The sequence below is a fragment of the Aedes albopictus genome, chromosome 3 (assembly GCF_035046485.1).
Source record: "Aedes albopictus strain Foshan chromosome 3, AalbF5, whole genome shotgun sequence".
Lineage (NCBI taxonomy): Eukaryota > Metazoa > Arthropoda > Insecta > Diptera > Culicidae > Aedes > Aedes albopictus.
This window is the reverse complement of record NC_085138.1, coordinates 156,508,830-156,571,406: the sequence shown is the minus strand read 5'-3', so window position 1 is coordinate 156,571,406 and position 62,577 is coordinate 156,508,830. Positions and strand designations below refer to the sequence as shown.

General features: G+C 43.0%; 7 protein-coding genes across 7 annotated transcripts in view; 6 read left to right on the top strand and 1 right to left on the bottom strand.

Annotated features, from left to right (window-relative positions):
• Positions 1-3,215: 3,215 nt before the first annotated feature.
• On the top strand, positions 3,216-30,360 carry LOC134284071 (ubiquitin carboxyl-terminal hydrolase 32-like; the record flags this gene model as incomplete). The annotated part of the gene is given in 6 exon segments (XM_062842302.1): positions 3,216-3,379; positions 3,445-3,653; positions 4,193-4,378; positions 4,441-5,055; positions 5,150-5,477; positions 20,568-30,360. Coding segments are annotated over 5 exon segments (1,447 nt in total), but the record flags the coding sequence as incomplete, so codon positions are not given.
• LOC134290415 (uncharacterized) lies at positions 9,364-12,258 on the top strand. The gene has a single exon (XM_062857554.1). It carries the CDS (start codon positions 9,364-9,366, stop codon positions 12,256-12,258), a length of 2,895 nt encoding a protein of 964 aa, XP_062713538.1.
• On the top strand, positions 12,374-14,662 carry LOC134290414 (uncharacterized). Its single transcript, XM_062857553.1, has one exon. The coding sequence runs from the start codon at positions 12,374-12,376 to the stop codon at positions 14,660-14,662; it is 2,289 nt and encodes a 762-aa protein (XP_062713537.1).
• A 1,850-nt stretch (positions 30,361-32,210) lies between the features above and the next one.
• Positions 32,211-37,217, top strand: LOC134291133 (uncharacterized). Its single transcript, XM_062858494.1, has 2 exons — positions 32,211-32,484; positions 36,201-37,217. Exon 2 carries the CDS (start codon positions 36,287-36,289, stop codon positions 37,181-37,183), a length of 897 nt encoding a protein of 298 aa, XP_062714478.1. The 5' UTR covers positions 32,211-32,484; positions 36,201-36,286; the 3' UTR covers positions 37,184-37,217.
• On the top strand, positions 32,945-36,231 carry LOC134290413 (uncharacterized). The gene is made up of 2 exons (XM_062857551.1): positions 32,945-36,114; positions 36,171-36,231. The coding sequence occupies exons 1-2, from the start codon at positions 32,945-32,947 to the stop codon at positions 36,229-36,231; spliced, it is 3,231 nt and encodes a 1,076-aa protein (XP_062713535.1).
• Positions 37,218-37,225: 8 nt separating the features above from the next.
• LOC134290412 (uncharacterized) lies at positions 37,226-39,307 on the top strand. Its single transcript, XM_062857550.1, has one exon. The coding sequence runs from the start codon at positions 37,226-37,228 to the stop codon at positions 39,305-39,307; it is 2,082 nt and encodes a 693-aa protein (XP_062713534.1).
• Positions 39,308-54,628: 15,321 nt separating this feature from the next.
• Positions 54,629-62,577, bottom strand: part of LOC134284074 (arginine/serine-rich coiled-coil protein 2-like) — a 33,376-nt gene continuing 25,427 nt past the window's right edge. Inside the window, exon 4 of the mRNA XM_062842325.1 lies at positions 54,629-56,161. Coding sequence (XP_062698309.1) covers positions 55,013-56,161 — 1,149 coding nt within the window. The 3' untranslated portion in view covers positions 54,629-55,012. The remainder of the gene's footprint in view (positions 56,162-62,577) is intronic.

Genomic DNA, 62,577 nt, shown 5'->3' with positions numbered 1-62,577 from the left:
TCCCATAAGCGCTTAGTCTCCTATAACGCTCACTCCTGTCGAGTAGCAGTCTGTTTGATAGGAATTCGTTTAGTAATGTCGTTTTCGTTTTTGCGGTGGAGCTACACCGGTGCAGCACTTTTGCACCGAAAGTGTTCGTTTTTGATTTCCGTGCTGCACCGGTGTAGCACTTTTTCTACACCGCTCAAGATAGTGCAGCACTCAAAAATTCGAGAGTGTAGCGGGTGTACACCGTGTCCACCAATCAACGTTCGCAAAGTTGTAAATATTTTGGTTTTTATTCACGCACACCAATGCAACTACACCGAAAATGTTCGGTTTTGCAGTGAAAAGTGTAGCACGAAGCGGTGTAGCACCGCCACCAAAAACGAAAACGACATAAGAGACTCGACTGTATCCCAAAAAAAAAACAAAAAAAGACAAACAATCCGGAATAAAACACGCAAAAGTTTTGCCGTCTTTTGTGTGATATTTCGACTTTTTCAGGCTGTAAAAACTTGTTTCATCGCATCTTGGAGCAATCAAAAGTAAAAATTATTTGATGATTTTCTGAAGGAATTTCTGAAATATTCCCTATAGGAATGAGTAAATAAATCTGAAGGAAAATTTCTGTATGAATTTCTTGAGGCACACCTGGAGAAACTCTTAAAAAAACCCTGGATGAATTTCTGCAAAATTCTCCAAAGTAATAATCCTGATGTAATTTCTGAAGCAATTACTTACTAGAGGAAATTCAGGTAGAATGCATAAAGGACTCTCTAGAATTTTCTGCAAGAATCTCAGGAGAATTTCAAGGCGTACTTGTGTAAGAATCCCCAGAGGAATTCCTTATGGAAATGGAAATGGATAAATCTCTAGAGAAATGTCTGCAAGAATCTCTGGGGGAATTTCTACAAGAAAATTACTAAAGGAAATCCTGTACAAATTCTAAAGAAAAAAAAACAATAGAAATTTCTGAAATTCTTACAGCCAAAATTAAAGCCATCCGAACGTGCTTGCGCATGGAATTCTTAATTTGGTCTTTCTTTCGTAATTTACTTCAGATGCCCCTGTAGACAGTATGGAAAAGCCGCAAGTATTCGGCCAGATTAAGGCTTTTTACGGCATCATCAGCATCGGCAGCCATGTTGGATATGTCGCTCGAAATTTCAAAGTGATAAATCTCAGCCACGAAAGCGAATATTCGTATGAAAAAGTATCATCCCATATGCTCACTCGCAGTGATTGCGATGATACATTTTCAGCTGCGTTACTGCAGAATTAGCAGTTTTTTATCACTTCAAAAACGCGAGGCAAACAATCATTGAAAAGCAAAAATTCAATGATTCGTTCGAAAGCTCAGTGACGCATCATGACACCTTAACAGTTCTTGTAACCAACACAGAGGATAAACAAAATAATCGGGAAAGGCAAAATTTTCACATTTTAAGAAATGGTCAACTAGCTGTAACTTTTCAAAAATCTAAAATTTCAAGTGTAAGTTAATAAACTAGTTGTCTATCATTATGGTCGGAATTTTGGAAAGATAGGGCTATTCTACATGAAGTTAGAAAGATTATAGTAAAAGGCTTAATTATCCGATAGCCAACTCTGAACTGTTATATCTCCGGATTCAATGAACCGAATGCAATGAAATTTTGAGCGTCATACAGTGAATAATTTAAGAACTTTTGATGCACTTCACGAAAACTTACAACTAGTTCACCATTTTTCAAAAATGTGAAAATTTTGCCTGCTCCGATCATTTTGTTTAAAACAAAAATAATTTAAAAAGATTTGAAACGCATATCTGGGAGTGCTTCATAGTTATGGGTCATTTTTAACCATGTGTAACATTTTTGTAATTGAATGTTAAATATTTGTCATCGGATCTTAAGAAATAACCAGTGGAACTGCGGCATCATAGACAAAGTTTATGGTCACATAGCTTCATGCAACTACGTTCCGGAAAGTAAAAAGTTCAATAATGGTTCAGGGTCTCCAAGAGCATCCTTGAGTACAGGTCATCGAATCTACTAGTTTTACTAGTGATCTCTCGTAGTTTAACTAATAGCTCGTTGAAATCTCTTGAATCTCCTCTTATTCTTTCTTTAAACACGCAGGAACCTCTTGAAACATTCTGAAACACTTCTCAAGCTCCTCTGGATCATTCTGAATGTCGTCCCCCATGAAACCCTATTAATCCTCCTGATATCCCTTTGAAACTTACTTAAATCTCCTGGCCTTTCGCTGAATTCTTCGGAAGGCTCCCTTAGGCTACCCCCAACCCCCAAAAACATTTGTGCTACTAATACCCAAGCCTTGTTTGTTGCTGTTTCGCTGTTCTGAGTGCCGTGTCATCATTAAACTCGCAACGCCTCCACCATTTTTCCAGTAGTTTGCCCTTAACATACTCCGCCTTCAATTCTTCCTGAGATCGGTCTTGTGGTATGTAATTGATTATAGGTCTCTGTCAACTTCTCTCCCTTTCAGCGGTGACTGCATTTCGTTTGCCGTTTCTGCGCTAGCATTCTTTGTAATCCAATTTGCATCTGTTTTTTACTACGTCCTTTACTAGCAACAGTTCCATACGAAACTTCTAGCTTGCCCAGTTAAAGTTGTTCAGTTGTTCCATCACCACCTTCGTGTCACTCATTTTCTCAAATTATGGTTTGTCCAGTTCTTCCAACATGAATTTTACAGTTAGTCGAATTAGTACCAATATACACAAACAAAACACTGAAAAATGTCCCGCGACTCTCACTTCCAATCTTTCAGAACCACTTTGGCTCCTTCTCAATTCTTAGCCCATAACCCGTTGACTTTACACCCTATTCTTAAGCAGTACATAACAGGAACTTGCGTCACAAGAAGAAGTACAAATCGAAGAACAAGTTGCGCAATACTTGCAGCAACATCAAACGAGCTAACAGGTGGAAACTCCTATGAAACTTTTCGAAGTTTTCATTAAACTTGCCCGAGAACCCTTGAAGCCCCATGCTAGAACATAGATTCTCTTATTTAATGAAAACCAGTGAATCTGTTGGGTCGTGAATCTGGAGAATCGCAATAGTTTGGGTAGCTAATATCAACACTGAAGAACACATGTAAAATGGCCCAATGCTGTTTCTTACACTTCCTGAAAGACAAAGGGTCTTCACACTCACGAAAAGCGTTCCTTTTTTGATTAATATATGGATAATATTTTACTTATATGTTCTGGTTGTCCATTGCAGTGATGATAGCTTGGGATACGACTTCCCATTCACGTTACGAGCCGTGGCCAGTGGGGGTCGCATTTGTGCGCTCTGCCCATGGTCGCGGTTTTGCCGAGGATGTGAAATCCCTTGCAACGATGAGCCTCTTCTTCAGGGACTAACCTGCTCCGGTCGATCATCTAGTAAGAACAACACCTACGATTTGTGATTGTAATTTCAATAATGTTACCATTTTGTCATCCGCCAGGCAACAACTCAACACCAAATCTATCCTCGCGCGAGCAGACGCCAACCTTCCGGCGGAAAACGTACGGTAGTTCGACGACCTCGTCGCTGGATGGCATGCAATCGTCCCCGACACCGTCGCTACGAACGATCAACACCAACAGCATACAGATTGCCATCGATTGGGATCCGACGGCGCTGCACTTACGGTACCAAAGCACCCGCGAACGGGTAAGTTCTGTTATATCTATCTTGATAACTTCCTCTGTTTTCTTGGCGTTCCAAACACCGTTCAGATGTCATTCGAAGTGCTGCTCCTATTTTTCAATGACCACAAGTCCGTCCATCAAGAAGCTCCCGTCCTTATCCCTGCACATTTCGGCTCACGATACGAAGTTTTTGCGGGATGCGATGAATACAACTTCCGATATCTTGTAGGTAGTAGAACTTCCATTTCCATATACTCTGCTTCCGCTAGTAACGTTCCACGTTCTGCCGAGTCCCATGCTGCAGCATGACCGCTCGTGCTGCGTTATTTTGCTTAAAAATCTCTGCGTATTTCGAACCAATCGTTTCGTCGATCCCATTTCTCGTACTCGACGGTGCTCTCGACTGCGTCGTTGACGACATCAATCTACTGCAATAAACTTCTAGAAACTTTGAAGTTCCGCGGAGCATCTTAAGGAGCTTGGAACCCGTTATGGGATTTATGCACGAAGTCCCGAACAAGTACTCTGCGAGCCACTGAAAAAACAACATCTGTCTTTCAGCTATGGACGGAACACGAATCCGTGGCCATCTGCCGCAAGCAACAAACTGAACCCGTTGACCTGGATCACTGCCTACGAGCCTTTACCTCAGAGGAAAAGCTAGAACAATGGTACCATTGTTCGCACTGTAAGCAGAAGAAACCAGCTACGAAGAAGCTGCAAATCTGGAAACTTCCCCCGGTGCTGGTAAGTTGATACCATGGTTGTCACTAGGTTTATCTCACATCATCTTTCACGTATTTCGGCAGATCGTTCATCTGAAGCGTTTCAACTTCGTGAACAACAAATGGGTCAAGTCGCAAAAGGTGGTCAACTTCCCGTACGACGAGTTCGATCCGACGCCGTACCTGGCTTCGGTCCCCCAGGAGACCATTCTGCGGCACAAGGAACTGCTGGAAGGCGGCGTCGGTGTCGGCATCTACGACGGACGGAATCACGACTGTCACGACGAAATCGTTGAGTTTGACCGGGAAATGTCGATGATCGATGAGGTGAGCGATGAGGTGTCCATCTCTTCCATTACCGGAACGATCGGTCACGGTAGCGATGGCGATGACTACGATGACGACAACGAGGAGGAGAATGGCCAGCAGAGTGACATCAACAGTAGTACTATTACGCCGGCCATTGTTGGTACCCAGCCGGTGGTTATGGTTCGATCGGAAGGGGCTTCCGGTGACGACAGCCCCAGTAGAGCCAAGGGTCGTTTGAGTATAAAATCTAAGGGACAGCGGAAGCGACTGGTTTCCTCGAGTTTGACCAAGACACCGGTGATCGATGGGCAGTTTACGGACTTCCACAAACACCATCTGAAGCCGGAACGGGATCCTTTCGATCTGAAATATCAACTGTATGCCGCTGTGGTAAGTGTTTGAGCATTTTCATGCGTAGATCTACAACCTACACACTTTGATTATCACACTATTCAATTTGAACCTTTTCTCCATCCACTACCAGTGTCACTCCGGAATGCTGAACGGCGGCCACTACATCTCGTACGCGGCCAATCCGAATGGGTCGTGGTATTGCTACAACGACAGCTCCTGCCGGGAGATTCCCTCCCGGCCGAAGATCGATCCCAGCACGGCGTACCTGCTGTTCTACGAACGGCGCGATCTGGACTACGATCCGTACCTGCCGAAGGTGGACGGCCGACAGATCCCACCGGAGCACCTGGCCGAGTTCGAGGAGAGCGAGAACGAGCTGAAGAAAATGTGCACGCTTATGTAGAAGATAGCCCCGGCGCTGACCGGCCCCGTTCGGGGCCTCGGCGCAACTACGCTAGGTGAGTGGTGTTTGTATTAAAACTTATGGGGCAGTATTCATTCGAGCCCTAACTACCTACAAAACTGAGCCTGAGCCTACGAATTTTACGCCAATGGCATTCGGTTTTTAACTTCAGTGTTGCAAATTCGGTTTCGCCCTACTGTCAAAGATAATGATATACCCGATTAGCTTTTTTTTTCATTCCACATCTTCTTTTACTATTTTGTGATTGGCTCTCTCAGTGGTCAAGTCAAGACAAGTATTTTATACTGTTCCGGCGTTTCGGCCTTTTGGTTGTGGCCTTCTTCAGGGATTGTATATCTACCGTCTACCGTCATGAATAATTTCTTCTGATTTGATCATGAGAGGAGAGATGGAGTTTTCATGTATGCTGTTTGCTAAAATAACATTTTTAGGGAATATTTTTTGCTACACTATCAATCAACATTGCAACGACCGTTTCAAAATTGATGTAACATCATAAGGACCCTGAAATAAAAAAATGCTCAGGTAGTTGGGGGCTGGGACCTATTCCGACGCCTACGAAGAAGAACAATTTGCTATTCCGATCTAACCCTTAGGCTTTCCTATTGCCACCAAGCCCATTATCTCCCGGAACCACCAGAAGGCTTTGCTTCGGAGAGGGACTGGTGCAGTTCTCACTTTCAAAGTTAGATATCTAGTCTTGCAGCTATGGACTCCTCCATGGCCCATGGTCCATGCACTGTGGACCTCCACAACCACAATTAAGTGGACACAGCAGTCAACTCCACCTCTTCGATCGATTCACCGTAGACTCCCAATGTAATATTGTCAGCGAAGTCGACGATCATCGGATGTAAACGCCAACAAAGCTTTCTCAATACAGCTTGATGCTGAGTTACTGTGTTGTACTTATAGACGGAAGCTACTATGCAACCGCTGGGACAGCATGGATTATAGTCCCCCCGCGTAGTCGCCGGCTAAGAATAGCGCTACTAACCCTTTGGGCCGTCCCGGATGGAAGAGAACAAGGGGTTGCGATCATTGTTAGGCCCTCAGCAACCACAAAGTAGAGCGAACCAGGGGAGGTGAAGTGAAATTTTTTATTGACTCCGACCGCCAAAACCGTTCTGACTGTCGGTAGCTTGGCAACAGGAGCATGTGTTTCTTCGGAATCGATTCCGGAGTGCTGAAGGTATCCTTTTTCTACTAGTCGTGCTTTGTGCTTCACCGGCTGGCCTGGCCATTTGCCTCCTCTTTCATGTGGAACACCCATTTAGTTTTCAAGCATCGGGCTCCTTCAGGACGGGTGGCGATTGTCCAAACGCTATTTGAATCCATGGTATGCAATTCGTTCTGAGCGGCCTTTAACCAGTAATCACAGTCGTCTCTCATGTGAATGTCAGCGTAACGTTCAGGAAGATCAGAAAGCTTGCGCTCCCGTTCGCTACGCTTCAACACTGCATCCTTTTCAGGCTCATGTTGTTCTAATTGCGAAGGGAGCGCAACTGGTGTCTTCAGAAATCTCCTCCGTCAGCAGAATTGCTGCATCCGCTGCTTGCTGTATCATCATTGGAGAACATTCCCCCTCTTGCTCATCGAGTGTTAGAATCACTAGAGGAACACATTTCTCATCATTCGTCCAATTCTACGTCACTGGCTTTTACAGTCTACAGTCTGTCTTGGCATTTCACATTTGATGCCGTCCACTGTGTCATTCCGCACCAGCATAGCCATTCCATGCTGACTCAGGTGTTCCATTCTTCGGTTATTCGGATTGCTTGAACACATTCTCGCAGAAGGTTTCTCCAGCTTGACTTCTCGTATAATCCACCTTTCATCTGCGTGGTTCCAATAATCAGGAGAGCCACAGCATCGGAAAACGTCACGTCCACTACTGCGTTGGCAAGCTTCTTTACAGACATCAGATTGTCCCGCAATTCCGTAACGAGCAGTACGTCCTCCATCCGTAGTGGCATCCCTCGATTGCTGCACCCAGTAATTCCTGCAACCTTCGCTTCCAATGTTACACCGTCTTTGGCCACGTTGATGGCAATTGACTGTCTCAGCTTCCCGTATGTTACGAAAACATCTTGACGACTCACCAGATGATCACTGGCACCGGAATCAAGCTTGAAAATAATATTGTTCTTGCTTGGCTTCCTGTTTGACCGATCTGCCATAAAGACTACTCGGTTTTCCGCATTCTCCGCTTTAGCATTCGCTTCATTGTCCCATTCCTGCCTACAGTCTCTCTTGAAATGGCCACGTTTTCCGCATTGGTGGCATCTCCCCTGAAACTTCTTGGCATCATGCTTGGGCTTCATCCATGGCTTGGTCGCAGCTCCCGAAAACGCCGCAGTGTTGATTCTCCCCGAATCCTTTTGCCGTTCTGTTTGTTTCATCTCTTCAGCCAGTAAACGCTGCTTCACCATTTCAAGAGTGAGATCTTCCTCAGCGAGATTTTCGAGGGCGGTGACCAACGGATCAAACGAATCTGGTCGAGTCTGGAACAAGGAAATGACCGCATCCGCTTCATCAATCTTGGCACCGGCTGTCTTCAACTGCCTGATGATATATTCGAATACCAGCAGATGGGCTCGTACAGACTTCCCTTCTTCCAGCTTCAAGCGATTCAACTGCTTCCGCAGTAGATTTTGAGTTCCGATGGACTTCTTTGCAAAGGTGTTTTCGAGGGCCTTCCACATCTCTCTTGCTGAGCAATTGCTGAGGTCTTCTCGCGTACAGCTTCCAGCACTTCATTTGCCAGGAAGCTTACAATGTGGGCTTTGGCTTTACGGTCGGTGTTGGAGCGAGAGAAGAAATAGTTTTCGACACTAGAGTTTTTTGAGCACCCCTATTCTTCTCCAAAAATATTTGCTACTCTCCAACCGGTTCGCTCTTCCTTTATATACCTGCAGCTGGCGATCGTATCGCCGGCTGCGTAATACATAAGCGATGAGTAGAGTAGGTAGCAGATAAACAAATCAGCTGTTTGTAAATCAGTCCAAATAAACCGCCGCGGAGGAAACACATCCTCTTTCGTTACTTTCGAACCGCAATAAAAGTAGTTTTGGTGTTCGCGTGAATAAAGTGTTTCTGTAGTGCAAACGAACGATTTTCTTTCAAGTGTCCGAAGTTAGAAACCGCGGCGGGCGCGAACATTTTGGTCCTTCGAACCGGATCGTGAAAAGGACACTTGAGTGCGGTTCCGTGTTAGGAACCCGGCAATCCCCAGTGCGGTGGGCGGTGCAGTGAAAACAGACAAAGACTAACAGTGCGCGAAAGCCGTCGGCAATAAATTTGCACGGCTCGGAAGATTGCGGGCGGAGTGAAATTTCCGCCGGTGTTAGTACTTCCGAAAAAGAAAAGTCTGGCCAGTGCCAGTGAATGTTTCCGGCGCCATCGCTGCAGCAGTGGCGCGGTACTTGGTGCGACAAGCAGCCAGGAAGGCGCGGCGCCATCGCGAGGAAAAGCGACATCTTGGACAATCTTGAGCGACGAAACCAAGGCGCTATCATCGAGGCGAAGGAGCCCAGCAGCCGGAGGACGGACATCTTTGGGAAGTATAGTGCATGTTGGGTGGATTATTGCATGTGGCTTTTGGTGACAATAAATGATTGAAGTGCATGCGAGTTGCTACTTATTTTGGATCGTAGCCCTGAGGTGTCCGCTAGTTGTTGTTTGTCTCGGTGTTCGCTGGATTTGTTGGCTTGTTTGGTCTTCTCTGGTCGTTACCCCCCTCGCTGCTGTTTACATGGTCGTCGAGCAGTCAATCTGTCTCTCGAGGTCGCAATTTTGTGGAACGTCGAGTCGATCGCGAGTGTTTTGGTGCAAGTGAAAGTGCTGTGCAGTGTGTGATTTTGATTGATTGCGCTTTTCGTAGTTAATCACAGTGCAGTGCCGTGGTTAAATAGTTATCAATGGCCGATCTACGCGCCCTTGGTAAGAGTGAGCGACGTGTGCTGAATACGCTGGAAGGACTGGAGAATTTCGCGCGGAGATACGATCCCAGCCAGGACGAACCACAAATTGCAGTGCGCCTGGAATCCCTGGAGGCAATCTGCAAGGAGTTTTACGCGATTCGGCAACGAATTGAGCTGCTAACGGACGAAACCGCTGAGGATGAGGACGACAAGGATGTCCAAGTGCGCGAAAAGGCCAACCTGGCGGCGCTTACCGAGTTCGAGGAGCGGTATTTTCGTCTAAAGGCTAGTCTTACATCGAAGCGAGCTCCCCCACCACCAATCGCGACGACATCCGGAATCGGTCAACCTGGTGACCAGGAATCCTCTTTTTCAAAGGTGAAGCTGCCAGAGATTCGCCTTCCGTCGTTTGGTGGGAGGATTAAGGAGTGGGTCCCGTTCCGAGACAGCTTTTGCAGCCTGATCCATGAGAACAAGCAACTCAACGACATGGACAGGTTCAGCTATTTGAAGTCGGCTCTTTCTGGAGAAGCGTTGCAAGAGATCGAGTCTGTGGAGCTTTCAGCTGCAAACTACACCGTGGCTTGGAAGGCGCTGGAATCTCGCTACGAGAATAAGAAACTCATAGTGAAGGCCCATCTCGATGCTCTTTTCGCCGTGGAAGGCATGAAACGCGAAAGCTACGACGGATTAAGCAACCTCATCAGCGGGTTCGAGAAAAACCTCCAGATGCTGCAGAAGATTGGAGAAGACACTGCTGCGTGGAGCACAGTTCTGGCCTACATGGTGTATTCCCGGCTGGATCCTGCCACGCTACGGCAGTGGGAAACGCACCACAACTCCAAAGACGTGCCAACGTACCAGAACATGATCGCTTTCCTACGCAGCCATTGTGCAGTACTGCAATCCGTCGCTCCCGTGAGTTCGAAGCCGAGCAGCTCCGACTATCGCTCATCGAAGCCATCCGTTTGCCATACCACCGTCAAACCGTCGAGGAAGTGCCCATTCTGTGGAGATTCGTGGCATCCCGCCTTCGTCTGTGGAAAGTTTCAGCGGTTACAAGTTGCGGAGCGCCTCGAAGTTGTTTCCAAAGCAAGGCTGTGTCGGAACTGTCTTAGCCTTGGCCATTGGGCCCGATACTGCGACAAGGGAACCTGCCGTCACTGCCAGCAGAAGCACCACACTCTTCTGCATGGAGCACCAATCAGATCCTCCGTTCCACAATCGCAGTCAAATCCTCCGACACAAACCAGACAACAGCCACAATCCTCGCAACCAAGACCGAACCCGAGACCACAGACATCAAACGCTAGCAACACTACACCCAGCAACTCTCAACGACCGAGCACTCAGTCACCAGCCACCAACACAGCCACATCCACCACTCAAACACACATTGCACTCCCAGTTACTCCCACACACAACATTCTGCTCTCCACCGCCCTTGTGAGGGTCCAAGATCGTCACGGCAATACTATGCTAGCACGAGCCCTGCTGGATTCGTGTTCCCAGCACTGCCTGATGACGAAAGAGTTCTCCAGCAGAATGCATTTCCACGCGTCGCCATCACTTCTCTCCGTTCAAGGGATCGGTTCGTCGATCAGCACGTCGACGAAACTCGTCAGCGCTGTAGTTCGGCCAAGGTTGGAGGACATGTCGGCTTTCTCGCAAGAGATGCATTTCAACGTTCTCCCGCGGCTGACTGTTTCGCTACCGACAGCCAGTTGTAGCATCAGCGGATGGAACCTTCCCGAAGCAGCCTTCCTCGCCGATCCGCGTTTCCACGAACCAGGACCGGTAGACATCATAATCGGAGCAGAGTATTACATGGACCTGCTTCGAAGCGAGCGACACAAGGCGACTGAAGATGGACCTACGCTACAGAATACTGAGTTTGGCTGGATCGTCTCCGGCAAGATACCCGATCACCCTGTCGGTGGATCGCCATCCTTGACTTTCGTCTGCTCCACGAACGATCTTCAAGACCAGCTCACGAAGTTCTGGGACCTAGAAACCTGTCAAAGTCACAGTACGCAGTCACTGGAAGAGTCAGCTTGCGAGGCGTACTTCAACCGTACAACCGTACGAGACGAGGCTGGCAGATTCATTGTGACCCTGCCGAAGAAGGAGAGTGTAATCAGTCGACTAGGTTATTCCGAGACAACAGCAATCAAGCGACTGATGGGAATGGAAAGACGATTCGCAGCTAATCCCGAACTGAAAGCGATGTACGCCGAGTTCATTCGCGAATACCTCGAGCTAGGGCACATGAAGGAAGTGGAACAAGATGCTGGAGAAGAAGTCAGGAGGTACTTTCTGCCGCACCACGCAGTTCTGAAACCGGACAGCACGACCACGAAGCTGCGAGTGGTTTTTGATGCTTCGTGCCAGACGTCGACCGGCGTTTCCTTAAACGATGCGTTGATGGTCGGTCCCGTCGTCCAGGACGACCTGTCCAGCATCTGTCTACGATTTCGAACACACCGAATAGCCGTGAACGCCGACATTGCCAAGATGTACCGTATGATCCGAGTCCAGCCCCAAGATTACCCATTGCAGAGCATCAAGTGGCGGAACGATCCAAGTGAACCGCTTCGAACGTACGAGTTGACTACTGTCACGTACGGCACCTCGTCCGCTCCATACCTGGCTACAAAATGCCTACAGCGTCTCGCTGAAGACCGAAAGGCGTCACACCCCGTAGCGTCCGAAGTCATCGAGAAAGACTTCTACGTGGACGACATGCTCACAGGAGTTGACACAGTTGACGAAGGTCGGCAGCTGGTGAAGGAAGTCATCGAGCTGTCGGATTCAGCGGTGAAACCCGTTACGAAAATGGAACTCCAACAGCGCGGAGCTTCTCGAAGTCGTCCCGGAGAACTTGCGAGATGAACGTTCCATCCTCGCACTAGATTCCGCCGAAACAGCGATAAAAACCCTCGGTTTAGCGTGGGAACCAGCTACAGATGTCTTCCGTTTTACCTTCCCCTCGTTCAGCTGGACTGCGATGATCACGAAGCGCATTGTAGTATCCGACGTTTCGCGCCTGTTCGATCCGCTAGGTCTGGTCGGACCTGTCATCATTCAGGCCAAGATTTTCATCCAGGAGCTGTGGAAGCAGAGTTGCGGCTGGGATGACCCTCTGAGTCCCGAGTTACAGGAGCAATGGCAGGAGTACAGACGCAATCTAGCTGGATTGGAAAACCTAACCGTTCCCCGCTGGGTAGGAACCGGCGGTCATGCTACTACCATCGAGCTACATGGCTTCTGTGATGCGTCAAACAAGGCGTACGGTGCTTGCTTCTACGTGCGAACCATCTCCGAAACGGGGGAGGTGTGTGTGAGGTTGCTGACGGCGAAATCACGAGTCGCCCCACTCGACAACCTGAAAAAAGGGAACAAGCGTCTCTCGACCCCACGGTTGGAGTTATCGTCTGCGTTGCTGCTAGCCCACCTCTTCGAAAAGGTCGTGAGCAGCCTTGGCATACGTGCAAGGTGCTTCTTCTGGACGGACTCAACCATCGTCAAGTGTTGGCTATCGTCGTCGCCGTCAAGATGGAAGCAGTTCGTCGCAAATAGGGTTTCGGAGATTCAGCACATAACGAAGGACGGTGTCTGGAATCACGTTGCTGGACTGCAGAATCCGGCGGATATCATTTCCCGCGGAATGGCTCCCGTACAGCTGCAATACGAATCGCTCTGGTTCAGTGGGCCGTATTGGCTGAGGTCGGACGAATGCAACTGGCCATCAGCCCCACCGATCAGCGAAGACGAATTCGATCCGGTGGATCTCGAGGTCAAGACCGTCTCGGCAGCACTTCCAGTCATCCAACCAAGCGATATCTTCAGCCTCCGATCATCGTTCAGCGACCTCCAGCGCCTCACTGCCTGGATATTACGATTCCGCTACAATTCGCAATCGGCAAACCGAAGTACGCGACGCCAAGAAGCTCTCACGAAACTCGAAGAAGCGACGAAGGTGTTGGTTCGCCTCTGTCAGCAAGAAAGCTTTCCGCAGGAGTTGGCAGACCTGACGAGCGGCAGAGAAGTTAGAGAATCGTCGAAGATCCTAGCTCTAAACCCGCAACTCGAAGACGGAATACTGTGCGTCGGCGGCCGGCTTCGTCACATCGTCGTCGCTTACATCGTCGTCGCGCACTACCATCGAAAGTTGCTGCATGGCGGACAACAACTGATCATTTCGACCGTCCGAGAACGTTTCTGGCCGACAAGCGTCCGGAATCTCGTGCGGAAGGTGCTTCACGAGTGCGTGCCCTGTTTTCGAGTCAGACCCAAGATCCAGGATCAGCTCATGGCTGACCTTCCACCGGAAAGAGTCACTCCTTGTCCACCGTTTCAGCGCGTAGGAGTCGATTACTGCGGCCCGTTTCAAGTCGCTTACCCGCACCGACGTTCTCGGCCAGTGAAGATCTTCGTCGCCGTCTACATCTGCCTCGTTACCAAGGCTGTACACTTGGAGCTGGCGGCAGACTTGTCCGCTCAAGGTTTCATTGCGACCTTGAAGCGCTTCTCCTCCCGGCGTGGCAAGCCGGAGTTAATCATGTGCGACAATGGCAGAAACTTCGTTGGAGCGAGACGTCAACTAGACGAACTTCGTCGGCTGTTCATCAACCAGCAATTCCAGTCAGACGTAGTCAGGGAAGCGAACGAGGAGCAGATAGAATTCCGCTTCATCCCAGCGCGGTCGCCAAACTTCGGCGGACTGTGGGAGTCAGCAGTCAAATCGTTCAAGCTGCTGTTCAAACGGACGATCGGCACGCACACGCTCCTGTACGACGAGATGGCAACGATTTTGGCCCAGGCGGAAGCAGTTCTGAATTCGAGACCGCTGACGCCGCTCAGTAATGACCCGGACGATTTCGAAGCGTTAACTCCCGGGCATTTCCTCATCCAGCGTCCCCTCACGGCCATTCCGGAACCAGATCTGGATGGAATTCCCGAAAATCGACTGTCAGCCTTCCAAAAGGCTCAACGGTACACACAGCAGTTGTGGAAAAACTGGTCCAAGCTTTACCTGTCGGACCTCCACAACCGGACGAAATGGACTGTACGTCGGAACAACATTGCAGTAGGGACCATGGTGGTTCTGAAGGATGAAGAACGACCGCCTCTAAAGTGGCAGCTCGGCCGGGTGACAGACGTTCACGCTGGCGAAGACGGGAATGTGCGGGTCGTAACGGTTAAGACCAAAGACGGCAGCTACCGCAGAGCAGTATCAAAGATCTGCGTGCTGCCCATCCGTGACAATATTGTATCGTCGAACGGGGAGAACTAAGTCTCCTCCACCGGCGGAGGTCGAATCCATCGGCCTCCGCATACCAGTTAAGTCGTTTGTATATTGTAATTTTCGAAAAAAGTAACCCGCTCATTTTTCCCAGTCACGATCGCCCCTGGCTCCGGTCATCCGGAGCAGTCTCCGACCAAGATTCCAATCGAGCCTGTCAAGCGTACCCCTGTCATTCGAGGTCTGTATAGTTTCGGTGGTGGTCAGATGTTGCATGGAATGAAGTTCGTCCAGCATGAATGCTTCAGCGGCGTCCAACGCCAGCGCTTCGGCGCCCCGTTAGTCCCGTACTTTATTTGGTACCACCCTTGACTATTTTGAGGTAACCTGCAACCGCATCTGGTAGAGGGCAGAAGTGCACATTTTGCCCTTGGCGTGCTACAAGTGGTCGTCATCTAGCTTGGCCAGTTGATCGACGCTCGCAGTACGTAGCTTCGTCAAATCAGTAGCAGTCCGTAGGTAATCCCCAGAAGTCATCGTAGCTGAGCAGTGAGAGGGATTCCGATGCCACCCGGCGTCCGCGGAGGCCATGTTGGCCTCCGTTCCAGGCAAGTCCTTTTTTTATTCGATTATAAAGGTAAAAAAGCACCCTCTCATCTGTTCCAGCGATAGCGATCTTCATGCAACATCACCACCGAAATGAGTCAGCCGAGCAGTCAAAGTTCCGATGGCAACCCGCCATCCCAGCACGACAACCCGTCGTTGCAGTTTCGCAGTCACCAGTACCGACGGAAATCCGTCCTAGCGCGACGAATCCTGTCGCTGCAGATCCGCAGCCACAAGTTCCGACATCAGTCCCGTTCGAGCGCGACAATCAGTCGCCGCATATCCACAGTCCAAGTTCCGATGGCATCCCGCCGTCCCAGTGCGGCAATCCGTCGTCTCAGATTCTCAATTACCAGTTCCGACGGCGCACTGCCGTCCCAGCTCGACAACCCGTCGTAGCAGTTTGCAGCCCAGTCCGCAGATCCAGTGAAGTTCCGCCCAGCACCTTAGTATCAACCCTAAATCAACGACCCGTCTATCCAGTACGAGAGTGAGAGGAGCATCGGTACCATCCGGTACCCGCGGAGGCCCGCTGGCCTCCGTTCCAGGGAAGTCTTTTCGAAATGCGATTAAAAAGATGAAAAAGCACCCTCTCATCTCTTACAGCGCTGTATTTCACCCATCTCCAACGAATAGTAGAAGTTCCGACGGCATCCTGCCGCCCCAGCGCGACAATCCGTCGCCGCAGTTTCGTCATCATTCGTTCCAATGACTTTCCACCGTCCAGAGCGACGTTCTGTTGTCGCAGTCCAGCCAGAATCGTAAACGGTGCACTCGTCTAATCCGTCGCCGCAGTCTAACCAGTCCGTCGGAGTAAACATAGAAGCAGAACCTGAAAGAAACGTTACCTATCATCTAGTCCAACAGAACCGATCACCCGATGCGGAAAGGATTCATCTGTGCCACCCGGCGCACACGGAGGCCAAGTTGGCCTCCGTTCCAGGCAAGTCGCTTCATATTTTGATTATAAAGGTAAAAAAGCACCCTTTCATATTTTCAGCGACTTGACCGGCGGCCAGCACCAGAAAACCCGATCCGATCGGCGAAGTAAGCATGCGGCACTCCTACTTACCTGATTGCAGCCTTCTGAATCTCTTCAGCTTCGAAAAAATGTTCTTCTAACGTCGTCGCCTCCGTTTTCCACGTCCGTGAAAGCACCAGCAGCAGATTGAAGCAACATCGAAATCGAGACTATTCGAATGTAGGTCAAAACTGTTGACATTCAAGTCAACCACAGAAACTAGGTCAGTAGTGCGAGTCGGCTCCAGATATATAATGAATTGTTTTGCTCTGTTTTGCTAAGTACATAGCCTTTTGGTTTCGATCCGTCTGATCAAAACAAACTCAAATTGTGTGCGCTTATGTTAGAATAGGATAGGTAATTGTAATCAGAGATTCCAAGGCGGCCGGCATATGTTGGAGCGAGAGAAGAAATAGTTTTCGACACTAGAGTTTTTTGAGCACCCCTATTCTTCTCCAAAAATATTTGCTACTCTCCAACCGGTTCGCTCTTCCTTTATATACCTGCAGCTGGCGATCGTATCGCCGGCTGCGTAATACATAAGCGATGAGTAGAGTAGGTAGCAGATAAACAAATCAGCTGTTTGTAAATCAGTCCAAATAAACCGCCGCGGAGGAAACACATTCTCTTTCGTTACTTTCGAACCGCAATAAAAGTAGTTTTGGTGTTCGCGTGAATAAAGTGTTTCTGTAGTGCAAACGAACGATTTTCTTTCAAGTGTCCGAAGTTAGAAACCGCGGCGGGCGCGAACAGTCGGCTTCATCAAACTTCTCTCGTTGTCCAGCAAACTCAAGGGGGTTCTCCGTCAAGGTCTTCAGTACTCCACAGAATCCAGGAACATTTTCACCCTGTAACTCCAGTTCTGGAAGCCTTGTCCACCATCGAATTGAGATATTCCGTGCGTCGATTCACGTGTTGAGGGACCTATAACCTTTTAAGGGACGACTCGGGTAACGAAGGCGTTCACAAACGAAAACAGTTTATTTGAGAAACACGTCTGTATGACTCGAGGTCTGGCTTGTGAATAACAGTTAGGAAAAAATAACAGCGGTTGGTCACCAAGGGCGTAACCAGGGTGGGGCATTAGGGCGATAGCCTACTGCGTCAATAACTCTGAAATTGAAGACGAGATCACCGAAGCGGAGGAAATCATCCCGGCACTGCGGTAACAGTGCGAGGTGCAGTTGGCCACCGCAGCTTTCGGCTATGGAAGGGCCCGGCAGGGACACCGGTAGCCTTGGTACAAATACCTGTGGCGGACACAAATTAGTACGATAAAGTAAGGAAGCTAAGGTGGGCTGATCAGTATGCCAACTGACCTTGCATGAGCCAACGCAGGTTTGTTTCAGGTGTCTGGAACCTGGATACAAGTCATGGGACTGCAAGGCCCTGACAGGAGCAAGCTATGCAGGCGTTGCGGCGCCGAAAGCCATAAGGCACAAGACTGCACGAGTACATCCACGAGTTTGATTTGTACCGGAAAATCCGTGAACAACAGGCATCCAATGCAATGGGTGGCCCAAGGTGCCCGGGCTTCAAGAAAGCCGCAGTGAACAAATCACAGTGATGAGATACCTCGTCCAGGATTTGTTGTCTACTACCTATGAAGGCTTCATGGTCCCCAAAGTAAACGGGGTCTTCTTCTGTAGCTGCTATGCAGCTCCGCGGTGACTTCAATGTCTGGGCCGTGGAATGGGAAAGCCGTTTCACGAACCAGCAGGGTCAGTCCTGCTAGAGACACTGGTCATGCTAGATGTCGACCTGGCCAAAATAGTGGGACCAAGAGAACCACCAATCGGAACGGCGTGGAGTCGTTTATTCACGTAACTTTTTGTAGTCCTGGCCTAACAAGTAGTTCGAACTGGAGAGTAAACGATGGCTACATTCACAGCGATCACCTGGCGGTTCGCTACAGTATCGACTACAACAACAGTAGGCAGCGGGTAGAGGAAGAGACGGCTAGCCCAAGACCACGCCCTCGCAGAAGAAGGGGTATTTAGGGAGGCGCGAAATGGGGGACCACCGGCTTACTGGTGGACTCAAGCGATTGTGGACCTGCGCCGCGCCTGCCTACGGGCTAGGCTGCGGATGCAGCGAGCACGATCTGAGGAAGATCGAAACGAAAGACGGTTGGTGTTCGCCGCTGCAAAAGTCGCGCTGAAGACCATGATAAGGGCAAGTAAAAAGGACTGCTTCGAAGTTCTCTGTCAGAGTGGCAATGCGAATTCGTGGTATGATGGCTACAGGATCGTGATGGCTAAGAAGAGAGGTGTAATGGCTCCTACAGAACAATTTCCAGAGAAGTTGGAGGGGATCATCGAGGTGATTTTTCCGCGCCATGATTCTAGTCCTTGGCCTCCTTTCGTAAAGCATTGGGTTGGCGATAAGGAGAGGGTCACCGATGTGGAACTTGCGGGGATAGCAAAGTCCCTTAGCGTAGGTCAGGCCCCAGGTCAGGACGGAGTTCCGAATCTGGCCTTATAAGTAGCTATTGCAGAGGCTCCCGAGATATTGAGGTCTGCTATGCAGAAATGTCTGGACGAGGAAGTTTCCCATAAGTATAGAAGAGGCAGAGCCTGGTTCTATTGCTAATGGCGGGGAAACCACCCGGAGACCCGTCGGCATATAGACCAATATGCTTTGTCGACAAGGCGGGATAGGTATTCGAAAAGATCATCCTCAACAGAGCACCTTCGAGTAGCCAGTTCGGCTTCCGGAAGAGGAGGTCGACCGTAGACGCTAACCTGTCGGTTACCGCCGGGAAAGCACTCGAGCGTAAGAGAAGGAGGATTCGGTACTGTGCAGTAGCGATGTAAGGAACGCGGTTAATAACGCCAGTTGGTCAGCTATTGGCGATGCGCTCCTGCGTCTGGGGATACCCGGGTACCTGTACAAGATTCTCGGAAGTTACTTCCAGAATCGAGTACTACTTTACGACACAGAGGTGGGTCGGAAGTGCTTTCACATAACCTCATGAGTCCCGCAAGGTTCCACCCTGGATCCGGTGTTTATGGATTGTCATGTACGACGAGGTGTTGCGGTTAGAGTTCCCGGTTGTAGAAGGGATTGTCGGCTTTGCTGACGACATTACGCTGGAGGTCTACGGTGAATCGATCGAAGAAGTGGAACGGACTGCTGCCCTCTCGATCATCCTTATGGTCAGGAATGCTCACAAGTTGACAGTTTTTCTCAAAACCCGGGTGTTGTGCCTACTCGTCGCATTAAGTACACATTCTAGAGCAATGCAGAAGAGTAGGCATGAGAGTCCGTCACCTTGTCGTACTTCACGGCGAGACCCGAATGAGCTACCTTAAGCAAGGGAGTTGTATCATTTCTGTTCTCTGCTACACTGACGTAGTCGTTTCCTTTGTTGCCAGGGGACTACGTTCTTCACGCCATTCAGGTGCTTGACGAAGTGCTTTGTCCACCTTTTAATCACCTAACATCCGTCCTTTAAGAGGCTACATACTCGCCCAACGCTCGCCAAGTCACGCTCCCCCTGGTCCGCTTATCGTGCTCTCTGCGCTCAACGCCTTCTTGTGCCAACCGGATCAGCGGCAAACACCAGCTTTGCAGGGTTGTTGACCGGCATTCTTGCAACATACCCTGCCCACCGTATCCTTCCGGCTTTGGCCACCTTCTGGATGCTGGGTACGTCGTAAAGTAAAGTAAAGTGGTTCATTCTTCTCTGGCACATCGCCGAAGATCGTCCTTAGCACGCGTTGCTCGTAAACTCCGAGTGCTTGCATGTCCTCCTCGTGCATGGTTCATATCTCGTGTCCGTAGAGGACCACCGATCTTGTGCATTTGATGCGTGGGCGAATCTTTTTAGACCGCAGCTTCATCTGGAGCCCGTAGCAGGCCTGTCTTCCGCTGATGATGCACCTTCGAATTTCACGACTCACGTTGTTGTCAGCCGTCAGTAAGGATCCGAGGTAGACGAATACCTCCACCACCTTCAAGAGGCTCCCACCCTTATTTTCGTGGCGTTTTTTTTTCTTCTGAAAAAGATGGATCTGCTGTTCCCCCGTTTCACGTTCTGCCGGATTCCATGCTGCTACATTACCGTTCGCATACTTCTCGTCGGGCGCTTCGTTCCATCAACTATTGCTTTACGTAACGACGGTACTCTCGGCGGCGTCTGGTGTGCCTGCGTTTACTGTATTCCGGCAGTGAGCTAGTACAGTGTGGGTGGGGCTTTGAACTACATATCTTATCGTCGACTAGACCTACCTGAGCGTATTAGTCCTCTTGTGATACAAGTGCACCGTAGTGCACGATCAGTAAACCCCTGATAAATTATCTAATTGACCCTTTTCCCTATTGCAGGTAAATTCTTCAACCTCTCGCTGCTGCCTTCCTCCGGTAAGTAGAGGAAACCTTCCAAGCACTCACGAGCGACGATGCGGTTTTAGGGTTTTGTCGTCGTACAAAGCGCGCGGAAGTCAACGTGCGCCAGCGGTGATGATGACGCCAAATCCGTTGCAAACACGGCTCCAGAGATCTGTTCCTTCATCTGATTGAGACAAATAGGAAGAAGAAAAAAAAACGCACCAGTCAGGGTGTGGTGTGTGCGCTGATGTGCTGTTTTTTTTTAACTCTTACAGTGTATTAATTACGTATCATAGTGGTGGTTATAGAAGAGACCCCAAGATATTCATCAGCACTGGAAAATTATTGTTTTCCTTTTCTGCGGCTGTTGTATTCTTTATTCCCAACGCTTCGTTTTAGAGCTTATCAATCAAAACAAATGTTTACACCTACCTATTCCTCACGCGTAAGAAGCAATTTTCTCTTTTTAAGTATGTATTTGGTGGGGTTGTATCCCTTTTTGGCGTAATAGTCGTTTGGCCAAAAGGGATAGAGCCATCTATAATAGGCATAAAATGATACCAACTAATAGTGTAGCATGGCCAATCGGGAAGAAATGCGGTGGGACGCGTTCCGTCCCGCATCGTTTCCCCTCTGCTGTAGGATTTTAGTATCGATACTAGCTTTATTAATGTATTAAGCGAAACAACACTTAGATAAATCCAATCAATTAATAATCAAAGAGAATTACCTACCGGGTACTGTGTTTAGACAAGACATTCGTGCATGCTAGCTAATAAGCGACTAAAAACATTCCGATTTATTGTAAACGGTGGACTTGTGTGCAAACAAGACAAACAAACGTCATCAATCGCTACTATCGATGTAGAGGAGTGATTAAGTAAATTAAATTATTTAGATATGGCAATTGCAATTGGATGAATCCCACTGTCAGGGGGAGACGTAAGCTTATGTTGCTTGTAATACAGGGGATTTATTAGGCAATCGGACACAGAAAGGTTGGAAGGGGTTTAAATTTATTCAGAACTTGTTCATGGAAAACTGGTGGAATTTATTTACTTGTTCTCTTTTTATTCAGTAATAAATGTAATCACAATCATGTTTCGGAACTCGGGCAGCATGGGTGACCCTAACGATCATCTTGCTCGTACTTCGCCCTTAACACCACTCAAGGATAATGAGCAATAATTGCCAATTATTACTTCTTTTGGGATATTTTTACCTTCTGTTTCTTCAAAGTAGCATTGAGCAAGTTTGGCTGAGACATCGATTCGAATCGGACCAGCAGAATCGATTCGTCGAATTAATCGATTGCTTTGAATCGATGTTTTCACATCGGTTCGGTATTATTAAATGTTACAAAACCATAAAATGCTTGCAGCATGGAGTACAAGTTAATGGGATGATTTATTTGTCTTAATACATTTATTATCATAAATTGTACATCGAACCGTCTCTGGAGGAATTCCTGGATGAATCCTTGGAAAATTCCTGCAGAAATACCCTGAGGACTCCCTGGAGAAATCGTTGGATGCATGCCTGGAGCATATTCTGGAAGAAATGTTGAAGGAATCTTTGGATGAACTCCTAGAGGATTCTCTAAAGGAAATCTGGGAGAAATCCCTGTAGAAGAAACATCTTCACGAATGTTTGGAGGAATCCTTAGAGAAATTTCTGGAGAAATTCTTGGAAGAACTCCTGAAGGACTTTTTGAAAAAAATCGTTGGAGGAATCCCTGAAGCAATTTCTGGAGGAACCTCAGGAGGAATGCCTGGAGGATCTTCTGGACAAATTCCTGGAAGAATCCCTGGTGGAACTCCTGGAGAAATTCCTAGAGATATTCTTGAGGAAATTTCTGATTCACTGGAGTAACCTTCAGAGGAATTCTGGGAGGAATTCCTGGAGAAATTTTTGAAGAAATTCCTAGAGGTATTCCCCGAGAACTATATTTGGAGGAATCGTCGGACAAATTTCTGAAGTAATCTTTATAAAAATCCTAAGAGGAATCGCTGGAGAAATTGCTGAATAAATTCCTAGAGGAGTTCCCAGAGGAATTCCTGCATGAAACCCTGGAATAAATTCCACAAAGAATTTCTAAAGGAATCCATGGAGGATTTCCTGGAGGAATTGCTGAAGGAATTTACGAAGGAAGGAATTCCTGGATCAATTCTGGGAAGAATTCCTGGAGAAATTCCTGAAGAAATACCTGGGGTAATTCCTGGAGAAAATCTTGGTGGAATTCCCAGAGAAATGTGATGGACTCCGGAGAAATGCCGGCATGAAATCCACGAAGAATGTCTGGAAGAATGCCTGGAATAATTCCTGGATAAATTCCGTGAGCAATTTCTGGGGGCATTTCTGAAGGAATCCCTGGAGAATTTCCAGGAGGATTCCTGAACAAATCCTTGAAGGAATTCCTAGAAGAATCTCAGAAGGAATTGCTGTAGAAATTCTTAGAATAGGGAATCGCGCCACTTGGGCGGTGGCTTCTATATACGTTTGTTTTCCACTATAACTCAGTCAAATTTGAACCAATTGACACAACTTTTGAAATGTGGCGAGATAGGTATAGTATCTACCCGTGTACAACATTTCAAGTCAATTGGTTCAAAATTGACTGAGTTGTAGTGGAAAACAGACGAATATAGAAGCCACCGCCCAAGTAGCGCGATACCCTAATTCGTGGATAATTTCCGGGAGGAATTCCTGGGGAAATTTCTGAAGGAATTCCTAGAGGATTTTTTGGAGAAATTGCCGTAGATATTGTGGAGGTATTCCTAAAAGAATTCCTGGAGGCTTAGCACAATTCCAAGAGAAATCCCTGGAGACATGTCTGTAGGAATTCCTGGACGAATCTCTAAAAAAATCCCTAAGAAATTTCTAAAGGAATTCCTGGAGAAATCCCTGCATACATTCCATGGCGAATCCTTAGAGAAGTCCCTGGAAAAAAAACTGTAGATTTTCCATGAAGAACTACTAGAGCACTTTCAGGAGGAATCTCTAGAGGAATAGCTGTAGGAATCTCTGAAAAAATTCATAGAGGAATCTCTAGAGAAATTTCTAGAGGAATTCCCGGACGAATCCCTGTAAGAGTTTCTAGAGGAATCCTTGTGGGAATTTCCAGAGGAATCCTGGAGGAATCCCTTGAGAAATTCTTGGAGGAATCCCAGGATGAAATCCAAGGATCAATTTCTAGGAGAAGTTTCTGAAGAAATCCAAGGAGGAAGTACTGAAGAAATCACTGAAACTCCAGAGGAAATCCTGAAGGAATCCTATAAAGAGTATGCAGTGGAACTTTTGTAGCAATGCCTGAAGGAGTTCCTGAGAAACCACAGGAGGAAACTTGAAAGCAATCCCAAGAGAAATTCCTAAGGGAATCTCTAAACAGGAAGGAATCCCAAAGAGAGTGCTCGGAGGCATTTTCAAAATAATCCTGGAAGTTGTTCCCGAAAGAATCACAGAAGGAATTTCCAGGTGAATCCCTGGAGGAACCTTGGAGAAATTTGAATTGAATTATGAATCCCGGAAGCAATTCCTTGCGAAATTCCTTAGGGAATCTCACGAGAGTTTTCTTAGCAAATTCCTGGAAGAATTTATGCAGCAATCCCTGGATAAAAATTTGAAGAAATTCATGTCTGCAGTAATTTCTAGACGAATTATTGAAGGAATACTTGGATGGACTCCTAATGGATTTTTAAAGAAATTCCTGGAATACCTAATTTTTGAATAACCTCTCTAGCAAACTTATCTGAAAGAATTTCTGTAACACATTCCTGCAGAAATACTTCGAATAGTTGCAAATGGAATTATTAGAGCATTCTCCTGCGAAATTCTGAAAGGAATATATGTAGAAATCCTTGAAGAAATCTCTGAAGTAATAGCTGCAGAAATACCTTAACCCTTTGAAGCCGGAATTTTTCCAAGCGTTCTTTTGGAGTTTTTTCTACATTTTTCTGTAGTTTTGGTATTCAATAGTATAAAAACGGTAGAATATTATGCTGAATATTTTTTCTGGACATCCTAGGTCATCCAAACTATTCTTGAGTTTAGATCCTAAAGTCTATGGCTGTAACGGTAACTTCTTTCATTATACAAAGCTGCGATTTGCAATCTATCATGTCCAGTAAGTCTTCTGAAAATTCAATAGACAGTAACAGATCATTTGGGATATCCTAGATCATCCAAACTGTTCTTGAGTTTAGATCCTAAAGTCCACGGGTGTAACGATAACTGATTTCATTATACAAAGCTGCGATTTCTAATCTTTCATGTCCAGTAAGTCTTCTGAAAGGTAAATAGACAATTTCACATCGGTCGGGATATCCTAGGTCATCCAAACTGTTCTTGAGTTTAGATCCTAAAGTCTACGGGTGTAACGGTAACTGCTTTCATTATGCAAATCTACGATTTGTAATCTATCATGTCCAGTAAGTCTTCTGAAAGGTAAATAGACAATATCACATCGGTCGGGATATCCTAGGTCATCCAAACTGTTCTTGAGTTTAGATCCTAAAGTCTACGGGTGTAACGGTAACTGCTTTCATTATACAAAGCTGCGATTTCTAATCTTTCATGTCCAGTAACTCTTCTGAAAGGTAAATAGACAATATCAGATCAGTCGAGATATCCTAGGTCATCCAAACTGTTCTTGAGTTTAGATCCTAAAGTTTACGAGTGTAACGGTAACTTCTTACATTAAAAGCTATGATTTGTAATCCATCATGTCCAACAAGTCTTCTGAAAGTTACAGTTGTTGTTTTTATCAACTAAGCTTCATAACAGTAGGGAGCCCATAATATCCCAAAAATATATAAAAACGCGTATTACTCCTCTAACTGCTTTGGTAAGTACAGCGGATTATGTAACATCTTAACGTTGTGGAAAAAGCTATTATCACAAGTGTAGACCTGAAGCTATGGTCTCCGGAGTAGTGATGTTGATCTGGAATATCTCAAAACTATCATTACAGATTACAGTCTAAAGTTCATTGTGAGGCTAACTACTGTTACTATCAAGAGCTAAACTTCAGGATAGTTTGGACGACCTTCAATGTCCCAAAGGTTCATAAAAATATATAGTACACTTTAGGTTGGTCCAGTCACCGCTATTGATTATGAAACGTTACTCAGTATGTCAGATATAGCTGATGTTACGAGTGTAGACCTGAAGTTCTGAACTCATGGATAGTTTGGCTGACCTGGAACATTCCCAAAGTGTCTCTAAATGACATTTGAGATTTTAAGATCTTCACGGATGTCAGCAGATCCTATGCTATTATTTATGGTGAAAACACAAAGTTTTTCTTGTAGATTTGAAGGGCTTCATTATAGAACAGTTTGGACGACCGTGAATGTCCCAAAGGTTTATAATAAAAAAGAACTTCAGATTGTTCCAGTAACTGCGGTTGATTATGCAGCGTTACTCAGTATAACAGATATGGATACAGTTACGAGTGTATACCTGAAGTCCTGAACTCCAAGGAAGTTTGGCTGACCTGGAATATCCCTGTAGTGTCTCTAAATGTCATTTCAGATTTCAAGAGCTTCACGGATCTCAGCAGATTATGCTATGCTATTATTTATGGTGAAAACACATAAAATTTTTCTTTTAGATTTGAAGTGCTTCATTATAGAACAGTTTGGACGACCGTGAATGTCTCAAAGGTTTATAATAAAAAAAATGGACTTCAGATTGGTCCAGTAACTGCGGATGATTATGTAGCGTTTCTCAGTATAACAGACATGGATACTGTTACGAGTGTAGACCTGAAGTCCTGAACTCCAAAGTAGTTTGGCTGACCTGGAATATCCCTGTAGTGTCTCTGAATGACATCTGAGATTTCAAGAGCTTCGCGGACCCCAGTAGATTATACAATACTATTATATATGGTGAAAACACATAAAATTATTCTTGTTGATTTGAAGGACTTTATTATAGAACAGTTTGGACGACCCTAGATGTCCCAAAGGTTTATAATAAGCTCTTAGACTTCAGATTGCTGCAGTAACTGCGATTGATTATGTAGCGTTTCTCAGTTTAACAGATATGGATACTGTTACGAGTGTAGACCTGAAGTCCTGAACTCCAAGGTAGTTTGGCTAACCTGGAATATCTCTATAGCGTATATAAATGACATTGTAAATGCCAAGAGCTTCACGGATCCCAGTATCTTTTGCAATGCTATTAGTTGTGGCGGAAATGCATAAAATTATTCTTGTTGATTTGAAGGACTTCACTACAGGACAGTTTGGAACACCTAGAATATCCCAGAATATAACACCTTTTGATATTCTTGATGAAGGCTAAATTAGCATTAGCATTAGCATTAAGCGAGTCGCACAAATTCGTAGGTGGTACAGTCCTAGACCGCTGTTATGAGGGTTGCCTCCTTCCCGTCCGGACCAAAGCACAAAGATTTGGAACTAATCTCTGACTCTTAGACAAGACTGACGCAATCCTCCAATGGTCGAGCACTGTCCTGGCCACGTCCTTGCGACTGCTGAGGAATGGGAAAGGATGGTTAGTTTTGGACACCTATGAAAAATGTAGACAACTCTACGATCTCTCAGGCCTAGGTGTCACGGGAATTTGGGTGTTGTTAAGGGTAAACTCCAAAGGATACGCTTGGTTAACGTTCAGGCACACCATTGTTAGACTGCTTCGAATCAGTTGTCTGCCCAATTCATCCTGTGGTTTCCTGATCATCTTGTTGGCATTTGGTTGAATTACTAGATTCTTCGGTTGATAATCTGAAATATAAAATAATATTAACCCTTTCTTTCCCACAAGGTTTTTTGACATTTAAAAATAGATAAAATGGTTTCTAAACAAATCACCAGAACAAAAGATGTATAGTTTTACTCCAAAATATCGTTAGAAATGAAAAATTTGATTTTTGAGGTGGATCACCTGTGATCCATTGGGAAGATGGATGCACTGAAGGCACATATATACAAATTTTGTTTTTTTTTTTATTTGTATATTGTTTTTCCTCAAAACTATATAGGTATTTCGTCCATCACACCTTTAATTCATCTTGAGATTCTAATCTAGCCCTTCTGCAAAACTTAATGAAACTTGTCGGACTTCTTACAGTTATCATAAGTAGTTATTCGAACATGGCTCGCTTAGAATCTATGGATTCTCTTCTCGTACCATATATACCCTCCTGGATTAATCTGCGACATATTGCCGGCGATAAATAGATAATATTATATGAAATAATGACATTTTTACATGAAACACTATTAACAATGGCAAATTTCTTGGATGTAAACAAACATGCTAACAAGGAACAGGTTAGATCAGAAAGTATAAAAATGTCGTTATGTTCCCAATGGATCACTGATGATCCACATGTTTGTTCATTAAATTAGTGTTTTATTGTCAACTTGTTTGTAAAACAATATTTTATTGTGGTCATATACATACTATAGGGCACGTTAGTATTTTTTTCCGTTGAGAAAAATGTTCAGGCTTCGGAATATCGAATTTTTGAATATTGTTTGAATTAAAATAGAAAAAATACCGACTTTCGCTAAATCATTAAGCTCTAGAACATAAACGAGCAGAGAAATTTTGACCAAACTTTGCATAATAGTTCATTAAACATATACAAACATCTGATGAAAAAATGGAAATTATCTAACTTATCCTGTATTTGTATGAACAGTGCAAAGTAGTGGATCACCTGTGCTACCATGGGAAAGAAAGGGTTAACATCGGATATTCTTGATGAAGGCTAAATGGATACATATAAACGAAACCCACATCCAAGTTTAGCTTTTAAAACAACTGGTATGTCAATTGAATTATTTCGTTTTTTCAAATTTCATGGTGTTCAGGATGTTCTAGGTAATCAATGAAGTCCCAAATACAAATATCCCAATTTTTCCCTAATAGAGGACTCAATTTGCAACAACTTTGCCAAAGACAGTATTCTGTTTTATTGAATGGGTGAATTTATACAGCCGTTTCTATGTTGGGGTCATATATGACCCCTCCGGTTCCAAAGGATTAAAGGATCTCTGGAGAAATTCCTGAAGGAAACCTCGAAAACAGCACTTGAACAATCAATGGAGGAACCTTTAAAGATATCCCAAGACAAATTCCCGAAGAAATGTCTTGTGGAATCCATAGATGAATTCCTGCATCACTGCACTTCCATCACTCTGTGGAAAAAAAATCCTGTAGGAATTGCTCATACTCATATAGTTTACGAAACTAGAAACAAATCTTAAACAGTCATCTTGATTCCACAAAACTGCAATGCCTATTTGCATATCCACATAACGGGCCGCTTAAAAGTTATCTCAAATCAGCCCCCATCCAGAAAAAAATCCTAGCTACGCCAATGATTTTACGACTCTGTGTCGAAAATTGATATAACGTTGAGACAATATACATTCTGAAGAAAAATGAAAATTTTATATTTTTGAATCGAAAGAAAAATCGATTCCGTAGATTTTGTGGGGCTTCAACATTGATTCAAAAAATCGATTAATCGAAACAAAAACATCGATGTTGTGAACATCGATTTGAAATTGCCCAACGCTACTTCAAAGGCAACTCGTACTTGAATATCTTAGGCGCTTCACAGAATTTCGGCCTTCATTATGGCCAAAAACTTCTCAATCGGAAAAAGTTCAGGCAAATGTGATGGGCAACGCCATCTTTGAAATATTACGGATCGAAAGATAAGGTTGACGTTTAAATGAATTCAACTGCTTCCTTGCTTTCTCTGAGTCAGCTGCCACCACATACGACCAAATTTTTCAGTAATATCGGTACTATGTTTTCATGGACAACTTTTTTTATGATTTCGGAAAACTTTCGACCCACACTGCTGGTGGAAGCATAGTTGTCCCATGTGCATTTTTGGCAATATTGAATTTTTGCAGCCCATGACCATATATCGTGGGGTACTACCATATGGGGAAATAAAAATAGGTAGTTTGTTCCGGAAATTGTTGAAAAAATGCATGGCCGATTTGTAACATTCTTAAAAGTGGACGCATAAGCGTCACGTTTCATTAGAAATCATATGGAACTATAAAATCGCTCTAAAACAAAAAAAATAGTGCTCAAATTAAAAATTGGTTGATGTTAGAACACGATTCAGCACTTATACTTCATAGTTGAGACAATTTACTTTTTTCGAACTTTGGACGCGATTTTCTTGATTGTCTGTTTTTGCACATGGGACATTTATGCGTCCACCGGCAGCACAAGTGTCCGACAAGGATGACAAAAAAAAAATAAGACATCCCCAATGGTTGATGATAACGAGATGTAATGTAGTCAGAGCGCGATGTGTCCTGTTCCCCGTTTTCTGATATTAAGTATTTTATGAACACACTGTTTAATTTAAAACCACCACCCAAAATCGATTATATCTGTGTATATGTATGTAAGTACACCTATCTGGAATATGAGGTACTCACTATAACATATAGGATTCCATCTATTGTTACTCATCCCGTGTCGGATGTTTTGTTTTGTTATAAATTTTTCATTGTTTCCTTCAATAATTTTCGTCTGTGTACTATAATACTTATGACAGGATTTTACTTTTGTGGTTCTTCTCCGAACTGTTGTTTTGGTATAAAAATACACTCTTTGCCACCGTTATTTTTTTTAGGAATAAGGCTGATGTCGTTTAATTACCGTTATTTTCACTCATAATTATTACTAACTATTATTATTATTATTATTGATTTCCTTTTGTTACGTGTCGAATGTGACTTGGTTGAAGCAATATTAAATATTGATGAATACTGTTGAAAATGAGGATGAAGGTGGTGTCTTATTCTTCCGAAAGAAAGCCTTTGAACCTACAGCAACATTTTACACTTAAAAAAATCCGCACATATTTATTGGAAAAAATCCATCTCACTCCATTATTACAATCTACATACAGTGTCGGACAAAATAATAAGACCACCACCCGTTTTTCTTACAAAATGGCCAAGTTTGACGATGTGATACTCGGTTTCTAGTGAACCGATTTGGCTGAAATTTTGACAGTCGCCATGGAATTACGTGAATTTTGATTTGTATTTAATTGATTGAGTTCTGTTCACTACATCAAAAGTTATGGATATACGAAACGACAAAATAACACAGTGCAACATTTTTTTGTCTCAAGAGCAAACTTATGTGTCTCCGAAGGATTTTGGGCAGCTGAATCCGAATCCGGGCTAAGATTTGCTCCAACACGTCACAATTTTGAGCTATACCTTAATTTATAGGGCAAAATATGCGATTTTGGGCTTTTTTGACTGCCAGCCGTTAAGCATGGAAATATTTTTATTGAGCAATAAAAAGTTTAATTGGTCAATTAACATCTAAATTAACGACTCATGCAAAATATTTCGTTTTACCTAATCAAATTTGATACATTTAAGCATTTTATGTTAGTATGAAAACTTGCATGCAACTTTTGGAAGGTGACTTGTATGGGAAATATCGTACCTAACATAAATCACTTAAAACTATCAAATTCGATTTGGTAAAACGAAATATTTTGCATGAGTCGTTAATTTAGATGTTAATTGTCCAATTAACCATTTGATTGCCTAAAAAAATATTTCCTTGCTTAATGGCTGGCAGTCAAAGAAGCCCAAAATCGCATATTTTGCCCTATAAATTAAGGTGTAGCTCAAACTTGTGACGTGTTAGAGAAAATCTGAGCCCGGATTCGGATTCAGCGGCCCAAAATCCTTCATGGACACATAAGTTTGCTCTTGAGGCAGACAAAAAGTTATTTTTTGTTACGCTGTGTAATAGGACCACTTTTAGATTGCCATTACCAAAGGATGTATGTGAGTATCTGATACTTGATGATTGATATACAAGTACTAAAATTCAGGATGCCATTTAAACTTGGGGACATTTTTATTTAATTAACCACAAATAACCATCATAAAAATTTGGTGTTAGAATTTTGTCGCACCGTTTATCTGTAACATTGAAAGTAGTGAACAGAACTCAATCAATTTAATACAAATTAAAATTCCCGTAATTTCATGTCGGCTGTAAAAATTTCAGACAAATCGGTTTACTAGAAACCGAGTACCATATCGTCAAACTTGGACATTTTGTATGAAATAGGACCGGTGGTCTTATTATTTTGTCCGACACTGTATATGCGCGCACATAAACGATCTCCACGCAAGGTTGCACATAAAATCTAATATTCGGATGGAAAATATGTGCAGCGGCATTTATATTCTAAATGCGTAATTTGAATTTATGTGCGATGCATTTATTTCAGCAAAATTCTATGTGTGGGCACATGGAAACTAGATGCGGATTTTTCTTAGTGTACCAATGGGGCACGTTCGATGTAGTACTAGATTTATAGTAATGAGCTGAATTTTAGTATGGTGAGAAGGTCTATTCTTCGTTTCTGCAATAAAATGGTGCAAAAAGCGTGGGTATTATGATTATTTGTCTAATTTGATGCTGTTTGAGCAAAACTTTGGATACCTATGTTGTTTATGTTGCAAGAAATGGAGAAAACAACAACACTGTTGCCCAAAGTTTTGCTCAAACAGTATCAAATTAGACAAGGAATCATAATATCCACGCTTTTCGCACTATTTCATTGCAGAAACGGAGAATTGACCTTCTCACCATATGTTGCCACATCTGGCAGCACTGACGGTACGGAAGGCGAGCCGAACCACAAAGCCCCTCGTACATCTTCCCACACTAATTAGAACAGCGATTAATATGTATTGTAATCCATGACGGGTGAAACTGTCACACAACCGATAGCATTTTGGCAAGTCATCTTGATATAGCAGCTGAATTAGACTCGAGATAGATTTATTCTACAATTTTATTACTCGTGAATTAGTTTAAACCAATTAAGTTAGCTAAGCTGATAGTTGATCGCTGACAGTAGTAAGTGAATTAAATTATTGTATGAATTGAATCCAATATTAGTTGTTTTAGGTCGTTGGGCGAGTTGTTTGAAGTGTCGCGTATTTGCATCGCTTAACTCGGCGAGCTTCTAGAAACTTCTTTCCGAACTACGTCACACTAGCTGTAAGTTACATGAAATTACATCTAAATTAAGATATATTTGTAAAATACCGAATTACGATTAGGGTCGCGTCCACGCTGAAGAGTTGGATTCAAACTACATTGTAGCCGTAAAGGCAGAAGAATTTGTTGGACATCGTATACCCTTAAGAGACCAATTTGTAAGTATAACGCAACTCTACCATTGAAGGTTTCTCACTAATAAAATGAAATTAGCTTCAAGATCTACGTCACCCAACACCTGGCGTTTCTCTGAGGAGGTCGACAACAAGGGGAAGATCCAACAAACTTGAAGAAATTGCTGTTAGCATATCGGCGGAAGGATGCCGGAAACAGACCGGAATGACTGTAAGGTATGCCGTAAGTCAAATAACCTGGACAACATGGTGTTCTGCCCGCGGTGTGAGGAGTGGTTTCACTACCAGTGCGCTGGAGTCAACGAATCCGTTGTGGATCGAAGCTGGGTATGTGGGAATTGTTCGATTCTGCCACCAGTCGACCCGCCGGGACAAACGAGTACTCCGGTGAGTAGTATAGCCATCGGGCCAATCCCGTCCTCCATTAGCCAACCCGCGAGCAGCGTGCCGTCCAGAATTTCATTGCCAACCATAGTTCCCGCCCCAGTGGATGGACAATCAATTCTTACCGAGCAGGCTAGGGCGAGCCTCCAGTGGATCCAGGAGCAGCGAGAGATATTAGAGCGAGAAATGGAGGAGAATTACAAGCAGGAAATGGAGCGAAAACGCCTGGAATTGAAGAAGCTGGCAAATGAAGTGATGATGGGAATAATCGATACTACGAAGGATGGATTAGCCAACAGTTTGGAAGACCAGCCGGGGGCAGCGGCGGCAGGTGTCAGCAAAGTGCAGAACTGGATGCAACAAATGGTCGGCGAGATGAAGAACCTCTCGGTAGCCCAATCATTTGGAAGACCAGAGGTGCCAACGACGAGCGTGCCTATGTTCGACATCAGTTCTGTTCCGACAACCAATTTGAGTGTGTTTGATCCGACTTCGTCGTCAACGCTTCACGGAGTTCCGGACAGGTCAGCGGTTGCTCCTACGACAACGTATCCATCAGTTCATCTCAGTTCAGCAGCATTCATTCAGTCACAATTGAGTAACTCAGTGAATCCCTCTCCCGTTCCAACCTCTTCAGCTCCTCCAGCCACGATGGTACCGCCGCAATTAGCAAGTGGTGCACAGTCTGAGTTCGATACCTTCGGGAGACTGGCAACTGCACCCAGAGGACTGGCTAGTCGAGTGCCAAACATATCCGGGTTGGGAGTCAACATTCCAACGAATGTAGTGACAGCTTGTTCCGTGATGCCAGCAGTGGGCTCTAATTATCCGGGGGTTTCATTGTGTCCTGCTACTTCAGGGATAGGTAACACATTCTCACTCTCGACAAGACAGCCTCCCAATTATATTGGACCGCTGCCCAATGAGAGAGCTCCAGAGGTACAGTCTGTAGCTTTCCCAGCGTCTAGGCCAGGGGTGGCATTGGATGGGAGGATGATAAGCAGCGGACAATTTTTCCAACAACAACCACTACCGGGGCTTGCATCGAATATCGGAGTGGCCGGTGGATTTCCGAACGTACAAAATAACACTCCAGTACAGCCAAGGCTTTACGATCCTGTGGGACAGCATCTGGCTCCCACTCAACACCAATTGATGGCAAGACAGGTCATGCCCAAGGACCTCCCTTCTTTCAGGGGGGATCCTGAGGATTGGCCGCTCTTCTATAGCGCTTATGTTAACTCGACAACGGCGTGTGGCTATACCGATGTTGAAAACTTGGCCAGACTGCAACGAGCGTTACAGGGAAGGGCGTTGGAAGTTGTCAAAAGTCGTTTGCTGCTTCCAGCGTGTGTACCACACGTCATGAACACACTCTATATGCTGTTTGGGCGTCCTGAACTGATAATCCAGACATTGTTGAATAAAATTCGCGATGTCCCTCCGCCAAGAGCCGATCGATTAGATACCCTGATCTCCTTTGGGATGGCCGTTCAGAATTTGTGTGACCACTTGGAGGCGGCGGGGCAATTGGCTCACTTATGCAATCCGACTCTGCTACAGGAATTAGTGGAGAAGCTTCCAGCTCAACAGCGCTTGGATTGGGCACTGTATAAACGCCAGTTTGTTGCAGTTGACCTACGCGCGTTTGCCACCTATATGTCTACATTGGTAGCGGCGGCCTCGGAAGTCACGGTGCTTGCGGACACCAAACATTTGCGACCAGCCAAAGTGGGTTCAGCGAAAGAGAAGAATTTTCTTAACGCGCATTCAGTACCCGAGCCAGCGAAGAAGGAAGTTAAGGAGGAATACATCCCGATGGTCCTGTGCTTGGCGTGCAACGGCGCTGGCCATAAGGTCAAGGACTGTGCCGTCTTCAAGAAGTGGGGGCCTGAGAGCCGATGGAAGACAGTTCAAGACCATCATCTGTGTCGGACGTGCTTGGGGAAACATGGGCGTCGTCCGTGCAAATCGCAGGCGTGCTGTGGCATCGAAGGCTGTCAGCAGCGGCATCACCAGCTGCTGCACACACAGTTTCAGAAACAGCAACAACCAGCCGAATCAAAACCAAAGAATCCAAGCAAAGGCCCTGTGGAAGGTGTGAACGCTCATCATACAGAGGAGAAATCGACGCTGTTTCGAATCCTTCCAGTAAGACTGTTCTGGAAAGGTAAATCGGTGGAGACGTTCGCTTTCCTGGATGATGGATCGTCCATGACGCTAGTGGAGCAATCGATTGCGGATCGCTTGGGAATCAACGATGGGGAATCTCTACCTCTGTGTTTAACTTGGACCAGTGACGTGAACCGGCAGGTACCGAACTCCCAACGAGTTTCGCTGAAAATCTCGGGTGCAGGGAAAGAGGAACAATATGCTTTGATCGATACCCGAACCGTTGGTAATTTGAAGCTCCCAATGCAATCGTTGAAATATGAGGACCTGGCACGGCAGTACACCCACTTACGGGGATTGCCAATCAGAAGCTACGACTCAGTTGTACCAGGTATTCTGATCGGGTCCAATAACGCTGGCCTTATTGCATCATCGAAGCTGCGTGAGGGTCAATTGGGTGATCCAATAGGAGCCAAGACGCGTCTAGGCTGGACCATCTATGGATATGCAGTCGACCGCGAGATAGCACCAAACTTCAGCTTCCATATCTGTGAGTGCCACGAGGCACACAAGACGGATCAAGAGCTTCACGACCTGGTCAAACATCATTTCTCTCTCGAAAATGTGGGAGTGTCAGCAAGCCAAACTCCTGAGTCCGATGAAGACAGGCGTGCTCGCCGAATTTTGGAGGAGACGACGAAACGAACTTCACAAGGCTTTGAAACGGGTTTGCTGTGGCGAACCGATTCGGTGGATCTCCCGAACAGTTACCCCATGGCGATGCGCCGTCTGGAATGCTTTGAACGGAGAATGAACAAGGACCCGGATTTGCAAGTCAGCGTGCACCGTCAGATCAAAGAGTACCTGGAAAATGGTTACATCCATGAAGCAACACCACATGAACTTGAGTCGGCAGATCCAAAGAAGGTTTGGTATCTGCCATTAGGAGTCGTGAAAAATCCGAAGAAGCCGAATAAAATCCGACTTGTCTGGGATGCAGCGGCAAAGGTTGGAGGTATTTCCCTGAATACCATGCTTCTAAAGGGCCCAGACATGCTGATCCCTCTTGCTTCTGTACTTTGTGGGTTCCGACAGTACTCGATAGCGGTCTCAGGCGATCTTAAACAGATGTTTCACCAGTTTAGGATCCGACCTCAGGACGTACACAGCCAGCGGTTCCTCTATCGTGAACATCCATCCAAACCAGTTACAACATTTGTAATGGACGTAGGAAGCTTCGGTGCTACGTGCTCTCCCAGTCAAGCACAATACATTAAAAATCTTAATGCAAAGGAGCATGAAGCGGAGTTCCCGGAAGCTACAGACGCCATCGTCAAGAAGCACTACGTAGACGACTACCTTGATAGCTTCGACACAGAGGAAAAGGCAATCAAGGTGGCGTTAGATGTGAAGACTGTACACGCTCGCGGCGGATTCGAAATACGTAATTGGCATTCAAATTCTGCTGCGCTCCTCGATCGAGTCGGGAATACCAAGCACCAAGAATCGAAGGTGATCAACGTTGGAACTGAAAACGAGGCCGAGCGGGTTCTGGGCTTGATATGGATGCCGAATGAAGACTATTTAGCGTTCGCTGCTGATCTGAAGTTGGATGAAGTTACTCCCACGAAACGAAACATTCTACGGTGCGTTATGAGCTTGTTTGACTCTCAAGGTATTCTATCACACGTTACTGTTCAAGGACGGATGATTATTCAAGATACCTGGCGCAGTCAAGTCAGTTGGGATGAGGAAGTTAGCGATTCTATACAGACTCGGTGGCGCAAGTGGATTAAGTTGCTGGAGGAGGTGAACAAAATTAGACTTCCTCGACCCTATTTCCCTGGATTCTCTGCTGCGGATATTGGGTGTGTCGATCTACATATCTTTACGGACGCCAGCGAAGAGGCATACGCTGCCACGGCCTAATTTCGTACCGTGAAGAACGAGAAGGTCTACTGCACATTGGTTATGGCTAAAGCGAAGGTAGCACCACTGAAGGCCGTATCGGTACCAAGATTGGAGCTAATGGGTGCACTTCTAGGAGCAAGACTGGCAAAAACGGTCTGCGAGTACCACACGATTCCCATTCGACGTCGAGTACTATGGACCGATTCGTTAGCGACGTTAGCCTGGATCCAGTCGCCGCATTGCCGATATCGACAATTCGTCGCCTTTCGAGTGGGAGAGATTCTGACCAAGACCGAAGCTGATGAGTGGAGATGGGTTCCTACAAAGCATAATGTGGCCGACGAAGCGACTAAATGGGGAAAAGGACCCAGCACCGAAGTCAAGTCCCGTTGGTTCCAAGGGCCTGAATTTCTATACTTTCCGGAAGAAAAATGGCCGATCAGAGAGTCAACGAGGCCACTAGTAGCAGACGAAGAACTGCGGCCGAGTCTGGTGCATCATGTAATGACCACCAAGGATATTATTCGATGGGAGAACTTCTCGAAATGGGAACGTCTTCTGAGAGCAATCGCTTACGTACATCGCTTTGTCACAAACTGTCGTCAACAACATAACAAGCAGCAATTGGTCGCTGGATGTTTGACTAAGGAGGAACTACAGAAGGCAGAACTCAGCCTGTGGCGTGTTACTCAAGCAATCGCATACCCTGACGAGATAGCAGTTCTGAAGCAAAGGCTTTCAAACCCCAAGAAAGAAATCGAGAAGACGAGTCCAGTCTACAAATTATCCCCGTACCTTGATGAGCAGGGTGTGATGCGTATGGATAGCCGCATCGGAACGGCTCCTTTTATCAGCTACGATTTCAAATTTCCTGTTATACTACCTCGTAATCATCCATCAACATTGCTCCTGATCAACTGGTATCACCGACGGTATTTGCATGCTAATAGCGAGACGGTTCACAACGAGATTCGCCAGCGCTTTCACGTTTCGAATCTACGCACAGTAGTGCGACAAGTAGCAAAGAATTGTCAAGTTTGCAAAATTTCCAAGGTATCACCAGTTACTCCCAAGATGGCTCCTCTACCAGATGCGCGTCTTGCTGCCACTGTTCGCCCGTTTTCCTACGTGGGGCTCGACTACTTCGGGCCAGTTCAAGTAAAAGTGGGACGCAGCTGCGTGAAGCGGTGGATTGCACTCTTCACGTGTCTGACGATCAGAGCCGTCCATTTGGAGATAGTTCATTCACTATCTACGGAGTCTTGCAAGATGGCAGTACGACGATTTGTAGCCCGCCGCGGATCCCCCGTAGAAATCTACTCCGATAACGGCACCAACTTTCAGGGAGCAAGCCGAGAATTGCGAGCAGAAATCGAAGCTACCAGTAAACAACTGCAGGAGACGTTCACCAATACGAACACCAAGTGGCTGTTTAATCCACCATCGGCGCCACACTTCGGGGGATCCTGGGAGCGTCTGGTGAGGTCGGTTAAAGTAGCGCTAGGAGCTCTTTGTCCCGAACGAAACCCAACTGATGAAACCTTGATAACCGTTATTGCTGAAGCTGAATCCGTGGTTAATTCACGCCCGCTAACGTTTATTCCTCTGGAACATTCAGCGCAGGAAGCCCTAACACCAAACCACTTCATACTGCTGAGTTCTAGTGGGGTTGTCCAGCCTCCCAAAACGATAGCAGAGTCGACGAAGGTAACGCGAACGAATTGGACGATGAACCGGATTCTTGTTGATCGGTTTTGGAAACGCTGGGTGAGAGAGTATCTACCGACTATTGCCAAACGGACCAAATGGTTCGATGAATCCGATGCGGTGAAAGTTAATGATCTGGTAATGGTAGTGAACGAGAATCTGCGTAACGGGTGGATCAGAGGTCGGGTCATGTCCATAATACCGGGCTGCGATGGCCGTGTCCGCCAAGCATTGGTGCAGACATCAGGTGGGGTTTTTCGGCGACCTGTGTCAAAGTTAGCAGTGCTACAAGTGCAAGCTGAAGGTAACGCAGAACCAACAGTGGATCCGGAAGTGCGTTACGGGCGGGGGGATGTTGCCACATCTGGCAGCACTGACGGTACGGAAGGCGAGCCGAACCACAAAGCCCCTCGTACATCTTCCCACACTAATTAGAACAGCGATTAATATGTATTGTAATCCATGACGGGTGAAACTGTCACACAACCGATAGCATTTTGGCAAGTCATCTTGATATAGCAGCTGAATTAGACTCGAGATAGATTTATTCTACAATTTTATTACTCGTGAATTAGTTTAAACCAATTAAGTTAGCTAAGCTGATAGTTGATCGCTGACAGTAGTAAGTGAATTAAATTATTGTATGAATTGAATCCAATATTAGTTGTTTTAGGTCGTCGGCGAGCTTCTAGAAACTTCTTTCCGAACTACGTCACACTAGCTGTAAGTTACATGAAATTACATCTAAATTAAGATATATTTGTAAAATACCGAATTACGATTAGGGTCGCGTCCACGCTGAAGAGTTGGATTCAAACTACATTGTAGCCGTAAAGGCAGAAGAATTTGTTGGACATCGTATACCCTTAAGAGACCAATTTGTAAGTATAACGCAACTCTACCATTGAAGGTTTCTCACTAATAAAATGAAATTAGCTTCAAGATCTACGTCACCCAACACCTGGCGTTTCTCTGAGGAGGTCGACAACAAGGGGAAGATCCAACAAAAACAAGGGGAAGATCCAACACCATACTAAAATTCAGCACATTACTACAAATCTAGTGCTACACCTGTTGGGATCAATGGAAAAGTATATTGGCAACATTGCTCCGCTCCACAGTATACACCAGTCTACGCCAAGTCAACTGTGGGCTCACCAGTGACAACCGGAGTGTCACTATAGTGACGCAATAGATGTTGATAACAATAGTAGAATAACTAGCCACAGAAGTCCAATGTCGCAACTGTTCGTGTGACTAACATCTAGTTTGCCACGCCATTACAGCGTCATCAGCGGTACTAGAAGTGTCAAGTTAATTTTGTTTACAATAACAAAAGATCCTCTACAAGATGGACACTTGAAAATAGTAAATTATTGCAATTAAAGTTATTAAAATAATTAAATAAGAAATGTGACTACAGCGCCATTGGAGTTCTAGTGTATTTCTATTATAACAATCAACTCAGTTGTCAACAATGTCATATGGTTTTCGTCAAGTCAATTGGTATTGAATTACAGTGTTTCAGACATACCAGCAAATCTGGTAAAATCCCAGTAAAGGGCAATATGTAGGGGTAGGCGGGGCATAATGAGCAGCTTAAGCATTTTACCACCAAATCCAGTAAATTAAGTGCAACCAATGTGTAATTTTATCGTTCAATCCTCATTTGAACCTTAACTGACAAAAGCTAATCGTTGAAATTCCGAATAAAGTTATAAATGTTGTAGAATTCTATTTTTTTATAAACGTATAAAATCGCGAGTTGCGTTTTGGGGGTGGGGCATAATGAGCACCCTGGGTGGGGCAGTATGATCAATATCAGTTTTGTACACAATCAAATGCTAATTGACTATTCTTGTCAATGATAAAGCATACCGGCAACCATCAATGAGAATTTGAAGGGATTACGGGGTTTAATTTGTAGGGAACTGTGGGGTTCCAATGAGTCTTCTATTGAGGAATTTTTAAACGGTGATAATATACAGATACTGAGATTTTAAAGCTAATAAATTGAAAGTTACAGACAAAACCTTACTATATGCATCAAAACAGAGAAAACCAAAATTAAAATTTGTTTGTTGAAGATGTTTACCATTTTCATTATTTTTTTCACTAGTTGCTCATTCTGCCCCACCCTACTACCAACTCTTTGAAGCATATTTTTTCAACAAAATAATTATAGGGCACCTCACTGTTTTGAATTTGTATGGGATTTTGACGTTTCTTGGCCTTGTTGTTTACAAGATTTCTGTAAGAGTGAAAGAGATGGAGAGGATTCCATGCAGTGCCCTATACAAATAGTTCAAAAGTGTTACAAATACATTTCATTGGCCTAGGAAATATCAAGAAAATCGATAGATGCCTACTAAGTTGTGATTTCGATACCCAAAACCTTATTTTAGGTCACCTGATTCTTATAATATTGTCCCAGTATATGGCCACTTTACGCATTTTGATTAATATTTCAAGGTAAACGGATTTTTTGACTAATGTTTTGTCATCAACTCATTGGATTTTAGATAATAAGGCTACAATCAAGCAACTTGTTTTGTTAATTTGAAGATTTACAGTGAAAATACAAGGTGCTCATTATGCCCCACCTGCTCATTATGCCCCGCCTACCCCTATCATTGTCAGTTGGTATACATTTGAGTTGATGAAAAGTGCCCAAAACAAGATATCCTGCTCAAACTGTGACGCCCTCCCCAACTAACAATCGCCAGCCGCAAACAAGCATGCATGCTGAATTGCTGCTTTATAATAGTAATTTTGGCTGAACTAAAATTATGCTGTACACATTACTGTACAAATTCTATTTCAATTGAAAAAGTGGCCAATGTTCAACTTTTCGTATTGGTATTAACAATGATGATTTAAAACACTTTTCAAACGTTTGATAAAATTTTTATTTGACTCGTTACAACATAGTTTAACAAGACTTTTTGCTGCTTCTTGTTAAGTTCATGTAAAAATTAGGACATGTATCTGTATAATGTGTTTTTCACAAGTCACATAAGCGCTTTCGTTTCATCATACTTCGACTAAGAGTACATGATGAAAACACGTGCTTTTTACTGAACAACAGCTGAATTAATCTGTTGTTCAGTCGTTAACCATAATGTTGTGCTAATTCACCACTGCTGAATAGGAGTCGTAGTCTGATCATTATTAAACCACGTGAAGTTTATGTTTTGATTTGAGCGCTTCAATTCATCATCTCTAGGATGGCGCAGATAGGAAGGCATGCGGCTGGCAATCGACGGGTCTCGAGTTCGAATCTGGATTTGGGTAAATTTATGTGTAGTTATTATTTCACAATATTTGTTCACAGCATGAAGTTCCAATCATAAACTCCTAGTGGAAATTGAAAATTTTTGCATTTTTTTAATTTTTAATCATTTTTGCTGAAGCTGAATAACAGCTTTATTATATAGTTGTAAAACGATTAAACAACAAACAGTTCAGTTAGTACATAACACTATGCTTTATAGTTTCTCCAAATTTGTGTGAACAAAACCCGAACAAAGGTTGTGCCTGAAAATTATCCAAATGTTATTCAGCATCATGCTGAATTAATTCGTCGTAAAGGTGCTTGTAAAATGAGTGATTGTTAGTTGGGTCACTATATGAATACGACAGTAGTTTCCGTGTCTTATCTTACCTAGCGTGCGAATGACGATCTTGCAGTCCAAAACGTACTGCAAACTACCTAAATCATGTCTGTTATACCGCGACGCTGAGTCGACCTTCACGGACAGTAGCCTGTTTTTCATCTCGGCAGCTAAAGCTTGCCGAATTCTGTTGGCAATCGCATGAAGGAACATCTTGTTTTTGCTGCGATTTACCTTTACGCCAACAGCCGCAGCAATCGGGTCAATGAGCTGCTTCAATCCTTCCCATTCAACACACGAAAGTGGGAGGTTGTGGTAGCACATCAGCTTTGTCAATGCTTCTAGCAGCAACCGGCGATCGATGGCGACAAGACGTTTGGGGATCGTTCTCGGCTTCTTGACGATTTTGTCTGGATCTTTGTACAGCCCGTGTTGCCTCGCAGCATTCGGGTGCTGCGTGCGAAAATGCCGGATAAAATTACCGACATCGCACGTCGTCTGTACGTAGCAGCAACCACTGGCCTCGACGATGCGGCAAGCGCCTTGATTGCCGACGCGATCTATAAATTGGTACGCAATGTCCTGTAGAGTTTTCCTGATGACGCTTCGGCGCTTTTGGCCTTTCCGCGGCGAGGATGACACTTCGGCTGGCTTATCCATTTTCGGATTACGGATCTAAATTCGCCAGAAGCTAAAAAGAAAATATGGAGATGAAAGTGAAAATCATTCTTGGGATGATGAAATTCATGCTTACCCGGTTGACAGTCAACAACAGAATGAGCGGCGTCGGTGGTGTAGTGGTAAGCGTGGTTGCCTCTCACCCCAGTCGGTCTAGGTTCAATCCTAGTCGACGCCGTCGGTATTTCTGAGACAAAAATATCTGATCACGCCTTCCCTCGGATAGGAAGTAAAGCCGTAGGTCCCGGCCCATGTGTTGATGGGTTCGATATGTAGGGTGTCAGGTGTGTGTGGATGTCTCCCTGACCGTCCGTGTTTAGGCTTAGTACCAGAAATAGGCGGACGTTAAACTAGAGCTGATGCCGAACGGTGTCGGCTCGCCAGAAATAAGAAGAAGAAGAAGAAGAAGAACAACAGAATGAGGATTTTTTTCTGCTCAAACCAGAAAGTCACGTTCATTGATCACAACAAGCGAAGTTCGTTTTTTGTTTCCGCGAATGGGATGAACTTTGTGTTGATGTTCGTAAATCTAGTTGTAAACACGAGTGTCAATATAATGAACTTCAGCTTACACTGGAACAAAATCACTTTCATCTTTCATGAAGATTTGTTGAAAATCCAAGGCACTGGTCAACATGCAAGATGGCCACTTGCACAGTTCGTCCAGTCCGCTCGTAAATGTTTATATTTCATTTTATGTATTATTTTAATGTGTATATACCGTGTGTGCACCAAACTTTGCGCAGTTAAGATAAATCAAATTTCTGATCGTTATAAAAAATACAAACAAACAATATATATCATGAACAACATGCTCATACAATAGATTAATGACCCTCCTTTGAGTCTGCAATATAAAAAAAATCATAAATTAACCAAAAAATACTTAAAATAGAAAACCTTTTTCATTGCCTTGTTCCTAACTTTGCGCACAAAATCTTCGATTGCTCCTAACTTTGCGCATGCTATGAATTGCTCAAAAAAGTCATCAAAAATACTATTTATTTAATGTTTTCCTATTAAACTAAAGTTATTCAGGTAGTGTGCCCTTAACTGATCTTTGTTGAAATACTTTGTCCTACGAGGCAGGAGGAACGGAGACCACCGGAGTTCTTGAATTCGTCTGCGGTTCGTATTAGGCACCTACCGTGTGGACAATCCAAACTTCATGAGAGGTTTTCCAGTGGCTAGAGATCAAAGGTAAAAGCTTCTTGATAATTGAAGTGACCGTTACGGATAGGAACAATAAGGGGTCATTTAAATATGACGTTCATCTTTTGGGGGAGGGGGTTGGGGTTGTTTAAAAAGTGTGATATGCCATGTATTAGGTATAAGGTACCCCGGGGCAAGTGAGAATCGGGGGCAAGTGAGACCTATAGCTAGTATTTTTTTTATTATTTATTTTTAAGACTAACATTCTTCACAGAAAACTTAGGTATCACACCTACGGATACTTTGAATACAAAAAATGTTATTGTTTCAACCATAAAGAGACCATATACGTTATTGTTGTTCATATGTAATTTTCAATTCACTAGGTAAGATTGACGTGCTCTACTACATTCGTCGTTTAAAATAGAATTGTTATTCTATCAATACTTTTTTGGTTTCAGGATAGTATTTGGAGTTCATGCAAATGATTTCAGGCGAAAAAGCTGTATTTTATTTTTTATTTATTACCTTTAGTTTACTGCTCTCACTTGCCCCAGTGCATTTCGCTATCTGGGGCAAGTGGGACCTATGAGAATAAACAAAGATAATTTTATGGGTTCATCTCGCCTAGTCCAACCTAAGATGAAATTAGCACGGAAGTCAATAAAAATTGACGCGTTAAGTAATCTACTGTTGAATTATACTTTATTACCTCTATTTAGATGATGAAATTCTTGTTAAAAATGGTAAAACCTTGGGTAAAACAAAAAAATCAAAAGCATGTACATTTTGTGTGTGTGTGTTTTTTTTTAATATCTTCCATTTTTTTTTTCACTTAACGCTGCATAATGCGTTCTTCTGAGCATTCGGGAACCATCCATAAAAAAATAAAATAGGAAAATGGCCTTTTCAAAATTCATGATTAAAAAACAACATTATTTAATGATCGTAAGATTATGTAAGGGAGAAGATATTACTGAAAATCTCGAAACCCCAGATTTACTATTGGTGAGAATCATTAACTATATAATATAGAGACCAAGTTTCGAAATCTTTTGTCTCTTTACTTTATAGCGCTTTTTGTATAAAAAAAATCAATTTATTTTGCATGAGCTGCTAGAGTTTATTCAATTTCCCCCAGCGGTTTTTATGTGTTACGTAATTTATGCATGATACCATAAACCTCTTCTTATTGTAATCTCTAAACATAGCCATTCATGTAAGAGATTTATGATTTATGTTACCTTATTTGTTGCAACTTATATTAAGCTCTTTGAACAAAAACTCTGAATAGGTCCCACTTGCCCCGTGAAATGCAGTAAATGAAGATCTGATACACTTTTCATTATATGCATAATATATGGAATGTAAAATTTTTGAAGCAGTTTTAATGCACGTTAATAAGTACAAATATACCAACAACGTCTTTTGGGACCATTGGAAGTATTAAAGAATTTGTGTTCTGAAACTTTTGGCATGACAAAACCAAATTAGCATTTTTGTAGGTCCCACTTGCCCCGGGGTACCTTACTATGAAACGTGACGGAGCGGCTCAAGGGAGAAGGGGGTTCTAAAGTTCTGAAAAAATGATAGACGTCATATTTGAATGGTCCCTAACATTGACCGCCGGGAAAGCCAAATAAAGGACTGTTCACAAATCACGTCACATTGTAGACAGACGGAGAATGCCTGCCGTAGTGCTACGGTTCATATGATTTTCTACTAATTTCTATACAAAATCTGCTGCATGATGGAGAGGCAGGCCTGAAATTGTCAGTTCTAGTGTTACATAATATTCAAATGGTTCGTAAGTCATGTATTCACGTTCAACATGCATTTACTAAAAGTGCGCACAATTAGGAACACTGCAAATAATGGTTCCAAACATTGCGCACCACTATTTCCTAATTTAATTGAAAAAAATATTACGAACTGTGATTGATATTACTAGAATATCACCTTTTTTGTCAATTAACTGCAAAATTAATCATCGTTGTACAGTTTTACAGAGGAAAATGTTGATTTTTAGTAGAGTTACTTCTTGGCAACTGTGTTAAGGCGAGGCAAATTTTGACGTTTTTGTGTATTTTTTGTTTATTATTCAACATAAACAAAGATTTTATGGTAATGGGGCACGTTCGGTGTAGTACTAGATTTGTAGTAATGAGCTGAATTTTAGTATGGTGAGAAGGTTAATTCTCCGTTTCTGCAATGAAATGGTGCAAAAAGCGTGGGTATTATGATTCCTTGCCTAATTTGATGCTGTTTGAGTAAAACTTTGGATAACTATGTTGTTTATGTTGCAAGAAATGGAGAAAACAACAACACTGTTGCCCAAAGTTTTGCTCAAACAGCATCAAATTAGGCAAGGAATCATAATACCCACGCTTTTTGCATCATTTCATTGCAGAAATGGAGAATTGACCTTCTCACCATACTAAAATTCAGCTCATTACTACAAATCTAGTACTTCACCTATCTGTCCTATAGGAGGCAATCAGTGAAGTACTAGATTGAAAGTAGTGAGCTGGATTTTTGTATGGTGAGATGATCAATTCTCCATTTCTGCAATGAAATGGTGCAAACAGCGTGGGTTATATGATTTCTTGCCTAATTTGATGCTGGTTGAGCAAAAGTTTAGGTAACTGTGTTGTTGTATTATTTATTTCTTGCAACTTCAACAACACAGTAACCCAAACTTTTGCTCAAACAGCATCAAATTAGGCAAGAAATCATATAACCCGCGCTGTTTGCACCATTTCATTGCAGAAATGGAGAATTGATCATCTCACCATACAAAAATCCAGCTCACTACTTTCAATCTAGTACTTCACTGATTGCCTCCTATTACATATTCGTCAAATACTGTTTATGTTTGCACAATGCTACTGCAATGATTAAACTGGTAAAAATGTTGACATTTAGTTATTTTCTTCGTTATTTTACAAGAATGCGCAAAGTTTGGACCTGCGCAAAGTTAGGTGCGCAAACGGTACAAGTTTCGTAAATAAATCATTTTAGCATGTTAGTTTGTAAATCGTATGTATCGCGTTTTGCTAGTATGCAACAACACCGAACGTGCCCCATTGATAAGTGATACTTTTCAGGACCTTCTGCATATGAATCAGAAGTGGTAGTCTTGCTCGTGGCCGAACTTGTGACAAAAGTGGTACGTTATCTTCGATTTCTTAAAATCCGCCTTGAAACTTTGTTTAACAACTTGGATTTGATGAGCATTAGCGTGAGTTCGCCTTCCACTCTGCTCTAAAGCGCCGTCCTGAATGTATTAAACGTAAATAAATTCCGGTAAGCTTCGGAGTACCGTGCGAGCACCATATTATAGACAGCTCCATATTCTAAATAGTGGGCAAATCCAAAATAGGTATATATTAAATAGAAAGTTAACCCATTAAAGCTCATGGTGTCTGTAGAGCACCATCACTTTTTGGCGAATAAACCAATTCACTTCAATATGTTATAAAAGCGTTTGGGAAGAGGTTATAAGCTAATAGGACATATCGGTGAAGTACTAGATTTGTAGTAATGAGATGAATTTTAGTATGGTGAGAAGGTCAATTCTCAATTTCTGCAATGAAAGATGCAAAAAGCGTGGGTATTATGATTCCTTGCCTAATTTGATGCTGTTTGAGCAAAACTTTGGGCAACAGTGTTGTTGTTTTCTCCATTTCTTGCAATATATACAACATAGTTATCCAAAGTAGTTTGGTTCAAGCAGCATCAAATTAGGCAAGGAATCATAATACCTACGCTTTTTGCACAATTTCATTGCAGAAACGGAGAAATAACCTTCTCACCATACAAAAATTCAGCTCATTACTACAAATCTAGTACTACACCGAACGTGCCCCATTGTGTATATTGATTTCTCCGGCTTCTCTCTTCTTCCTATCGAAACATCGTAATACCACTTTAATGGGGCACGTTCGGTGTAGTACTAGATTTGTAGTAATGAGCTGAATTTTAGTATGGTGAGAAGCTCAATAGGACAGATCGGTGAAGTACTAGAATTGTAGTAATGAGCTGAATTTTAGTATGGTGAGAAGGTCATTTCTCCGTTTCTGCAAAGAAATGGTGCAAAAAGCGTGGGTATTATGATTCCTTGCCTAATTTGATGCTGTTTGAGCAAAACTTTGGGTAACAGTGTTGTTGTTTTCTCCCGTTTCTTGCAACATAAACAACATAGTTATCCAAAGTTTTGCTCAAACAGCCTCAAATTAGGCAAGGAATCATACCCACGCTTTTTGCACCATTTCTTTGCAGAAACGGAGAAATGACCTTCTCACCATACTAAAATTCAGCTCATTACTACAATTCTAGTACTACACCGAACGTGCCCCATTCTCCGTGTCTGCATTGAAATAGTGCAAAAAGCGTGGGTATTATGATTCCTTGCCTAATTTGATGCTGTTTGAGCAAAACTTCGGATAAATATGTTGTTTATGTTGCAAGAAATGGAGAAAGCAACAACTCTGTTGCCCAAAGTTTTGCTCAAACAGCATCAAATTAAGACAGGAATCATAATACCCACGCTTTTAGCACTATTTTATTGCAGAAATGGAGAATTGACCTTCTCACCATACTGAAATAGGAGGCAATCAGTGAAGTACTAGATTGAAAGTAGTGAGCTCGATTTTTGTATGGTGAGATGTTCAATTCTCCATTTTTGCAATGAATTGGTGCAAACAGCGTGGGTTATATGATTTCTTGGCTAATTTGATGCTGTTTGAGCAAAAGTTTGGGTAACTTTGTTGTTGTATTATATATTTCTTACAACTTCAACAACACAGTTACCCAAACTTTTGCTCAAACAGCATCAAATTAGGCAAGAAATCATATAACCCACGCTGTTTGCAGGAACGGAGAATTGATCATCTCACCATACAAAAATCCAGCTCACTACTTTCAATCTAGTACTTCACTGATTGCTTCCTATTCAGCTCATTACTACAAATCTAGTACTTCACCGATCTGTCCTATTGTCCTCTCGAATCTAGGTGGGCTGGTCAACAATCTCTACTACATCGTTCATCAATTTGAGTTTCCAGATCCCGAGTCAGCCTCGGTTGACGAGACTGTCACACACTAACTGTGGACACTTTTATTTTAAACTATGAAATTCATTCGTGACGGCATTTGCTACATACACATTCAGGAATCCAGGGTCGATATGGTAAATTTGTAAACATGACGGCACTCCTATAAGAACGCCGTAGGAATGGAAGAGCCAACTAGATCCCCATCGCCACACCTATGGGTAATCCACATCGATCCAGGGTCCATTGCGATATGCGATGATGTTGCAATCAATAAGTAGTCATAGGTATAAGCAACGTCAACCAATAAATTTACATGGTCCACTACTCTACTGCACGAATTTATGCTGGCCTGCTTACTCTCACACGAAATTTGGCGTTTGAGAGGTGTCGGCACCGCTCAAACGTCAAATTTTCGGTGAGAGTAAGCAAGTCAAGGAAAACTCGTGCAGTGGGCCAATGATTGAAATCTGTCTCTTTCTGGCTCACATATGTTTTCATCAGGAAACAGTTTCATGGTGAAAACATATGTGAGCTAGAAAGAGACAGATTTTAATCATCAGCAACTTCTATACTAGCTTTAGAGTACATACACTGAAGTTTTTTTTTTACGCGGTCCGTCCTAAAAAAACCGCTTTATTTCAAAAACCGTCGTAAAAAATCCGCGTTTTTTTTTAAACACGCGTAAAATAGTCAGGACCACATCTAACGTAACTTGACTTTTTTACGACGATGATGATTAACCTGGGCTTGTTAGGGGAATATCTGTAAATAAAAGAAAATCGGGTTAAGTACGGTTCCTTTGAATTCCACTAAGAATTTGCATCCTTTGACAGATACGTATTTCGACCTCAACTGTAAGGTCGTCTTCAGTGTCTTGTACTTGACTCGACTTTTTTTTACGACGTTTTTTAAAATAACGAGTTTTTTTTTACGCAAGACCGTTACCGTCGTAAAAAAAATCACAACATAGTTATTCAAAGTTCTACTCAAACAATAGGACAGATCGGTGAAGTACTAGATTTGTAGTAATGAGCTGAATTTTAGTATGGTGAGAAGGTTAATTCTCCGTTTTTGCAATAAATTGGTGCAAAAAGCGTGGGTATTATGATTCCTTGCCTGATTTGATGATGTTCGAGCAAAACTTTGGGCAACAGTGTTGTTGTTTTCTCCATTTCTTGCAACATAAACAACATAGTAATCCAAATTTTTGCTCAAACAGCATCAAATTAGGCTAGGAATCATAATACCCACGATATTTGTACCATTTCATTGCAAAAAAAGAGAACTGACCTTCTCACCATACTAAAATTCAGCTCATTACTACAAATCTAGTACTACACCGAACGTGCCCCATAGACATATACTTCTATTACTCAAACAGCATCAAATAGAACAGATAGGTGAAGTACTAGATTTGTAGTAATGAGCTGAATTTTAGTATGGTGAGAAGGTCAATTCTCCGTTTCTGCAATGAAATTGTGCAAAAAGCGTGGGTTGTATGATTTCTTGCCTAATTTGATGCTGTATGAGCAAAAGTTTAGGTAGGTAACTGTGTTGATGTATTACTTATTTCTTGCAACTTCAATAACACAGTTACCCAAACTTTTGCTCGAACGGCATAAAATTAGGCAAGAAATCATACAACCCACACTGTTTGCAATATTTCGTTGCAGAAATGGAGAATTGATCATCTTACCATACAAAAATCCAGCTCACTACTTTCAATCTAGTACTTCACCGATTGCTTCCTATTCTCCGTTTCTGCAAAGAAATGGTGCAAAAAGCGTGGGTATTATGATTCCTTGCCTAATTTGATGCTGTTTGGGCAAAACTTTGAATAACTACGTTGTTTATGTTGCAAGAAATGGAGAAAACAACAACACTGTTGCCCAAAGTTTTGCTCAAATAGCATCAAATTTGACAAGGAATCATAATTCCCACGCTTTTTGCACTATTTCATTGCAGAAACGGAGAATTACTACAAATCTAGTACTACACCGAACGTGCCTCATTGTGTTGTTTTCTCCATTTCTTGCAACATAAACAACATAGTTATCTAAAGTTATGCTCAAACAGCATCAAATTAGGCAAGGAATCATAATACCCACGCTTTTTGCACCATTTTATTACAGAAACAGAGAATTAACCTTCTCACCATACTAAAATTCAGCTCATTACTACAAATCTAGTACTACACCGAAAGTGCCCCATTGGCCTTCTCACCATACTAAAATTCAGCTCATTACTACAAATTTAGTACTTCACCGATCTGTCCCATTTTTGTATGGTGAACGTCAGTTCTCCGTTTCTGGAATAAAATGATTCAAAAAGCGTGGGTATTGTGATTCCTTGCCTAATGGGGTACGTTCGGTGTAGTACTAGATTTGTAGTAATCAGCTGAATTCGGCACCAACATTTCAAAAGGGCGTAACTGCATTTACAACCAATGCCTTTTCACAAAGCTGTGGAGCGTATCCCATCCCTCTCGAGCAATCCACTAGCACAAATAGAAAGATAAAATCCTCCTCTTTCGATTAATGGATGTGAATAGGAGGCAATCAGTGAAGTACTAGATTGAAAGTAGTGAGCTGGATTTTTGTATGGCGAGATGATCAATTCTCCATTTCTGCAATGAAATGGTGCAAACAGCGTGGGTTATATGATTTATTGACTAATTTGATGCTGTTTGAGCAAAAGTTTGGATAACTGTGTTGTTAAAGTTGCAGGAAAAAATAATACAACAACACAGTTATTCAAACTTTTGCTCAAATAGCATCAAATTAGCCAATAAATCATATAACCTACGCTGTTTGCACCATTTCATTGCAGAAATGGAGAATTGATCATCTCACCATACAAAAATCCAGCTCACTACTTTCAATCTAGTACTTCACTGATTGCCTCCTATAGGAGGCAATCAGTGAAGTACTAGATTGAAAGTAGTGAGCTGGATTTTAGTATGGTGAGATAATCAATTCTCCATTTTAGCTATGAAATGGAGAAAACAGCGTGGGTTATATGATTTCATGTCCAATTTTATGCTGTTTGAGCAAAAGTTTAGGTAACTGTGCTGTTGAAGTTGCAAGAAATAAATAATACAACATCACAGTTACCCAAACTTTTGCTCAAATAGCATCAAATTAGTCAAGAAATTATATAACCCACGCTGTTGGCTCCATTTCATTGCAGAAATGGAGAATTGATTATCTCACCATACTAAAATCCAGCTCACTACTTTCAATCTAGTACTTCACTGATTGCTTCCTATTGCGTGAGATGAATGAAATACGACCCACAGCTCTGTGAGAAGGCATTGGTTGCAAAAGCAGTTACGCCCTTTTGAAATGTTGGTGCCGAATTTTAGTATGGTGAGAAGGTCAATTCTTCGTTTCTGTAATGAAATGGTGCAAAAAGCATGGGTATTATGATTCCTTGCCTAATTTGATGCTTTTTGAGCCAAAACTTTGGATAACTATGTTGTTTATGTTGCAATAGGAAGCAATCAGTGAAGTACTAGATTGAAAGTAGTGAGCTGGATTTTTGTATGGTGAGATGATCAATTCTCCATTTCTGAAATGAAATGGCGCAAACAGCGTGGGTTATATGATTTATAGACTAATTTGATGCTGTTTGAGCAAAAGTTTGGGTAACTGTGTTGTTGAAGTTGCAAGAAATAAATAATACAACAATGCAGTTACCCAAACTTTTGCTCAAACAGCATCAAATTAGTCAATAAATCATATAACCCACGCTGTTTGCGCCATTTCATTGCAGAAATGGAGAATTGATCATCTCACCATACAAAAATCCAGCTCACTACTTTCAATCTAGTACTTCACTGATTGCTTCCTATAAATGCAGAAAACAATAGCACTGATGCTCAAAGTTTTGCTCAAACAGCAACAAATTAGACAAGGAATACCCACGCTTTTTGCACCATTTCATTGCAGAAACGGAGAATTAACCTTCTCACCATACTAAAATTCAGATCATTACTACAAATCTAGTACTTCACCAATCTGTCCTATTTGGTGCAGTTTGAGCAAAACTTTGGGTAACGGTTTTGTTTAAGTAACAAGAAATGGAGGAAACAATAATACGGTTACCCAAGTTTTTCTCGAACAGCATCAATTAGGCAAGGAATCATAATACCACAGACAAACAGACGTAACACTCTGATGATTCCCATAGTACATCAATTTAACGGTCTATTTAAAAATTTGATGGTTGGCCAACTGGCCATCCGTGGCGCTCGCATCGTTTTTGCTCCAGTTTGACATTTGCCCACTACCGCCATCTAGTTGATTGTCGGCCAAACTCAGTCCTTATAGCATTGGGCGAACATGTTGCCGTGACTATGATGTGAATCGAAAAATGTTCGAAGTGTTACGTCTGTTTGTCTGTGATAATACCCACGCTTTTTGAACCATTTCATTGCAGAAACGGAGAACTGACTTTTTCACCATACAAAAATTCAGCCCATTACTTCAATTCTAGTACTTCACCGATTGTACCCTACAGGAAGCAATTGGTGAAGTACTAGATTGAACGTAGTTAGTAGGATTTTTGTATGGTGAGATGATCAATAGGACACAATCGGCGAAGTACTAGAATATGACAGATCGGCGAAGTACTAGATTTGTAATAATGAGCTGAATTTTAGTATGGTGAGAAGGTCAATTCTCCGTTTTTTCAATGAAATGGTGCAAAAAGCGTGGGTATTATGATTCCTTGCCTAATTTGATGCTGTTTGAGCAAAACTTTGGGCTACAGTGTTGTTGTTTTCTTCATTTCTTGCAACATAAACAACATAGTTATCCAAAGTTTTGCTCAAACAGCATCAAATTAGCCAAGGAATCATAAATAGGTACCCCCGCTTTTTGCACCATTACTAAAATTGAGCTCATTACTACAAATCTAGTACTACACCGAACGTGCCTCCAGAAGTTTGTGGGATGAAATTCTGCTTCACGTTGATATTATTAAAGTGTTGATTTGGTACAATGGATGGAAGAATTGTTGATTTGTGTGGGTAGAATTTGTACAGGTTAGGTTGTTCGAAGCGGCGACCGAGCTGAGGGTTCGGTGGTCAATGGTCCCGGATCACCTCTCTACCAATACTCGTACCCTTATTCTCGGGAACGGAGAGGCTACTGTATATTGCATCAGTCTGTGTATTCGTTTCCAAATCTTGGTTACCCAATCGCATAAAGGATATTTCGGATTACAACAAAACTGTCCGGTAGCCAGAAGAATTGGTTTGCTTCAGTATTTATTTTGCATCCATATTTTGGATCATTACATCTTTGTTATGTAAAATTCAGTGCAGTAATCATGCATCCAACTTTCGAAAACACGCCTCAGCGTCAATATTGCAAGTGTAAACTTTCATTTTTATATAATTTTTGTGATGGTTCAGATCTCTCGAATGTTGGATAATGGTCAACTGGTGCACCCTACTCTAACTTCAATAGGCCACCACTATCCCACGTGAGATCTCTCCTAGGCTTCAGCAGCAGGATTTCATAGACATATATTTTACCCTGCATCATTTTCATGAATTTGGCGCAAGATTTCTATTTTGGGTTAAGAAACGCTACATATAGAATGCCTAACTTTCGACAACCAAGAGCAACATCTCAGAAGGTCCTCGGCTGGGACCCGAAGCCGAGTCCAACGCCCCGCATCGTGTGCGTCACCTGCCGGGCCACTTCGTACTGCTGCTCCATGGTCGAAAATAGTTCCTCCTGCTTCTTGATACTGTCCCCGGTTCCGCTGGGTCCCGGTTTCGCTTCGTCTGCCGGGGCCGGTTTGTGACCATCCTTGACGCCCATCAGGCGCAAGAACTTGGACGCCATCTTGCCGTCCTTGTCCTGGGAGAACTTGGCCTGTTCCCATTTGCTGATGTTGGTGGACACCTCCTTGCTCTCGGCCGTTTTATTGCCCCACAGGAGCTTCCGTTTTTGTACTTGATCGGCATAGCGGACCGGATTAACGACGCCTGGATTGTAGTACGACGGCAACGGAACGGATTCGGTCGCCTTCTTGTTCTGCAGCAGGACATCGATTCCCAGTTTTTGTAGCTGAGCGGCTTTCTCCGTGCTGCGCATCAAAGAAGTATGAGAAAGAGTGTTTTGTTGGTCGATTGGAAGATCACTGCTGGCCCCGGGGCGCAGAGGCAAGTCAATTGGTCCTACGTTGATGGCCATTAGCGGTGGGATCAAAGCTGGATTGATCGGCGGAGGTTTCACAGTGGGAACAAATCCAGTGGATAAACTTGTTGGCGGAATAACGATCGGAGGTGCTGTTTTAATGGGTGACATGGGATTCTTGATCGGAGATTTGCTCCTCGATCGCGATCTTCTTTTGAATTTATCTTCACTGGTTTTCCTCTTGCGGTCGCGCGACGACGATCGTCGATAGTAACGATCTCTGTCATAGTCTCGCTTATCCTTGCGATCCCGACTACGATCGTGATCTTTTCGATCGTATCGATCGTATTTGTCGCGTCTGTCTCGTTTGTCCTCTTTGTAGCCGCCGCCTCGGCCAGAATATTTGTCTCGTCGATCCCGGCTATCATCGTAGTCTCGGTGGTGTCGAGACGATCGATCTCGATCACGGTCTCGGTCCCGGTCGCGATCGCGCCGATCTCTGTCCCTGTTGTCGTTACGCTTGCTGTCATAGCGATCGCGAGAGCTGCTCCGATGGCTACGGGGTCTTTCGCTCCGTTCTGCAGGTGGGCTTTTCTTCCTCTCCGCTACGATGGGACTCGGTTTTGCGGGGCTTTTCTGAAATGCGAGTAACGAAAATGTAGCATAGGTTAGTGATAGGCTCGATGGGTCTGTGCAGGGGTAGTTCAGAGTGAGAGCATAATAAACACACGAAGCGACATAGACACCCACGATTTAACCCAAACCGTTGCAGAATATTATAAAAAGCTGCTCAATAGACAGCTGAGCCACAGGCTCAGATAGTATACGGTTAGAGAACACATCCAACACAGCCCACGAAAGAGGAAGGATTACACCTCCGACCCACTGAACCATTGCCGTCAAGCCCTACATCTCTCTGGAGCCACCTATGTATAAAGTATTGCTTCAGAGAAGAGCTTAGACAGATCGCATTCTCGAAATTAGCTGTGTAGTCTTGCAGCAACAAACACCATGTTTTGTAAAAGGATACCAAGGTAAGGTATTGGCGCATTGCCGGCTTCCAGGGTGACCTCGCCGCTCACTTTGTCCTTGGAAGACAGCCCAAGTAACAATGAATGCTGAACAATGAGAGTATTAGATAATAGATGGTTAATGGTGTCAATGACTGAACACAATGATAGCTGAGTATTGGTCTGAAGTATGGTTGGTTCAACCTCCTTAATCAGCAATACATAGATGGCTGAATATTAAGTTGAATAGAATATTATCTGGGTAACCAGCTTTAAAACATACATCAACATGCAGAATTAATCATCTGTTGTTTAACCATTGATAAAATATTTTTTGACAGCAGTCCCAAGCATGGTTTTCGTGAAGTCCACGTCGCTTCTTCAGCCTCAATACAGACTTAGTTCAACTTATGTTCTTGATTATTCAGACACATTACTCTTGCTTTTCGAGGATATGTATACAATTGTGTGTGGTGTAGGTGCTAAGGTGAGCGAATTCCCAGTTTTCCCACAGATTAGGTTATACATTCCTAAACATCTTTTCTGCAAATAGACGCAGCTAATGGTAAAAATAGGCTCACAAGTGTTTTTATTTTATTTTAACACAAATAATAAATTTTATTGATTACTGATTAGGCGCATATCTTTTTTTTTTTGTAGAGTGACCAGGTGGAGCTGCATGACAGCTGATAGCAAAGCCTGGACCCTTTCCCAACTTTCCCCCTACTAGTACCAATACTCACGATGGACTAGACGATGTCGTCAACTTGAGCAAAGTGTGTAGTAATTAGTATTGGGTCGTAGTAGTTTTTTAAAATTACTGTGTTTTAACTATTCCCATCGCACTAGTGTTTTGACCGAATGGAAGCTCCAAAGATGATATGATAATTGAACAATATTTCAATAATCGAAAATATCCGAGATCACTGGACAACATTCAGAGAAAAAAAAAGCTGTACATGTTAACGCCTTCAAGGTACTATTCCTGAGAAATATTACAAAGAAGAGCAAAAAATTTGTCATAGGTAATGTTTACAGGTTTGATATTTTTGAAAATTATTCGGAGACAGCTGCCAGAGCTAGCGTTTTTAGCCGATATGGGCAACTAGTTTTCTGACAGCATCTCTAAACAATAAATCAAATAACAAATAATAACCTAAGTTTTTTACAATACATTCTGAAAATTATTTCAAGCTGTTTACCAATAGTGTCAATAACCGATGTTGGTCATTGACAGCACCAGCATCATCCCCAAATAACTCTCATATTAGTCTTAGGTAACACTTTTTGAGCTTCCATTCGATGTTGTAATGAATCAGTCAAGCCCTATACGTCGAAATATAGTCTATAATGTGTCAAATTGTGTTCTTAATTTCATCTAGTCGTCTTCTGCATATCTGTGATCATCTAATTTCGAAGTATTATTACATCCACCGTAATTCTTTAGATTGTCAACCGTCCTAAGTCCTAAAGAAACATGTAACAAAATTCCTGCTTTTTTGGTCAGTGTTATAATACCGTCTAGAATATAAAACAAAAAAGTTCAATCAGCTGATTTTTGTGTCAAAAAATAAAATGATTAAGATTATTTGTCAACTTCTATATATTCATCCCTACAAAACCTATAAAAAGAAGAAATACAAATATAAACTCTGTTATTCTGTTATTCTGTTATAATCAACGCACCCCCGGGCCGTGGCCAATCTGCGTTGAATCGCTGGGCGATACGTCTACCAGTAGACTTGTATCTGCCCTATGCTAAACCGATTAGCATAGCAAGTCCTTTCCACTGATGAGTAGGCTCGAATGTCCCGCTCCTCCCTATAACCCATAGGGGGAAATAAGGAGTTTTCAGTTTCAAGTTTTGCATGAATCATGACACCAACTCTTTCTACCCTAATGCTTTAAAAATTCTGAAATAAAAGAAAACTAATAGGGTAAGTGTACCAATTATGGCACTATCTAAGCAAAACTATTTGTATAAAAATAACAAGAAGACCAACGAATGTCACCAATATGTTGAAAGATAGCTGAGCTAGCATACTTTACAGGAAAAATATAGAAACGGAGCCAAAACTACTTTTAGTAATTATTAAAGCGTGTGCCAATGATAGGAACCCTGTACCAGTTATGGCTACATTTGTTAACTTCGGTTCCTTTTCGCACTATTTGCATGCATTCCTTATGGGATTAGCCATAACTGGTACACTATGGCGAAAAAGGGTGCAAGGAAGCCGAAATTTTAAGGAAAATGATTTATTCCTACCATAATTTGAGCAAAATGTGGAGTTTAAATGAGTGCTACCATATTTTGTGAACGTGATCTGTTGTCCATATTTTTTTTTCTTGTTGATTTACATCGTTAAAGGGTGAAAATCGACTATGGCGAATAATTGGTACTATAGCCATAATTGGAGCACTTACCCTATGATGAAAATAATTGAGATGCAAGTTTTTATACAAAATTTAAAGATCAGTTATTTAAAAGTGAATTGAAGAAATGTTAAGTACGGTACCTATATTATAAAATGTTCCGCACCGCCACGAATGTGATGAATAAGCAAACACATAAATATTCTATTTGCCTAGTAGTAGAAAGAGTTGCGTGCCTGTTTATAAAAGTTTTTACTTATCTTGATTGCTCCGGACAATTTCCGTTTGTGTTTGGGAACTTCGTGGGTGTATCTTCAGAACTATGGCGTTTTCTGGAATTAAAAAATAAAAGGAAATACTGGGCCGCACAGCTCCGCGGCCCACTTATATTAGTATAAACTTATGTATATTTATGGGACGAAGTAGTCAGTTTTTGTCGATTTCGTCAAGTATGCGTCTTAAGTCTTGAGTCTTGATCACCCGTTGGCTTCGAATCTATAAGCAAGCACTATTAAATGCTGCACTTTCACACTATTGGTTTCGGTTTCTTAGTTATTTTAAATTGATATGGCAAGAAAACATTATTAAGCATTAGACATTCAAATCATATTAGGGTTTACTCACAAAACAACTATCACATATGAAAATACTGATATTGAAAATTAATATTAATCACAAGTAAATACAATGTCAGCACTGTGAATGAGCAATTTGAATACACGAGATACTACTATTTGTTGCATATTGATTGTTAAAATTAACCAAATAGTGGAAAGCCCAGACAACAATATTCCAAGTCTGCTGACTCCAGAAAGATCCCAAGATTCGTCACAAAGCACAAAGCACAACGACTCTCGCAACCCTTCCCGACTCAACCGACTGGAACTGTTTTCTGAGTATAGAAACTACTGAGCCCTAGCAGGTTCCTCCTGTTTATCGAGCATTTCTGATAAATCAGCTATACTCCATCTGTAGCAGCCGGTTCGCAATGAACCGCTGGAGGCGCATTAAAGTGTTAAAGGTGATATTTTCATTACAAGAATTATAATTAACTTCCTTCACTTAAATACCGTCAAACCCTGTGATCTTGGCTAGGGAGTAAACAGTTACGTGAAGTTGTATCAAAATTCTACAGAGTGTTGGGGAAGGGGAGGGGAAATAAACATACTTCTTCCTACACCTAGCAGTTCGGATCTTCTGTTCACACTATCATTCCAACCTTCTTTCAGTGTAAAACGTTTCTGGATCTGTAACGGGTGGTATCACTTTACGCTACTCTTCTATCATGAACATAGATAACTACTTTTAAAAATAAAAGTTTTGTCCTACTACCTGTTTTATACCTGAAAGATGTTAATTGGTCAAATGTTTCGTTCAGCAAGTCTATGTCCATATTGATGATATAACCTTTTATTCATGAGTAATAATGTTGCTTACAGTTGTGAGGCAGTATAACATTCAACTCGTTGAGTGCAAGTTATGAACCTGCAGAAAATTTCTTATTAGGCTGTTACCTCTAAAACTACTAAACACATATTGAAACGTGAAATTGATCCTAATCTTAACCCTATCACTGGAGCGCGTTTGAAGCAAATTGATATTGCTAATGATTTGGTTGGGCATTAAAAGTTTTTTTGGTTTCGACAATAGTCACATACTATGCCCTACGACATTGACGATTCTATTGTCTATGGCTCACCTGTTTCGTGCCACCCAGCAGGGACTTGGTCTGGTACCCAATTCAGTATATCCGCTCCACGTAATATACCGCACCTCTTTTGATTTGTGATATATTACGCGGAACATTACTCTCTTCATTCGGATAGTGGCTATGTAACCCATTGGATTAAAAGCCTCCATCAAACATGAAGCGATTAATCGGAGACTGAAGACTCTATACCAAATTTGGCTCAGAGACAGGTAATCAGTGAGGTCAGTTTTTCTCGTTTGTCAGAGACGATTGATACGTATTAAGACAAACTTTCCACTGCATCTGCCAGCAATAATCGGTGATCGATCAACATTCCGAGTACCCCAATTTACACAAGAATGCCAAGGATCACCGCTCATGCTTTACAATACAGTTGGAAAAACTAGAACAACACCTGGCCACAATGATGCATAAAGCACTAAAGCGGACCGGAAGTGTTGGTGAGCCAGCCCCCACCAAGAAGAAATACAAATATAAACTCATTTCTAAAATCAGCAGTTTTGACTGATTAGGGTCCAGAATTTTCTAAAGGTAATAAATTTAATTGTTAACGTTACCTAATCTGTAAGGCTGTAAGTCAACTTATCCTAGCGTCCCCTGTCCTGTGTACTTTCGAATTCAAGTGATGAATGATGAGTGTAACGCAGAGACCTCCCCTACCCACTCTTGCGTTACGTTAAATTCAACAATTATTGTTAAATTAGAGAAAATTTTAAGAATGCAAAGATTAGGTCTATGCAAACTGAATTATAACTTGTGATAAATGCACTACGGATACTCCTTTGGTTCCCATAAGCACTTACGGCCGATTCCTTCACTTGCGATTAACTCGTAAACCAGATATATCTAGCTCAAAGTCCAAGCAGTGGAGAATAAACTGGCGCTAAAATGCTAATGGGTTAAGCCCTCCCATCGCGTCAAGATTGAATATCCAGGGGGAGGGATTACTGATTAGGCGCATATCAAGCCTTAAATCAGCCTTCCAATGAACCTCAAATCAGCTAAAAGTTAAATAAAATCACCAAAATTAGATGTTTAGGAGCTGAATAAAAGATTGATTTAAAATAGTTGGAAAAACGTTTGTACCGATCCACCAACAAACCGATCAGCACTAAAGTGCATAATTTTCAGACTACACCAAAAATGTTTGAACCTTGCACATACACAAAATCAGCTCCTGCGTCCACAAAATCGTGAAAATCGCAAACAAAATTGTACGGCAATCTACCTAGGTTTACTAGTGACCTTGGTAAACAAAAAAAAATCAACATTTCGCATCTAGAAGAGTGTACGAGCTGTTTTTGTGAATGTGTAACTGTTACACATTTTTGGTGTAGTCTGGAAATTTCATTTTTTTCATTTTCATTTTGCAGCATTTGGTGGGGCAATGAGAGCGCAAGTCAGTCCAAAGCCGATGATAAGGAGGGGTAATGGCTGAATAGTCTTTGCTGACCACATAAACGCCATGGGATAGGAAAAGGGTATTTTGGTGTGGGATTAGGGTGTTGGTGCAGACTTGACGATATCAATGCTATTCAGATGCAAAATAACTTTAAGGCTCAATAGTGAATCGCATACCTTCCAAAACCAAAAAACAATAATCCACAAAATACCAAGCAAGTCATAGAAAGAAAAAGCGCCCGATTGTTTATTTTGTCAATTATAACAAACGGAAACTTCTACCCTCTCCGACTCGCCAGTCACCCCGGAAAAAATGTCCCTTCAGTTCTGGAAAATATATTATCCCCAATTAAGCCTTTATTCGAATTGTCCGCGTGGTCTTGTAGTACCCCTGCTAGGTAAGAATCAGTCATTGCCATACATATTAAATGCTAGACATGACCCCATGGATAGCATTTGCATATGTAAAAGCTTTGCTGATGTGACTTTCCTATTAGGCAATTCTCTCATCTCATGTTTGTCTTCAAAACCTTATCAAGCTTAGAAAATTGAAGTTG

Coding starts and splice junctions, on each gene's coding strand:
- LOC134290415 (XM_062857554.1), top strand. CDS start 9,364: ATGGCCGATCTACGCGCCCTTGGTAAGAGTGAGCGACGTGTGCTGAAT.
- LOC134290414 (XM_062857553.1), top strand. CDS start 12,374: ATGATCACGAAGCGCATTGTAGTATCCGACGTTTCGCGCCTGTTCGAT.
- LOC134290413 (XM_062857551.1), top strand. CDS start 32,945: ATGCCGGAAACAGACCGGAATGACTGTAAGGTATGCCGTAAGTCAAAT. Junction 36,115..36,170: donor GTGCACCGTCAGATCAAAGA/GTACCTGGAAAA, acceptor TTGAGTCGGCAG/ATCCAAAGAAGGTTTGGTAT.
- LOC134291133 (XM_062858494.1), top strand. CDS start 36,287: ATGCTTCTAAAGGGCCCAGACATGCTGATCCCTCTTGCTTCTGTACTT.
- LOC134290412 (XM_062857550.1), top strand. CDS start 37,226: ATGGCTAAAGCGAAGGTAGCACCACTGAAGGCCGTATCGGTACCAAGA.